This window comes from Rhipicephalus microplus, chromosome 5, assembly GCF_043290135.1.
Source record: "Rhipicephalus microplus isolate Deutch F79 chromosome 5, USDA_Rmic, whole genome shotgun sequence".
NCBI classification, from domain to species: domain Eukaryota; kingdom Metazoa; phylum Arthropoda; class Arachnida; order Ixodida; family Ixodidae; genus Rhipicephalus; species Rhipicephalus microplus.
This window is the reverse complement of record NC_134704.1, coordinates 86,420,539-86,492,627: the sequence shown is the minus strand read 5'-3', so window position 1 is coordinate 86,492,627 and position 72,089 is coordinate 86,420,539. Positions and strand designations below refer to the sequence as shown.

The 72,089-nt window shown below is 45.8% G+C and overlaps 1 protein-coding gene across 1 annotated transcript; it reads left to right on the top strand.

Annotated features, from left to right (window-relative positions):
• Positions 1–29,256: 29,256 nt before the first annotated feature.
• Positions 29,257–33,471, top strand: LOC142817511 (uncharacterized). Its single transcript, XM_075894531.1, has 4 exons — positions 29,257–29,264; positions 30,364–30,527; positions 31,975–32,060; positions 32,424–33,471. Exons 1-4 carry the CDS (start codon positions 29,257–29,259, stop codon positions 32,613–32,615), a joined length of 450 nt encoding a protein of 149 aa, XP_075750646.1. The 3' UTR covers positions 32,616–33,471.
• Positions 33,472–72,089: the final 38,618 nt, after the last annotated feature.

The following is a 72,089-nucleotide window of genomic DNA, read 5'->3' as shown; positions in this document are numbered from 1 at the left end:
GGCAGCCAAAGGCGGAGGAGAGGTTGACCCCCATAAATTGAGGTGGGTGGACGTCGCCTCCGGACGCGCGCCCAGCGCACCGCTAACGCGAACCGAGACTGCCATTGATAGAAACCCAGATGTAGACAGACGCGGCAGCTCTGCCTACAAACGCAACAGCGACCCAGAAAGTCTAGTGCAGAAACGATTGGATCAATTCGAATCATTAATCCAAGAACTAAAGCAGGAAAATGCAAGGTTAAGAAACGAAATTGCCACGTTGAAGGGGGAGGCCCTGACAGTTCCCTTTCCTCCTCCTCCTCCTCCTCCAATTAAACCCGTCGCAGCCGACGCGGCTGCTAGTACAGCCGAGAGAGTGGAGGAAGTCATGGAGGCTCAAGACGCGCACCCCGCACCCACCAAACGTAAGGCACTTGACCCGGAACAATTCGACGTCAAATCGCAGAAACGCGAGGAGAAACTCCGCGAACGAGTCGATAGACTCGACGACAAGGTAGACGCGATGATGACCCAACACGCGCAGCAAACCGCGCAACTTAACAACGGAATCGCTCAGCAAACCGCACAAACCGAACAGTTGAGCATTGCAATATCTCAGCTCACAAAAATGGTCGCGACGCTGCAAACGCACATAGACAATATCGAAATGCGACTTCCGGCCGCAGTGGGTCACCCAGTACGAACGACTGGGAAACCGTACTTTAGGCCGTTACCCGACGAAGAGGCACAGGATCAGCCGGACGGCAAACCATAACACGTACAGTCACCATGGCTCGACACGAAACCACACAAACACAACGCCCACAACAGCATAACACACGAAACACGTTCACTATCTGGCAGTGGAACTGCAGGGGGTACAGGAGGAAACGGGCGCTTCTCCAACAATTCTTACGTAGCCGGCAACGACCGGACGTAATACTATTGCAGGAAACCAATGACCCAGTCAAGCTGGCGGGGTACAAATCTATAGACGAAGCTGTGACCGCGGGAGCCCCACCGGCCGCTGCAACGCTAGTGCGACGCAACCTCACCGTGGCGCATCGCGAACTTATGAACGTTAGCATACCGCATGTATTCATAGAGCTCATTCCGACGAAAGGGCGCGGCCCCAGCCTGTTTGTGCTGAACGTGTATAGCAGACCCAAAGCCAGACACCGCTTTAGCACGTTACTGCGAGAGGCGCGCGAGGCAGCTGCCGACGGGCCCTTGCTCATCGCGGGCGACTTCAACGCGCCCCACGCGGCGTGGGGGTACGGCTATGAAACGCCAAAAGGTAAGCGCCTTTGGGACGATGCGCAGAATGAGGGCCTCGAGCTCATCACAGACCCTTCCGCGCCCACGTGCAGGGGTAACAGCGTATGTGCAGACACCTCACCCGACCTCACATTTACCAAGAACGTTGCTAGCGCGCGATGGCACAATACACAGGAGGACCTGGGTAGCGATCACTCAGTGATCGAGATCCAGGTCGACGCTGAACCTCACCACCGCGTTCATCGGGAAGGTACCAAGGGCAAGAACCACCGGCTGGTGGATTGGGACGCGTTTCGCAAAGTCCGGAAAGAGCAGAATCGTGGCAATGCGGCTATTGAGGATATAGATAGCTGGACTGCGACGCTCAAGGGGGATTTAGAAACGGCGACGCGGGAGGTTCCGCCAGAAGCCCAGCTCGAAGTGGTAGACAGCAAACTCCTACACATGTGGGAAGCCAAGCGCAGCCTGCAAGAAAGGTGGAAGCGTCAACGCCACAATCGAACGCTGCGCAGACGCATAGCATGGCTAAGCAGGGACATGGAAGAGCACGCGTTACAGGTATGCAAAACTCAATGGGAAGAGATCTGCAATGGGGTGGAGAACCAGCTGGGACGGGCCAAGACGTGGCATCTCCTCCGGCACCTCTTGGATCCAGAGGAGACGAAAACATCGCACGCACATAAGCTCAACAAGTTGCTGCACGACTACAAAGGCACCCACGCGGACTTTCTAGATGACGTGCGAAGCCGTTACTTTCAGTCACGTAGCCCCCTCGCGCACTCGGCATACGCCTGGGAGGGTGAGGGTAACGCGGAGCTAGACGAGGACTTCAGCGTTGCAGAGGTGAGGGCGGTGCTCCACAGGCTCAACACAAAGTCGGCGCCAGGCCCGCACGGGATAACCAACAAAGCGCTACGTAACTTGGACGATGAGTCGATAGAACAACTGACGGCTTACATGAACGAGTGCTGGAATGCGGGCGCTATACCGAACTCGTGGAAAACGGCGCGCATAATTATGATCCCCAAACCGGGCAAACGAGTACAGATTGACAACCTTCGACCGATATCCCTGACGTCCTGCGTTGGTAAGGTCATGGAACATGTGGTTCTCGCTCGCCTTACCAACTACCTCGAGGACCGAAACATGCTCCCACACATGATGCTGGGGTTCCGTCGGAACCTTTCCACACAGGACGTTATGCTTCAACTCAAGCACGATATCGTAGACAATCCCACACGATCCACCAAAGCGATACTCGGGCTCGACCTCAAAAAGGCGTTCGACAACGTTAGCCATGCTGCGATACTTGAAAGTATACGAGCGTTGGGACTTGGCGAGAGAACGTACCACTACGTACGGGATTTTCTTACGGGCCGCCGGGCCCGATTAGCGATCGGTGAACTAGAATCGCAGGACATATACATGGGTTGTACGGGCACGCCGCAGGGCTCCGTAATCTCGCCCATGCTCTTTAACCTCGTGCTTGTCGGATTACCACGAAAACTCGCTGAGATAGAAGGCCTCCACCATAGCTTGTACGCCGATGATATCACCCTCTGGGTTGCCGAGGGAAATGACGGCCACGTAGAGCAAACGCTGCAGGAAGCCGTCGACGTGGTGCAGGACTACCTTCGCGACACTGGCCTCGAATGTTCCGCAGCTAAATCGGAGCTCCTGCTCTATAGACCATCGCGCAGGGGCCGTAAACCCAAGAACGCCGATTCCGCATTCGAGTGCGCATATAGAGAAATTAATGTACGCACATCAGACGGCGCTGTCATCCCACAAGTTAACACCATTAGGGTACTGGGCTTGCGCCTGTCCGCCAACGGCCACAACGGCGAAACCGTTCGCAGACTAGAGGGCGTGGTCAATGAAACAATCCGGTTGCTGAAACGAATAACAAATCGGCATAGCGGAATGAAGGAAAGCAACACCATTCGCCTGGTACATGCTTTCGCTATGAACCATATAACGTACGTCGCCTCCTACCTCAAGTGGCAGGCGACTGAACGCACCAAACAAGATTGTCTCATCCGCAAGGCGTACAAACGCGCAATCGGATTACCGGCCAATACCAGCATGGATAAATTTCTAGAGCTGGGGTTGCACAATACTCTAGATGAGATAATCGAAGCACACAACATCGCCCAGTACGAACGTCTAGCGAAGACCAGAACTGGTCGACACATCCTCGAGACACCGGGTATCAACTACCATATGCAGCGCGGCGAAAAGGTCGGGATACCCAGACGTATTCGCGAGCGCATCGTCGTTATGCCGTTGCCTAAAAACATGCACCCGACACATCACATCGGTCGGCGCAACAGGCGCGCCCAAGACCTTGAAAAGAAATTCGGCAATAGCAAAGACACAGTTTACGTGGACGCGGCCCGTTACGACTGCCACCACGGCTTCGCGGTCGCGATCACGGATCATGTAGGAACTTGCGTCACGAGTGCGACGATAGGCACGGAAGACTCGGCGGCCGAAGAAGCTGCCATAGCCCTCGCGATAGCCACCACGGACGCCGAGGTGATAATAGGCGACTCGCAGGTGGCGATACGCAACTACGCCAGCGGCCGGATCTCCCGCGAAGTGGCCCGCATTCTCCAAATTCACGAACGCAACATCTGCCGCAAAAACGACAGTTTCCTCGTATGGACCCCCGCCCACACGGACCCTCCGCTTGCGGGCAACGCGACTGCCCACGCCACGGCTCGAGGACTTACACGCCGAGCTGCGACGACTGCCGACAGTCCCGATGTCTCGCACACTTCGACAGCGATGCGGGAATGGACGTGGGGGGATCGCATGACCACTTTCAGAGACATCACGCAACACTACAGACTGAACAGATGCAAATATCCACCACCCCATGCCAAACTAAACAAGAAACAGCAGGTTGTCTGAAGACAACTACAGACACACACGTACCCGAATCCGGTGATCCTTCGCCTCTGCTACCCAGGCATTTATACGTCCGACGCGTGTAAGGCGTGCGGAGCCAGAGCGACGCTGCAGCACATGCTGTGGAAGTGTACCGGTAACGCGCAGCAGTCCCCTACGAACCCGGCAGACATGGCAGTCTCGAACCGCGAGGCGCGATGGGAGGCGGCTCTGCTCAGCCACGACCTTGCTGATCAACTGTGGGCTGTCCGGCAAGCCCAGGATGCCGCCCGGGTCCAAGGACTCGAGGCCGTCACCTAGGCCGGGGTGCTTGTAGCTCCACCCCGCTCAATGACGCCGGACATGTTCAATAAAGTTTTTACTCACTCACTTGACTAGCGCTCCTATTGGTCCGCGTGGACGGATTCGGCGGCAGACGCCGCAAAAATCGGTCCGAGAGCGATCAGCGCGGAGAGCGCCCTTTCGGCGGATCTCGCCGCCGCCGAACCGGATTCGGAGCACTTTCGGTGGCCGGAATGCTCAGTGTGAACGCGGCCTAATGGCATCCTTCGCAAAAGGACTGCCAAGTTAGAACGTAAAATCGAAACTTATACAAAATTGAGTTGCAAGTCAAGCCATGGGGCCAGATTTGTGATCGCATGAATGGACAGCTTGGATGCGAAAAGACATGGCAGCTGTTAAGGCATCTTTTGAATCCGGCAGCAACAAAATCGGCGCGAAATCGGCGGGGACAAATGACTCGGTTAATAAATCACTATGAAGGCACGATTGGAGAGTTTATACAGGAACTCCGGAATCGGTACATAACTGATGGAGTAGACTGTTGCTTACCACACTACGGGGGGGGGGGGTGGAAAACTCAGAACTAGATGAAGAGTCCACAATTGCGGAGGTGGAGTTTGCCATGGGGCAGCTGCGTACTACGTCTGCCGCAGCTCCGGATGGGGTAACTAATAAAATGCTGAGAAACCTAAATTTCAAATTGGTCGGGGCAATCACTGACTTGATAAATGATTATTGGGTGGCTGGGGAGATCCCTGCACAATGGAAGCGTTCTATGATTATATTTATTCCGAAGCCAGGCAAGAAGCTCTGCTTGGAAAACCTGCGCCCCATATCGCTGACATCATTCGTGGGCTAATTGATGGAGCACGTGGTTCTCAATAGGCTTCAGAATTATGCAGAGGACAAGGCCATCTTTCCCCCAACTATGATAGGTTTCCGGGCGAATTTGTCCACACAGGCTGTCATGATATAGTTGAAACATGATGTAGTCGATCCCGGGCATGGCACGGGCACCAGAGCTGTATTGGGGCTTGACCTGAATAAAGCTTTCGACAATGTTTCGCATCAGGCAATATTGAATAACCTATCGAAAATTGGCCCAGGGGTCACGACATTTCGCTACATCAGATCATTCTTGGAGGGCCGAACCGCAGAAATTTCAATAGGAGATATCAAATCGGACTCGTTCGCTTAGGGAGGCAAACGGACGCCGCAGGGTTCAGTTTTGTCGCTGTTCCTGTTTAACAGCGCCTTAATTAAAATACCGCCGAGGCTGGAGGAGTTACCGAGACTCTACCACACATTTTATGCAGATGATATTGCTCTATGGGTAACCAGGGGTAGTGACGCGCATCTGGAAGAAGCACTACAACAGGCAGTTAATGTTATCGAAGAGTTGGCAGGGGAGGCGGGACTTTTATACTCTCAGCCCAAGTCCGAGCTCTTTGTGGTTCGGGACAAACCCAGAGGGCTACATGCTAGACACCATATTCCGCCACCGCCGTTCGAGGTAAAGGTAGAGGGTAGGCCAGTAGCTGAAGCTCAAACGATTAGAATTCTTCGCCTATATCTGCAAACTAACAGGAAGAATAGGGTGGCCCTTGAAAAACTTAAGACCGCGGTCAATGCTACTGTCAGGCTAATCAGAAGAATCGCTAACCGTATAAGCGGGGTTTAAGAAAAATAACTCTGTAAGCTGATACAGGCGTTTGTGCTCAGCAGGATTTCTTACGCGACACCTTATATGAATTTGGATGCTGCAGAAAAAGGCAAAGTCGAGGCTTTGATCGGGCAAGCTTACAAGGCAGCGCTTGGGTTGCCTAACAACGCGCCTACAGAAAGGCTGTTAAAACTTGGGGTACACAATACCCTGGATGAATTATGGGAGGCGCATCTGGTGACGCAGCACGCTAGGCTTTCGACAACCAAAGCGGGTAGGATCACATTAGAAAGGGTTGGCATTGGAGCAGAGGCTCCCACTGGGGACACTAAAATTCAGGTGCGGCGAGAGTTACATAAGGCTCTGTACATAAAACCTTTGCCCAAAAATATGCATACAATTCACCATACGCAGCGCAGGCAGGCAAGAGCCAGAGCTTTACACGTTGAGTACGGCGAGTACAAAGCGGCGGTCTATACAGATGTTGCGGAATATAAGGACAAAGACGCTTTTGTGATTGTGGTGGTGGACAGGCGGGAACACTTGGTCGCCTCTGGATCGGTCAAACCCCGCTCCTCGGAAACTGCAGAGGAAGCGGCAATAGCGCTGGCTATAACTAATTAGCAGTCGGATTTGATTCTCAGTGATTCAAAGACAGCCATCCGAAATTTGGCGAGGGGCAGAATATCGGCGACCGCCGCACGATTTTTGCATGGGGCCACGGGACGAGAAATTAGAGAAATAGAAATTGCCTGGGTACCAGCACACTGTGGGAACCCTAGGAACAAGGGGGCTCACCTGAATGCTCGAGGTTTCGTCAGCCGGATAGGTGAGCCGCCAGTTCCGGGGAGGTCCGTGAGAGATGGGCTGGTGTCCTTTCATGACACAACGAATCATTATAAACTAGAGCGGAGGTTTTATCCGCCCCCCGCACAAGCGGTTGACTAAAGCGCAGGAATGCGTCTGGAGAAAACTGCAGACGCGATCTTTTCCCAACCCTTACGTGTTGAGCAAAATGTACCCGGAGGAGATTAAGCCGCAATTCAAATGGTGTCAGGCTGTGGCAACATATGATCACATACTTTGGGAATGTAGCTTAGTGCCGCCGCCTGTGAATATTATGCATGATCCCTCTCTTGAGCACTGGGAGGCCGTGTTGACCAGCTCAGACCCAGTCGTCCAGTTAAGGGTCGTGGAGTGGGCCACAAAGGTCGCCGCCAACCTTGTGTTGATGGCCATCTAACATGGAATCATCCGCAGTTGCTTTCTGACGAAATAAAGTTTTACCATCCATGCGGCAGCGCATTCGCCAAGGTGAACGCCCACTTTCGGCGGGAGTTTCTCCAGCGGCACTTTGGCTTCTGCTGCGACGTCTGTGACTGCCTATGGTTCCAGAACAACCACTGTGATTAACGATTAAAAATAGGCTGCAAAACTATTTCAGCGGAAAATAAGCCCTACAAGTCGCTGGCTATAAACCAACCAACCATCGGTGACCGCAGTTTTGCTACGGTGCGTGTGACGTCATGTTCTGCTCGGTGGGGAACCAATGTCATCTTCCGAAGTTTCAGTTGCTATGCCGGTTTGAAGAAAGCTAACCTTGACATTCAGAAACGCTGCTCGACTTCAATTTGACTCTCCACCGACTTCGATCATAGCCTCCTCTATAACTTTGTGCCCGAGCGGTCGGTCCCTCAGCGCCGTCCCCCGAGCTATTATGGGATGCGAGCGCTCCTGGCGGAGCGCCGAGGCGCAAAACGAGAGAATGGATGGCAGCTATGGAGAAAAAACCGGCTTTGAGTAACTACCGAAAGGGCAAAAATGAAATAAGGAGGGAGGCATTTTACGATAATTCAAGGGGAAGCGCTTTACTGTTTGAAGCGAGATCGGGTTGCCTTAGAACGCGTAGTTATAAAGCAAGATTCAGTAAAGAAGAAGAACAATGCACATGCTGCGGGAAAGATAAGGAAACGGCGGAGCATGTTCTGATTGAATGTGGAGATATCCACCCAGGTGTACGTTTGGGCACGAGCCTACAGGAAGCCTTGGGAGAGCCTCGACAGGGGGAAGACGTTGCTCCCAACGCCAGATGTTGCTGCACTAGCAATGGTTGGTGGCTATATTGCAAGAACAGTCCACGAAACCATTTCCTGTGATGAATGCTTCACTTTGGTGACTAAACCAAACACCTCTGCGCCATCGGATGCATTAATTAGGCACCAGGACAGAGGTGGACTCCTGTATCCGTCAACTGAGCTCGTAATGGTTCTAAATTCTCTAAAGAATTACGCGGAAGTTTTCCTCGCAAGAGCGAGAAAGATGAATCAGCCACTGAAGGCTGCCGTTGACAACGCCGCGCAAATACTACAGAAACGTGACAAACTCAAGTGCTCGACCCCGGGACATCATAAAAAACTTTTGGAGGTTGTGCTCGTGAAGTTTCTCCGCCCACTTTTTCTGAACTTCGCGACGAGTGTGACTGACAAACACGACTTGGCAAAAGATTTTCATGTCAAACCATTGTCTCGAAAAGTGCTCAAGCTTTGAGCGCGAAATCAAATAACAAAGCTCACATTGCATTCTGCATACAGTGCTTGTGTTAAAAATTTGGTGTGTGCGCACTTCTTAACGTATACGCATAATCCAATGCAATGTAGACGGTTTCTAGACCGTCATAAACGCAAGCGTGCATAGGCCGCGTCGTCTGCTGTTATTATGGGATCGGTGCGGCATCTGGCGGCGAGCGCCAAAACTATAAGGGACGGATGGCGCGTATGTATTTAGCGCTAATGCGCGGGCACAAAAAAATATAGGAGGCTATGCTTCGATCAACACCACCTAGACTATTCACAAGGCCCGTTCATACCCCTCTCTCCAGACGGCATACGTCACGCTAGTTATCCGATGTTATGACCGGCACAGCAAGAAGGTGGCTTGCAAGGGACGCTCATCGGCGTAACGGTCAAACGCTGTCCGCGTCCTGCAGGAACGCGGGAGGCGTCTGTGTGCACCGCAGGTAATGCACATCAGCGTCGCAGGGACACACAGTCGGCGTCTAGCGCGTGCACGGACGGCTATAAAAGGAGCGTGTCGGTGGTGCGCTGTGCTCTCTCTCTGGACTTCGCTGGCCCGCTCGTCTCGAGTGCGCTCTGGGCCCTTGTGATGGAAAGGCGCGTCTGTACGCTCTCGTTGCAATGTACTTCTCTTGCAAATATGTAAATTAAACGCATCTTCTACTTGTTCATGAGACGCGTCGCAAGAGTCGTCTTCGCCGGATCCTGGGTGGCAGCCTCAACCCCTCCCCTGACATATCACCGACTGTCCAGTGGCCGAGGACGCGTCGCTCAGGTGGTGGTGTTGGTCACCTCGTGCACTTTTTTACCCCGAACGGCGGACAAGCCACGACAGGTTTGCTTTTCATCGCTACCTGCTTCGCTGGTTAGACTGCGTTAGGCTTGGTGCTGCATCGCACTGCTCTGAGTCTTCGTCCGTTCCCACGTGTCCTATTTTATTGGTGTTGTATTTGTGAGTATGTGATTACACATCGATCAGTGCAACATGGGACGTTGTTGAGTTCCCGGGTGCCGCGGCAATTATGACAGTGGTCCCAAAGTGCGTGTTTTCGCATTCCCCAAGGATGAAGCTCGGAAGAAGTCTTGAATAAAAGCCATTCCGCGAAAGGATTTCACACCAAGCATACACTCCAAGGTGAGAAACTGCTGAAGTTTGTTGTCTTACCGGCTCTATCACATTACTGGCGTTCTGGCTCTGTTACTGTTGAACGGAGCGAGTATCGTGAGTGGTGATGGTAGTTTTGTCGCGCTTCAGGTAGGGCAGTGCGGTAAAATAGAACAGAAATACTCAGGCTCGTGTCAAAGTTCCCATTAGCCCGTTTCGTATGAAAGTAATGAAGTCGCTGTTATGATTGGGGCAGGTCTGTGAACTCCACTTCCTCGAGGCTTACTTCATCACAAAGCTGTCACATTTTGACGCAGCGTCGGGACGGACATTGACAGTCGACAGCGAGAGGGTGCGCCTAGTGCCAGATGCTATACCATCGGTGTTTCCGAACTGTCCGTCCTACCTGAGAACGAATCGCAATCGTCGAGAATCTCCTGTCTTGAAACGAGCTCGAATTAAAGACGAGGCCTTGAGCAAGGCGATTAAGGACTCTATATGCGCAAAAAAGCGAAGAGGAGAGAAATGCTGTGTCCTCTTTCGAACACTTAAGAGGCAAGCTTTCTGCTGTATGCAGTAATGATTTCTGGACCATCAAGGCCAACGATCGTTGTGTGATGTTTCTCCGCATCGGAGATAATCCTTCACTGCACGTGAGGTTTTCCGTCACTGTGCTTGCTTATCTCTTATTTGCAGTATCAGCAGGTATGATCAAGCTGGTTTCATTGCCTTGCGGAGGCGCAGTTCCAGACGCAGTGCGCGACATCCGGACGTTGTCCTCACTGCTCCAGCAGCTGGAAAACCACATGACTGAGACGCCTGAAGTTGCAAGTCCGTCGAAAACAGCGTCAGTGTTGCAGCATATCGGCTCCTTATTGAATGAACTGTTCCAAGACAGTGACACGACCGAAGAACACAGTGCTTTGTTTCGTTTGCTAAATGAGCATATAGCCCTCGCACTCGCTGCCCCCCTTCGTCGCTACAGTGCTGAAACATTAGTGTTTTCTAGCATCCTGCACTCCATATCTCCACACGCCTATAACATTGCCAGATCAGCGTCGACGTTGACTTTACCCCATCCTTCAACCCGGCGCCGTGTTTGTTCCAAGTATGGAGGCGATCCACTGAAGGAGCAAAACGAAGCGAACTTCCTCTTCTACATTCGAGAAAGAATGAAGTGCATGCAGCCGCACGAAAAGACGGTGACGCTAATGGTTGATGAAATTCATATCAAGCCATACTTCGATTATAAAGGGGGCAGCATAGTTGGATCTGCAGCCAATTCTCAAGAGGCAGCCACAACCGCTCATGTTTTCATGCTTCAGTCGCTCTTGTCATCAAACAAAGATGTGCTTCACCTTCTTCCTGTTGCTAAAATGACCGCCGAAATGCTACATGAGTTCTGAAAGAAAGTAATTTTAGAAGTGGAATCTATGGGCATCAGGGTCATTGCTGTAATTACTGACAACAATTCCCTCAACCGGAAAATGATGTCGTTTTTCTCAGAGAAACAGGAAGTAAGCATTGTATATCCTCATTCAGCCGACAACCCTCTGTTTTATGTCGTAGACCCTGTGCACATACTGAAATGCATCAGGAACAACTGGATGAATAAAAAAAACGAAGGAATATGCTTTTACTTTCCTGAAGTGAGCCTGTCAGGAATATTGCCCGACGGGCCACCCAGAATGAAAGCAGCATCATTTGAAGCCGTACGGCAGCTGTATGCACTGGAGCAGACATCGCTTCTCAAGCTTGGTTACAAGCTAAATTCCAAGGCAATCAATCCAACACCTATGGAGAGACAAAATGTGAAGTTGGTGTTGAATGTCATTAATCCGTTTGTATCAAATGCACTTGAGACGCGTGGCGATGCCCTTGGAACCACATGTGCCAGTTCAACAGCTCTCTTCATAAACATCATATCAACGTGGTGGAAAATTGTCAACGTGAAGACCCCTTCGAAAGGTCGCCGACTGAACGACACCCTTCAAAATCCACTGAATTCTACGGTGGATCAACAGCTGGTTTTCCTTAGTGGCATGGTAGACAGGCTGGATGCTTGGAGCAGCGTCAACATGAGCCGTGGCTGCTTGACAAGGGAAACACATTCTGCGTTGAGACTCACTTGCTACTCCCTTGTTGAGCTGTCGCGGTGCTGTTTACAAGAACTGAAGTTCAAGTATGTCTTGCTGGGAAAATTTCAAACTGACACTCTTGAAGATCGCTTCGGTCGCTACCGTCAGCTTGCTGGTGCACAATATCATGTTTTCATGAGGCAGCTTCTGGAGTCTGAAAAAAAAATTCGTCTGCAAAAGCTGCTGATGCTTCCGCAGCCAGACATCAGCTGCGAAAGTGACACAGAAGTATCGCAACATAACTTCTCTGTTCACATCTCAAATGATGAAATTTCCAACCCAAAGCATGACATGGAGGTCGTTGCTTATATCGCTGGATATTTTGCTCATTCAACTCTGAAGAAGCTGTCATGCGCATTTTGCAGCAGCGTGCTCGTCCTGGAGAGCAGGAACATAGATGTGGAAGGTAACACAATGATTGACAACTTGTCAAGAGGAAGCTTAAAGTTTCCGCAGCCATGTACTGTGCACATGGTGCTGGTGACAACGCTTGTTGTCGAAAAGCTCACCAAGGGAAAAAAATGCAAAGGTGTTCCTCGCGTCGAACAACCAACGTGGCATTGTAAGCTCCATTACCACATCACTACTAGGAGATTTTGAGCTAGAGACTTGTGAAAATGGCCATACCTCTGAGACTATCGTGCGGCATGTAGTGCGTGTTGCAACAAATGTCGCTCTGAACAACTTTTGTAGACTTCGAAATGACACCATCCAAAGCACCAGACAAAAAAAGGCAGCTGACAGAAAAATGGCAGCTGACAGAAAAAACAAGAAATGAGGTAGGATGGTTTTAGCCTTTCGTCCTAATAAAACCACTTCTACAAATGCATTTCTGACTATTACAGTTTGATCATTAAAGTGTAAAGGCAGGCGTAAACAAATGCAGACCGCGCAGGAACAAAAAAAGAACAAAAAAAGAAACACCGGCTTTCAATAAGTGCCCACAGCAGATATAACGAGAACGAGTGGCGACGACGGCCGGGGTGCAGGTGGGCAACTAGCGTGACGTCACGCTCTCCCTGGAGGGGCCTTGTCAATAGTCTAGGTGGTGTTGCTTCAATGCATCACTAAAGCGTTTCAAACTCGCTGTCTTTAGGTGGTGCCAAGCCAGCACAAACGCACAGACGCGTCTCAAACGCGCTGCATTGAAGGCGGTTTCAAGTTAAGTTAAAGTCAAGGAGCGTTTCTGAATACCGGGGTAGAGAGCTGTATCGCCCGTGTAGTTGATCATGGTACGAAATCGTTCGCATTTAGACGCTCGCACAATAAGCGGCTTGCTACGTCATGGCCCGCGAGTATGCCAGCGTTGCCCTTTCCCCTGCAGCTCACCCGTTTACAAAACGTTCAATTGTATAGATCAAGTGCCAGACGAAATGCGCTAGAATTTTGCACGGTTGTTGTTCGTGAACGCACATGGGTTAATTCAAATAACACAGACGATGATCGAAAAATTAGTGGTGGCCTGTTTTCTTAAGAGAAGTTTAGCCGAAAGACATTTCTCAGACCCCGGCATTACGGTGGGTCTCGAAATGATATCACGGCTGTGACAAATCAAAATGCGTAAATTATTAACAACCCTAGTCACAGGGCCATAAATAAACAAGAAAACGTGAATCAGAGCTTCCGCAAGCGGTGATAAAAGCAAGTAAACGTAATTTCCTGTGTTTGCTCTTCCTTGCGGTGTTATTTCCGCCTACTACCATCGATCGAAGGTATACATGACACTGCACCAGCATTTTCTTACGATAACTTTTTATATCTTACTGTTCCTCCGAGCTTAGTACCTGAACTTAGGGTATTTTCGGGCAGACTACACGTTCGATAGCCACCAGCTACACGGAGAACTGGATCTTGTCTAAAAAAAGTTTTTTTTTTACTTACGCAGGACACTTCTCTCTCAAAGAAAGACCGATCAGTGCACCTAAATGTATTCATTGCGGGAGTTTTATAAATAACAGCACTTGATGATCTTGCTATAGCCATTTCGCTATTTAAAAATGTTAAAAAAACGGTCTCACTTGGTCCTTCTCGCGAAAAAATGAATCATTAGAAAGACAGCCGCCTACTTTTGGGGAATTGTCTGGGTACACGCTATGATGTGTGAGAAGAATCGGCCTAATTGATAGCAAATCTCACCAGGTCCACAAAACAGCAACGGCAGAAAAAAGTACATTGAGGGGCATTAGCAAGGTAATCAGCAAGGTTATTTGTAAAACAGGGCATCGTTGCCGTGAGCTGTTACTTAATTACCCAAACATAGATGCAGAACCAAGTGGCTGACTGGGCTAGCTGGTTTTGTGTACTTAAGGTTTAACAGCGTGAAAAAACACACATCAGGTAATGCTTGCCCCATCTTTTTCTTGTCTGCCGTGTGTTTTTTCGCGCTGTCAAACCTTAAGTATCGGTACAGAATCAAAAGACAAAAAGCAGCGACACGTCGAAGTTGGTGTGTTTGTCGTCCCAAGTATTTTTGGCAAGTGACCAAAAGTAGAATAATTTCTTTACCTACCAAAACCTATTTAATAAAAAAATTACTTGAAGTTTGCCTGAGGTCACAAGGATATGTCAGCTGGCTGCTTTCAGCACAAAAAAAGGATCGTTATTTCACATAATAATCGTAAGTCTTCCAACAAACAATATCATGATTTTTATAATGCTAACAATGCATAATACAAATCTGTGCAAGGTTTGAGAGAATACTTTATGGGTATATTCATTGTCTCAACTGCCTTCTTGAATCAAGCTTTAAACGTAGTTCCTTAAAGGACGCCAAGAGAAAGGTAAAATAAATTGTAAAAAAGAACAAAACAACAAAACAAACTGTATGGTTACGGTAAACAACTCAATCCGCACCCTCGAGTGTTACTGCAGCGTCATCGTGGAGGCTCGGCGATAAATTACTGCCTGTCAACCGGCAGCCGCTAATTACCTGTCAAAACGGTCACAACAAAGCGTTGAATATCCCTTGTTATACGCTACAACGTTCCCATTTTTCGCGGTTCAACATACCCTTGCATTATTTTAAAATTTTGTCCATTTTAAACAACAACATTCTCTTCCTGGCTGGATTAGTATTATACTGCCCTTATTTGGCAGACTTCAACTTAATGTGACAGTAATAAGAAGGTTTACTTAGTTTGAAGTCCTCCGGCCTCTCGCGTCACCCTTCTTCCCGGTATTCCTGTCTTTCTTCTTTTTCTCTTGTTTTGCGGGGCAGCATGCAGGTTCTTCCATTTTAAACAAATGAAGTTGCAATTTCGAACTTTCAACAACCGCGTTTCTCATTGCAACTGTAGGCGAAGTTTTTTTTTAGCCAATGTAAATATGCTTTTTTGGGGTAGACGAATTCACTAGTGCCGTAGCAAGTTTACGGCGAAGTATTCAGTGCGCTAGGAGAGCCCCCAGAAACGGAACGCACACAAACATCGCCGAATAAGAGCCGAATGCGCTTGTTATATTGAACTATTTTTTAGTGAGGCACAGCTGACTGTATTCAGAACCGAGTAAATGGCTAAGTAAATAACGGAAATGCCATTTTTGTGTTTACGATGATTTGTGCATTTGCTAGTAAGATGTCTGGTCTTCTGTTCGGTCGTTTGTCCGTCCATCTAGTCATTCATCCTTCCATTCATACATACTTCAATCAATCGATCAATCAATCAAATAAATATGTATTATTATATTTAATAATAATTATTCTCTCCATTCTTTCGTGACACCACTGTGAAGCATTACGCTACTGCATATGTCCTCTACACATTTGGCAGTTCTCTTTTCGCATAGTTAGAAAGGGACTCTAGCTCTCACGTCGGGTTTCCCGTCGTTGACCTCCAGACTAAGTTGGCCTTTCACGAAAGTTTGGGCGTCTTTGTTTAAAATAAAAATGTTCTGTTGCAGTAAGACTATTTTTAAAATGGTCCACTTACCGTTGGAAAACTACTCCAACTGTATTCAATTACTATTCTTATTCTATTCGCTGTCATCAGTATTCAATTTATATTCAATATGGTTCGAAAACTTTCTATTCGCACACCCCTCTAAATTATCCTAACCTAACACAGCTTTAAAAAACTATTATTGCAGCTAGGGCACACACACACACACACACACACACACAAACACACACACACACACGCACGCGCACGCGCACGCACACGCACACGCACACGCACACACTCTCTCTCTCTCGTTGTGTTTTCAGCCGGTCATGATACTTCGCTTGTTGTATTGATTATTTTGGGGAAAAGACCGCGTGCCAGAAAACATACTTTTCTGTGTAAAAAGCATCTATAGAAAGTCTGTGTCTGAATATTAAGCGCTATCTTTTGCTTAAAGTAGAAAAAGGTTCGCTTCTCAAACTTTCGTGAAAATCAAAAGCTTTTCTGAATCAACCTATTTAAAAAGTGAAGCTAAAGGTCGACTTGCAGTGGCAGGTCAAGAACCATTTTTTTATCGTAATTAATGTATCTGCAATTATTACGCTGTGTTTAATACTCTGTAGATACCAGGGTGTTTTCTTATATGATAAATGTAATCCCCAACATCTTCTATTTACATTTTTTATTCTGTTGCAACTTGTAATATTATATGGTTTATTGACGTAATAATTCTTCAGATATCTGTTCTGTACTACATATTATAACGAAACTTTTGTTTTTGTTTTACTATTCAACCTATAGGCTGCTAGCTTCTAACGAATATACTCTCGGACTTTGTTTTTTTGGGAGCTCCGTTCTCAATAGAAAAACTGCTCCCAGAACAGGCAACAGCGAGATTACGACCGAAATATGGGAAAACTCGAGAAGCCAAACAAAAGTACATTCTTGTGCAGAAAGAAAAAAATTCAAAATTCTGCCCTTGCATGAAAATAGTATACGGCTATTCTACAAACAGCCCAGGCAAAGTCCGAAAACCTCAAAGGAGTGCAAGAAAATCCGCCATCACCTTTATGAGTTCGAAGTATAAGTTCCTATATTTGGTGGCACGCCATCTGGTCAAACTACCTCGCATCTAGAGGCTTATATATCTTCCTGCAGAGTCCAGCGGTATATTGACTTTATCGGCCTCGGATGTCCTGTTTAGTTTTACAGCATAAAGAAAAGCGATTCTTCTGCGAAATCAGACGCCCCCCCGGGAGACGGCATCAATAATGCTTCTTATCAAGTGCTTTAATTTTAAACTCGTTCGGTTGCGTATCTGTACCGGTAGGAAGCGATAAGTCTCAACTGCATATAGATGGCTCCAGGGAAAAGAGAGATACCCCATTTCATAAAATGGACAGTGTACAACAAGAAAAAAAATCACATGATGCCATCCTATTTTACGCTAAGCATTCATGAAGAACCAGATAAGTTAAACAAATTATATAAGAGAAATACAGCAATGCGTGTTTCTCTGATGCTATGAAGAACTAAGCGTATAGAAGAAACAAAAGAACCAAAAAATAATGATCTCTTTTATGTGTTTCAGGAGCTTCTGGCACTAAAATACAGGCTGTATCTTTTTTTTTTGGTGATGGCGGGATTTCATGACATGATATAAACGTAAAATGTCTAATGCGCGTGATGGTATGGTGTAGTGAGGGTGTATTTGTCGTAAAATAGGTGAGGACTAACATGTGTTCCTCGGTGCTTTTCTGATCTTGCTAGAGTTTGATAATAAAACATTTTAAGCCTCTGGTTTTTAATTATAACACAATATTCCTCGCGAGAGGGCTGCATCTTCTTGGGCTTACACACGTAAAAGCCCCTTCACGAAGTGGGCCTAAAAGTTTTAATACACAAATATATCAGGCTAATTGGCTGAGTGCTAAACGTTATGGTGCAAGGTCCGGCTCCAGTGTCAGTCGGATGCATTGGTCGGAACTGCAAAAGAATGCATACTCACTTTCCCTAAACTTTCTCAGCCTTCGCAATAACTCAGGCTGAAACTCATTGGTTGGTTGGTAATAACTTTATTGGAAGTCCGGCAGAGCTTTGGCCGACCGAGCCTTAGGTCTCCCGCATGGAGACGTCAAGAATTGGCCTGACCGCCGCCTCGCGGGCCTGCTGGACGGCCCAGAGTTGGTCACCGATGCTGGTGCTGCACAGGGCAGTGGCCCACCGCGGCGGAAATGTTCCGGATTTAGCACCTTGTGGATTTTTGGCGCATTCCCACCGCATGTGACTAAATAAGGCAACCACAATATGGCATATCTTCCGTATATTCGTCGGATATATATTGATGTATAGTGGCTCTAACTCATGCCTACTCGCAATTCATGCACTCTCTCACGATCATCTTCACACGTCCTCACACTCATCGGCACTTACTCGCATTCAGAAGCATGCGTACTCACACATATGCTCACTCACTCCATCACGTCCGTACGTCACTCATGCGCACTCACCCTCGTTCATAATAATGTCAGCTTGAAGCCATTCGAAGACACTTATGTTCGTACTAACACGTACTTCCACTCATACACACTTACTCATCTTCGCAATCTCACCCTCTTTTATTTATTTATTTATTTATTTATTTATTTATTTATTTATTTATTTATTCTTCCTCATATGCCCGAAATTGGAAAATACATGAGGGATCGGCTGTTATCTAGCTGCAATTATTCGATAACCAACTTCACGAATTCTGGGCTTGGTTGGACAAAGTATCCCTTGGCAGTGCATTCCAGTCCCTCACTGCGCTTGTAGAGAAGGAGCATAGGTGCGCCGCGGCCTGTGCCAGTGGTAGGTAGGCGCATTTGGTTTTATTCTTGCGGTGGGGTGAATGATGAGCAAGGAAGATTATTGAAGTGCTTGAAGAGGAATGAAAAATTTACACCATCTCTCTCTAAAAGGAACCCTTCGTGGATGCGAAACAGCGGGCGTTATCATTTACACTGGCGGCTGTGTTGACGCAAGCGCTCATCGCGGCGTTTGGTAGCAGATAAACCTGCGGAGGCGCAAAGGACGCTGTGATTGTCCGAAGTTTTCTACTGGAACGTGCCAATAGCTACTAAGGGGCAATGAGAGACAGAATACTCTGAATGGACACAGAGACCCTCAGTCCATTCTTACCTAACGCGCAAGCTATAAAATTGTGTCCGGTATTCCGGTAATACAAAGGGCGGGCGTACTGCCGAATAGCGTGCCCCGTAGCTGCTACTACGTCAAGTGGTGCCATCTATCGAAGAAATGAGACAACTAACAAACTCGTATTTTACGACCTCGAAGATTCCGGGAGTGTAACAGATTAAGCATATCTATAGCATTGATTATTTGATTAAGTCTATCGTAAACAATGCCGAATCGACACGAATACTTTGCTGTCGATGGTTGAAGCTATGAATCTCAATCAAAGAAAAAAAGTCAGTTTCGCCATAAAGGCGAACCAATGAATGCGATTGCAACAACTTGGAATGTAATGCTGAGAACGGCTAGCAGATCGAAGCGCTCAGCGCGCTGATCAAGCACAAATGACGCACGAAAACAGCACACACATAATGAAGTCTAACTAATAACGTTTACAGCTCAACGCTAATTGCACAGTTTCAAGAAAAACGACGCACAAAACGTAATCACAGGTACAGATATAAGTGTGAACTAACAAGTGTAAAATCAAGACATGCGTGCCATGTAACAACATGACTAACATGCCACGCTCATGATGCGCTCACGGCCGTTTCGCTAGCTTCACTTAAACCAAATTTTGTATTACGGGAGGTGAATGAATGACAAAGGTGAAGTACTGGTGCAAACACGATAAACATGAGATGCGTGTCATGTAACAACATGATTACATGCTACGCTCTTGATGCGCTCGCGGCCATTTCAGCAGCCCAAATCTGAGCACACTGGCCTACATTTCCACCTCCATCAAAAATGCAGCCGCCACGCAGCAGCATTACAGTACACAAAGTTTCAATACCGCTTCCATGCGCACTGCAAACGTTAAACATTTTTATGAGCAGATGAGTTGGTTGGTCAGATAGTATTGTGCTTGTGAGGTTAACTACCTTATTCAGTAGTTCGATCATCATCATCATCATCATCATCATCATCATCAGCCTGACTACGTCCACTGCAGGACAAAGGCCTCTCCCATGTTCTGCCAGTTAACCCGGTCCTGTGCTTGCTGCTGCCAATTTATACCCGCAAACTTCTTAATCTCATCTGCCCACCTAACCTTCTGTCTCCCCCTAACCCGCTTCCCTTCTCTGGGAATCCAGTCAGTTACCCTTAATGACCAGTGGTTATCCTGTCTACGCGCTACATGCCCTGCCCATGTCCATTTCTTCTTCTTGATTTCAGCTATGATATCCTTAACCCCCGTTTGTTCCCTAATCCACTCTGCTCTCTTCTTGTCTCTTAAGGTTACACCTACCATTTTTCTTTCCATTGCTCGCTGCGTCGACCTCAATTTAAGCTGAACCCTCTTTGTAAGTCTCCAGGTTTCTGCTCCGTAGCTAAGTACCGGCAAGATACAGCTGTTATATACCTTCCTCTTGAGGGATAGTGGCAATCTACCTGTCATAATTTGAGAGTGCTTGCCGAATGTGCTCCACCCCATTCTTATTCTTCTAGTTACTTCAATCTCGTGCTTCGGCTCTGCGGTTATTACCTGCCCTAAGTAGACATAGTCTTTTACAACTTCAAGTGCACTATTACCTATCTCGAAGCGCTGCTCCTTGCCGAGGTTGTTGTACATTACTTTCGTTTTCTGCAGATTAATTTTAAGACCCACCTTTCTGCTCTCCTTGTCTAACTCCGTAATCATGAGTTGCAATTCGTCCCCCGAGTTACTCAGCAATGCAATGTCATCAGTAGTTCAGTACGCTCCCGCAAGTAGCCTCCCTGCCGTTCCTCTCTATTTATCTCTCTCTATTTATCTCTCTCTCTCTCTCTCTCTCTCTCTCTCTCCAGCAAGTAGGTATAAACGTTTTTAAAGGAGCGCTTGAATCTCTTCGGTCTTCATGGTACTTACAAAAAAAAAAAGACTACTACGAGTTAAGTCCCCCCTCTACAAATTTCAAACCGGTCATGTAAACTTCTAATGACTGGTAATGAAAAGTCCGCCTGTCGTAAAGTCGGCTCGACACAACCATTTTTCAGGATTTTTAATCGCAAGCTTCCGTAGTTCTGATACTATTTTTTTTAAGTAATTTAGTCACCTGTACCACGAAGTCTACTCAAGCCGTAATACCACTACGAAAAGACCCTAAAGTGCCATCCATAGAGTGGCTCCCACCGTGGCCATGTCTTTCTTTCACATTGATAAACATCACCATTCTCGTGCAGCTATACAACATTTCCTTGCACTCCAATACAAATAGCGTGGCTGTCAGCAATGTAACACAAGTGTGTCAAAGGCTAGCCAATGTATGTGCAGCCACCATCGGGCCTGAAATTGCCTCTTCACAAATACTTAACACGTGCCCTAATATGTTAACCACAGAAGCATACGCAATACTAACTACCATCAAATAGACTGTTAATCCCAACATCGATAAATGGGCGAAGTTTTTGGATTCTCCGAGCGTGGTTGGCGAAATGCACACTGACAGTTCGGCAGCGGTGCACATTGCACACGTAACTAAAAGATATCTGTCTTTCCAGACTTTGAAAGTTTCAAGCTGCGAGACGTGGACCAAGGGATAATTTTTCCAAGATACTTCCAGCCGGCGGACCCTCTATCTTCGGGCGGGTTTGATCGGCTACACCCCCGGTGATAACAAGGCGATCGGCATCGTCCGCTTGGTGGCGGTGGACACTACGGCTGGCTTCAAAAAGCGCCCCCGGACCTACCGGCGTTTGCAGTTCGGCAGCGGTGCACATTGCACACGTAACTAAAAGATATCTGTCTTTCCAGACTTTGAAAGTTTCAAGCTGCGAGACGTGGACCAAGGGATAATTTTTCCAAGATACTTCCAGCCGGCGGACCCTCTATCTTCGGGCGGGTTTGATCGGCTACACCCCCGGTGATAACAAGGCGATCGGCATCGTCCGCTTGGTGGCGGTGGACACTACGGCTGGCTTCAAAAAGCGCCCCCGGACCTACCGGCGTTTGCAGTTCGGCAGCGGTGCACATTGCACACGTAACTAAAAGATATCTGTCTTTCCAGACTTTGAAAGTTTCAAGCTGCGAGACGTGGACCAAGGGATAATTTTTCCAAGATACTTCCAGCCGGCGGACCCTCTATCTTCGGGCGGGTTTGATCGGCTACACCCCCGGTGATAACAAGGCGATCGGCATCGTCCGCTTGGTGGCGGTGGACACTACGGCTGGCTTCAAAAAGCGCCCCCGGACCTACCGGCGTTTGCAGTTCGGCAGCGGTGCACATTGCACACGTAACTAAAAGATATCTGTCTTTCCAGACTTTGAAAGTTTCAAGCTGCGAGACGTGGACCAAGGGATAATTTTTCCAAGATACTTCCAGCCGGCGGACCCTCTATCTTCGGGCGGGTTTGATCGGCTACACCCCCGGTGATAACAAGGCGATCGGCATCGTCCGCTTGGTGGCGGTGGACACTACGGCTGGCTTCAAAAAGCGCCCCCGGACCTACCGGCGTTTGCAGTTCGGCAGCGGTGCACATTGCACACGTAACTAAAAGATATCTGTCTTTCCAGGTGAGGCTTGCTGTTTTTCTGTTTGTGTTGCCAAACGTGAAACGTGTGCACTGCTGCCGAGCGAAAACTGCCCTGCCCAGACTTTGGATCTGTTTGTTTATTGTGAATAGTGTACGTTTTTAGATATTATGACTAAAAAGCAGGTTGACGATCTGCGGAGTGAATTAGCCGCTGAGTTACATGAAATTAAGGATACATTGAATGAACTTAAAGGACTGAGGCCTGATATTCAGGAACTCAAGCTTATAAGAGAGGATTTGCAAAAAATTCTGCGTGAAAACAAGGAACTGAAGTCACAAAATGCAAAGCTGACGCGCAGGCTGGAGGAGCTAGAGCAATACCAGCGATCAAACAATCTAGAAATCAAGGGCATACCTCTTGACAGTGAACCAATATCAGTGGTAACAAAAATTGGCGAACTGATAAAAGAGGACATTGAAAAGCATGACATAGACGTCTGCCACAGAGTTCCTACTGCTAGGCATGACCAGTCCAACATTATTGTTCGTTTTGTCCGCCGAGACAAAAGGAATGCAATTCTTGCTAAATCAAAGAAGACGAGACTAGACACAAAAATGCTTGGATTCGACAAGCAGAATCCAGTGTTCATCAATGAGCATTTGACGAAAGAAGCTAAGCAGCTGCTCGGAGCTGCCATCAGAAAGAAAAGAGCTGTTAACTGGAAATTTGTGTGGACAGCTGGCGGAAAGATTTTCGCACGGCGAAATGAAACCGCACCTGTGCTTCGCCTAATCTGTTTGGATGATGTTGATAAAATGGTCGAGTGAATGCCACAGTCTAGCTGAACACAATTTTGTGCACTAATTACTGACATACATGGCTAATTCCGGTCTCAACTGCTGTACTTATCACGATTATGACTCGTTTAATATTTCTGTTTCTAAGTTAAATCCAAATAAGTTCATGGCAGCCTTGCATTTAAACCTACGAAGTATTAGAGACAAAGGAGATGACCTGCGAGAATTTCTTGAAAATATGGACATTAGCTTCAATGTGTTGATGTTTACTGAGACATGGCTAACGCAAAGTGAAAAGCCGCCTCAATTAGAAGGGTACACATACCAAGGCATCACACGTACTAATGGGCGTGGTGGCGGCGTGGCTATGTATCTTAGAGAACATCTGCAATACGAAGTGATTTCAAGTTTCACCACTACTAACGAACATATAGAATGTCTTACGGTATGTTTGAAATCTTTTTATGTATGTGTCATATATCGGCCCCCAAACGGAAATAAGACGCCATTCTTTGAATTCACTGATGAACTATTAAACTATCTAACTAACACTGGTTCAAAGTTTCTGATAATGGGTGACTTGAATATCAACATGCTGGGAAATGACACTAGTGCGCGTGAACTTAAGCGAACTCTATATGCTTATGGCTGTGAAAATTTTATCAATCTAGCCACTCGTATTACAGCGGATAGCGCGACGTTGCTAGATGTCGCCATTACAAATGCACCTGGCACAAGTAGCTATGCTGGCCTCTTATCAGTGGACATAAGTGATCATTTGCCGATATTTTGTTTCTTGCCAATGACAAATGATAAAAGCATAAAAATGGGCGTGTGCACATATCGGAATATAAACCCAAATTCTTTAGCTCATTTCCGCTCTCTGATCCAAAAGACAAACTGGGAACCGATTTTCCAGCAAAGTGATGTAAATAAAGCATATAACAATTTCTATGCCAGTTTCATGTCATGCTACGAGCTAGCCTTTCCTATTAAGACAACTAAGCGTACCCGGAAGAAAAAGATTAGAAAGCCATGGATTACGCGGGCACTTTTAAATAAGATTGCCGCTAAAAATAACATGTATCATTCTTTCGTTAAGACGCGTGACCCACAAAAGTTTGCTGAGTTCAAAAAATATCGAAATAAGCTCAATGCAGAACTTAGATATGCTAAAATCTGTTATTATGAGAATTTGTTCTCCCAAGTAGCAAATGACAAAAAGAAGTTCTGGCAGGCGGTTAACAATCTTGCTCAAAGAAAGAATGACGCAGCGCCAATAGTTGTAACTACAAATCAAGGCATCCTAAATGATGACGAAGCCGCTAATATGTTAAACCACCAATTCATTCGTAGTGGAGAGTACAGTTCGACTGTGCGCTATGAACATCCAAGTGTAGATGCGTATAAAAAAAAAAAACCAGTTCTAGTAATTCTATTGTACTGGCACCAGCTACGGAGCACGAACTGTCAAACATCATGCGTAACCTAAAAAACAATGCAGCTGCAGGCTACGACGATATCAAACCAGCTGCCGTGAAATATGTAATGGATATAATTTGCAGTCCTTTAACCCACGTCATTAACTGCATGCTCGAACAGGGTGTGTTTCCAGAAGCACTCAAGCTGGCTAGAGTGTGCCCGGTGCACAAAGGTGGCACAGACTACACTTTTAATAATTACCGCCCTATATCGGTATTACCAGTCATGTCAAAGATTTTTGAGACAGTCATAAACGTTCGCGTTGATGGTTTTGTTCAAAAGTACTCTATTATGTCTGACGTGCAATATGGGTTTCGAAAAAAAAGATCCTGTGAAGAAGCATTACTTTCTATAAAACATGAAATAATAAATAACATTGAACAAAGATTATACACCATTGGTCTTTTTCTAGATTTAAGAAAAGCTTTTGATTCTGTGAGCCACGCCATTTTGTTGACTAAGATATATGATTGTGGGATAAGAGGGATAGCACATGACTTGATTCGAAGTTATCTACAAAACAGGTATCAGTATGTATCTATTAACAATTCCAAATCTACGAAATTAAAGATACTACAAGGCGTCCCGCAGGGATCTATACTTGGACCCTTGTTGTTTAACTTGTACATAAACGATCTTGCTTATATACCATATTCCGAAAGTGTAATTATGTATGCTGATGATACAAATGTATTTTTTGCTGGAAAGTCGCTGCAAATGCTACAAATTTCAATAAATAATTACTTAAAACTACTTATGTCGTGGTTGCACAGCAACCAATTGCAACTCAATGTCAATAAAACAAAATACATTATTTTTGCCCCTATTAACAAGCCGATCAATTTTAAGCTAGCAATACTGTTTCAAAATGTGCAAATAGAACAGGTAGAGGCTCATAAATTCCTGGGCATATGGTTTAGAGGCGATATGTCCTGGACGACACATGTGGAAAAATTGTCCGCTGAACTGAGTAAAATCACGGGATGCTTTAATAAAATCCGGGATCTGATACCGCTCTGGCTTAAAAAAGTATTATATTACTCCATGTTCTACTCTCGCCTTACATATTGCATGCTAGTCTGGGGTACAACATACTCAAAGAATTATCAGAAATTGATAATATTGCAAAAGAGAGTCCTTAGATGCTTTGAAAACTACACAGGTAGGCTTCGAGATTTGCGAACGCATGATTTGTTTATTAAACACAATTTGCTAAAAGCTAACCAAATGTACTATTATAGAATATTTCAGCATATAAAAAAGAACAAGCTCTACACAGCTAAATCACCCCAATCAAAATGTCGTTATTCTCTACGCAATGAAACTAGGGTAATACCGAAGTTCCGAACAGCTTATGGCCGGCAGCATATAGGCTACCAGGTTCCGCATTTAATAAATCACCTAAGCCCCCTTGATTTTAATACTATGTCGAAAAAATCTATGAAACTGTATATTATAAATCATCAATTGGAATATGTATGATGCGTATCTTTTTTCGTGTCATACTGTTATGTTTTTTGTTTTTTTTCACAAATGAATAATGCCATTCACACTCGTTGCCTATGTTATATTTTACTGAAGTCAGTATATTTTATTCTGTATAATAATAATCTTATGTATTTTGCGACTGTTTATTGTGCATATTTCTTTGGTATTCCGGGCTGCTTATCCGGATTGATTTGATTTAACCTACATGTTATCTTTTTATCATGTATTATTCATCAGATGGTCTGTATACTGCTTATATGATCTTTAATTTCATATGAATTTCTGTGATGAATTTTGTATTGCCATATGTACCGCTGATGCTGAGTGCCAACAGGAGTGGGAGCCCTTTGTCAGGCCTTTGTAGCCTTTTGCTCCTGCTCCTTGTTTCTGTAATGGAAGCAAAATAAACTTCAAACTTCAAACTTCAAACTTCAAACAAACCAAACAAAAATCCAGTCCTCATTATAGGTGGACGAAATCACTCTCGAGTCGACTCACTCGGATTCACTCGGACCCAGATCAAGCCACGAGTTTGAGCGAGTCGCATCAATTTAACGCTACAATAAATTTTGCATGAGCCCTTAGCCAATAAAAGAAATTGTGCAGGCGGAATCAACTTGGTTGAAGAGCTCAGGTTGCTTTTGTAGCTCTAGATCTGAAATGTGCATGTCCGAGAGATATTGACGCCGAAAGGTTAAGCTAAGCAGGACAGCGGTGCTTGAACTGCCTAAGGGGGTTGCGAAACACTGCAGAAGACCCCAAAGCGCGGAAGGTCAAGATGGGCCAGCAGTGTTAGTCTTTGAAATCAGAAACTACTTGAATCTCGAAGGAAGGGCTGCAGCCATCGATTTCTAAAGAGCGTCTCTGCTGAGCCGGACAAGCATATCCCCGTAGCACTAGCTGCAGCGAAGGAGCCGCCGAAGCTAGATATATTCGGTCAGTACACAGGACACTCTTCTGCATTGCATCCCGGCACGAAAATGACTTTCATGACTGGGTTGATTAGTCGATAGCATCCTTACATCAAAGGTTTGTCCCCACCGCTGCCCGTTGCAGCTCCCATCTCTGAGCTGCTCGAGCGCACTTGTATAAGTCAACTGGGACAAAAGTACCCGCCCAATTGTTGCGTCAAGGTTCTCCACTCCTGTCAACATTTGTATTAGAAGAAAGTGGATGTGATTGGTTCTAACACAACATTGCTATTACTACTCTTAATATTTGTAGGGGTAGTATACGGTACTAATATAGCGATCAGATGTTCATTAGTGTAACTCGTATACTGCTAAGTTATGGATATCATCAATATGCTACGCGAGAAAGCCTAACTGCACCGTCTCAAAGTGCATCATAGTTGTAATAATTTTGAAGGTCTTGGGAAATCGTATCACCGATGTTTTTATTTTTCATAATTCGGTACAAATACACGTTGCCCTCTGGCACATTCTCCTGTGATTGTGACGTTGACAAAAACAGCCAATAGCGTGTTCATGACATAACACCTTACTGCGGAAACCTGTGATTTGTGCAACTCAAACACAAACTACAACAATACACTGATAATGTTTAAGAGAGAGTTGGTCGTCGATAATCTACTCTAAGTGATATGCGACGGCAGTTATACATGCGGCATCGCATCTTTCGAACCTTGCACAAGTATTCGCGTACTAAGAAGCCAGCCTAAGTTCCCCTTGATCTAGGTTAGGCCTTTTTCACAATTCTTTATATGTGAAGCATCTTAAGGTCCAATTCATTCCAGAGTGCGGTGCGACCACCCTCACATCGCATGCGCGCACTTGCCTTTTCTTCTCGCCCACGCTCCCCCTTTCTCGCCCCGCAATGCCGACGCAGCTAGCGTCTGCTAGCCGACTCACGCTCCCCATTCTCCCTCCTATATGAATTCCTCTGAGCGGTGTTTACATCACCATTGCACATGCGCATCTGCTCTCTCTCACTCTCGTCTCCTGGGCTCTCCCTCTTCCAACTCGCTGAAGTGAGCCTCGCCACGCCGACACAAGCAGCGTCTGCTGATGAGTTCCTTCGATGAAACCGGCTGCTCGCGCTATACAACCATTCACTGGCTATCCCGTTTATTTGTAGGCACTGGATCTTGACTTCAGAAGTAGTGCCGGTGGGACATTTTTACAGCGCGTTGTTGAACAATAGAGGTTTTTAGTCTCTCTGGTACACCACTATACACAGTAAAAAAATTTACACCCAAAAGGGTGTAAAAAGGGTGCTTTTACGAGAAAGCACCCTTTGCAACACCCTTCAACACCCATAAATGGTCGATTGAAAAAAAAGCACCCATTTGTTTGGGTGCTTGCCTCGATAGCACCCTAAAATAGGCTCTAAGGGTGCTTTTGTGCCTGAGAAGGGGGTAGGTGACTATTCATCAGATGGAATATGCAGTATAAGAAGAACACATAATTATAATATTTGGTATTTTACGTCTCAAAAACCTCGATATGATTATGAGGGTCGTCGTAGTGGAAAGCTCTAGAGATTTTGACCATTTGGTGTTCTTTAATGGGCGCTGATATTGCGCAGTGTCTACCTTTTCGCCTCCATCAGAATTCGACTGCCACGGCCGGCATCGAACCCGCGACCTTCGGATTGGCGGCCGAGCAGCGTAGCTACTGCACGAGTATGTGGACCTTGCGTTAAATGACGGCCTAATTGACTTAGAATGTGTGAAGGTGCTCTCCGAATACAGCAGAATGCCAGCAGAAGCAAATCGCGTTTCATCTATAATGGCAATTAACTGCAATCCACGTTACGAAAGCTCACCTTAGCGTTGGTTATAAGCTACATGTTTGCTGTGGATTATATACAGGAACATAATGTTCGCCCGAGTATGGGTGTGTGTGCGTGAGCCTGCGCATGTGTTCGCGTGTAAGCGCGATTGTGTGTACACCCGTGCATGTGTGCGTGCGCGTGTATGTGCGAGTCCGTGCTTGTGTTAAGCGTGCCTGTGCACATATGTACGCCCATGCATGCGTGAGTTTACTGTCGCGTGTGTGCGTGTTGCCGTATGTGTGTATACGTGTATGTGTGTGCGCCTGTGAATAAGTATGCGTGTGCATCAGCCCGTGCGCCCTCAAATTTCGTGTGTGTGTGTGGGGGGGGGCACTGCTTCTTAGTGTTTAAGGTCCCACACCTGTTCAGACTGGGAGTCTATATGGGAAGTGGCTTAAAAAATGGCGGTGGTCAAGGCACTTTACACTAACTATTCAGTACATGGAAAACAGCTGCACATTTTCGTACCTCATCATTGCTTACGAACTTGCTGTGGTAACTGATTAGCTCCGTTGAGGCGCTTCTACGCTCGAAAACGTGGGTTATGACCAATTCCCACGGAAAGCTGTCACTGCACTTATGCACAACCATCGTTTATATTAACAACGTTTAACAAGAACGTGCACTGCCTTTGCTACAGGTGTTTAGCAAGCTCATTGGTCAACCATATGGAATTATGTGCTGATCATGTGGTCAGCAAAAAGTTTGTTATAACAACCTCGGCACGTTTCGTGGTGCATGACAAGCCTTCTAAACATCCGCTACTGTGGATTAATTTGTTCCAGCTTCGACTACGCATTCAGTGTTTGCGGCACCACACGCGGAATCGCCTGACACAGACAATGCAAAAAGAAATTTCTCTGAAAAAAGGTGTAGCGATGCTCTCCCGCTAATGCCACCGAGTACGAAATAATTATTGTTTCTGGCCATTCCATGGTGCACTTTGTTTTGCGCAAGTTTTGCTTCACTATTTTTCGCCCACTGCAATCGCATTCCGTCAAAATACTCAAAGAACCCGAGGCTGGTAAATAACCTGCGTCGCTGTGCGACTGGCTGGAAGGAGAGTGGCCGTTTACAAGGAGTCATTCCGCGTTGAACGGCCGTCCGCCGTATGCGCCATAGCGTTTGCCTTTCGACGCCGTCTTGGCGGGTTTGCCGCTCAACCCGGCCAGCGTTGCTCCCACAACAGCGGCGTAGATAAGCGAAGAGTTGCGTCACCGAACACCAGCTGCGGCGCCGCCACGCCGCCGCCAGTGCCTCCTCCTTCTCTCTCTCAGTGTTGCCCTCTCTGTCTCATCAGTCTTTCAAATGCGTTGCGTTGGTCGGGGGTCTTGGTCGCTGTGTGTGTTCTAGCGAACAGGCGCATATTCAATGGTGGTCACGCATGGCACCGTGTTCGAAGTGACGCTCGGATTAAGGAATATTCATGGAGTGGCGGACACGGACAACGTGGGCCTGTTAACGGTAAGTGTACTGTTTTCCTAGGTCGTAATCATACAGCGCTAGCTGGGCGCATGCAACAGCTCTGCCGAAGTAGGCTGCCAGCCATTTACAACAGCATGCGTTCGCTGGCCTGTTGCAGATGCCCGATTAAACGTGTGACTTAACGAGTTCACACTACTATGCGCGATGTTGTGTAAGTGCCTGCATCACTCATACAGTGAGGGATGTGATCACTTAACAAGGGCGGGATTAGTTGCTGATCGCACATTGTCTCTACACTGCACAAAGTGATTGATATTGTTTTAAGATGTGCTTTGGGCTACATCGTAATAACATTTCTAATAATACTCAAATGTGCAACGTGCTTCTGTAGGTGTAAGCGCAAAAAAGAAAGAAAAAGCAAAAATTATGTACAGAGGCGCACTGTACGAAATGGCTTTTTTTTTTGCTTAAAGACGGTATAGTTGGAGGTGCTGATATGCCGCGATGCTCCCAGCACGTGCGCCTCGGTCTTTTAAGCTATTTAGGACAAGTGCCACCAGCAACAGGGAAAGATCTAGCAGACTTCCAAAGGCGCGTTGTTGTGGCCATCGCCGTGCGTTGTTTTCCCTCGTTTCTGTTTGCTCTTTTCGTGCTTCGCTTTGGGTGCACGTTAAAGAACCCCAGGTGGTCAAAATTTCCGGAGCCCTCCACTACGGCGTCTCTCATAATCAAATAGTGGTTTTGGGACGTTAAACCCCACAAATCAATCAATCAATCAATCGTGCTTCGCTTTCATCTGCGATAATGTTCGGCGTTATAACAGAATCGAGAGAGTATACGTGACTGTTGGAGCTATGTGCGGTTTCTCTAGCATAAGTCATGGCTGCTGCAACGTAGTCGGCGTCCGCTCGCGTTGGTGTCGTTCGAGCGCTCGTACTTGCTTGGTTGTGTTTAACTGAGTATTTAGGCACGGGTTACGTTTGTAAATTTCGTAGTCAATAATCGCTAATAGCGTGCCCCTGATTGCCATCAGAGGATGGGCTTGGTTGTCGAAATATGCCAGACGCTTTTTCTGAAAGCAAGCTTTGAATTTTTTTTAAAAGAAGTACTTTCATACATGCAAGGCAGTGCCTATTGCAGGCCCGCAACTCTTTAAAAACTGGACGAGCTATCACATCTTTTATCAAATTACAATGAATTAAGATGATTGAATTATAGATGACGAATTTCTGTGCTAGATTAGGTGAACAAAACACATGTTCGCAGCCCTACGTCTAGAAAGCAGGCAAATAGGAAGCACAGCGTCAAATTTGGATTAGATTCCATTGACGGAGCGTCTTGTGAGAGTAGAAAGAACGAGAAAATTGTTCATTTTTGATGCCCTTATAGAGGCAGTCAGAATTGCACTGATTGGTGACTTGTAACAGTTCCCCAGATTGTTAGAGGCGTGATTTAAGTAAGTAAATCTTTTACTTTTTTTTTGCAGACCTCTTCGCTAGTGCCACGCCCAAGATCATTTGTTCTCATGTAAAAGAGAAAGCAGAGATGTCTTCACTGTTTGTACATGAAGAGGTAAGTTTCTTGTGCGTTTTGATTAATGCTACATGTTCTAAACGTTGTACTTTAAGAATTGTTTTTCACACTGAATCACTACCCTAGAAGGAATTTGATTCTTAAGTGAGTTCAGGCTTTCGTAAGTGCCATTTTTTGAGCTGTACTCTTACACTTCACCTCATTTCGGGAATTCGCTGTATGCTGGAAAACTCTTATCTTTATCATACGAAATTATTGGAATGTATGGGTTGTATGCTTCGAGTTCAGTGTAATGTCAATTACACGCCATTTCGAAGGATACACACTACACATTCTTTATATATGGTGCTGCCAGAACAGCACAAAAATTTTTATGAGAAGTCATATTTGCTCTTATTACAGGATGAGAGGGTGCCGCTGACGTCCTGCGTAGTCTACCCTGGACCCAGCCTAGAGCAAGCCTACTTCCTGAACCTCCACATGGATAACCGAAAAATCTTCCGTGTCAGTAATGACGAAGAAGGAAGGAGTGACAGCACTGATGAGTTGATTTTTTTTTATTTTCAACATTGTCTACGGCCGCAAGGCCTTTAACAACCACCGTGATTGAGCGGCTTTTTCTCGGCGTGAGTTTGGAGTTTATCAAAGAAGTTGTTCAGGCAGTACGACGCTGAAAATTTTAGTGTCACAATGCCTGAACAACTTTTTCTAGTGTGTTCATGGTAGATGAACAAATATTGTTATTTGTGCAAGTTATTTTGCTTAAATATAGCTGGACCATTCCATGCCAAACGTCCCAGCCACTTTGGCGACCATCTGAATTGTATTTGAAAAAAAAATGTGCTGACTTACTGCGTTGAAAACAGTGAACTGCTAGAATACTTCAGCGAGAAAAAAAGTTTTGTTCATGTGGCTGGCTTATAACTTCCTGGCATAATGCCGTCTGTGTGCTGTTTGTGGAAAATTTTGTTTTAAAACTACCGCTTATTTTTTCTAAAGCAGATTCGGTCTACCTGTTAAGTAAATGTGCTTCTGTAAGGTATTTGAATCTCAATAATAATAGTGCAATTTTTTTGCCACATTCGCTTCCAAGAAAAAAGCCAAAATGTGTTATGTTTGCATTTTTTATTGCAATATTGCACTTTGTATGAATATCTGAGCAGTGAATACTTACTCCAAAGAAGGTATATTCTAAGGAAAAAATATCTTTATACCTCTCAAGCTGCTGAAATATAGGAGAAAATATCACGAATTTCACAAAATCGTGATTTTTGTCCGTATTGAGATGCAATTTGCTCGATGTTGTGATACAATGAAAACTCATCATTATACCTAAACTGTAAGAAAATGAAATTCTTTTCTGTAATAGAAATCTTATCGCAAAAAGGACAGGAAAGAGCGCTGTCAACTGAATTTTATTGAAGGTGCTACGAGCGTTTTTATACTGAGCACAAGACCAGGGCTCATCTGCAACAACACATGTGTGACCATGACAAAATAATTTTAACCGAGAAAAGAATACTCTTTTTCGGAAAAGATAAGTGAAGATGTACTGATGCACTGATCCTTGGCCTTCCTGATAAAGAGTTCTAAAATCTCTCATTTTTCTGCTTGCTTTTTTTTTCAAAAACCGTATTTTATGAAACCTAGGACTACACTTACATTCTTTACGGTCATGAGATTACTATAGCCCTTCTTAACATTTGAAGCATGCTGTCTTGCTTGATAATTGAAGCATTGCCCAGTTTGTCCTATGTTTACTTTTCCACGTGTTAGCGGTATCTCATACACATTAGATTGGCATTCAGTAAACCTATTCTAGTGACGAATGGTGCAAGATTGACTATTCCTGTTGCTGTAAGTACATGCAATTTTGAAAGCATGCAAGGGGTGGAAAACAACAATGTCATATCTGCTGGCTCTTTTCCTAAAATTGTGAGACACCTTATGTACGTAGTACCATCTGACATGCAAAGGTGATTGGTCATTCTCTTTTTCTTTTGGTCCTGTTTCCTTTAACTTTACTTTCTGCAGGAGGGTTTCGCAAACAAGTGTGATGATGCTGTTGGGGTATTGGCTGGTGCTATCAGCCCAGGAGTGCTAAGAATGTTCTGCCTTCTGATAGTAGGCATTCAAAATTAATAGAAAGAGGAATTGATACCACATGTATTCAGGCCACCCTTCAGAAGTCATGCTAGCACAAGGGTGAGGTCAGGCTTAAAAACCAGATTAAAAGACAAAAAGATGCTGGGTATCCCAACAGAATCTTCACACCCGTTTGCAAAACGCTCCTGCGGAAAGTAAAGTTAAAGAAGACAGCACCAACAAAAAACAATGACCAAAACCTTTGCATGTTATACCACATCACGTGTCTCACAACTAGAAAATTAGCCAGCAGATATGATATTAGCGTGTTGTTTTCCACCCCTTGCAAGCTTTCAAAAGTGTGTGTACTAAACAGCAACAGGAATAGTCAATCTTGCCCCATTTGTCACGAGAATAGGTTTACTTAATGCCAATTTAACGTTTGTATAAACATTTTTTATCAGGTAAACCAATGATCAGTGCATCACTACACGTTCACTTATCCTTTCCGAGAGGGAGTATTCTTTTCACAGTTAAAATTATTTTGTAGTGCTCACACGTGTCGTCGCGCATGAACACGGTTCTTGTACTCCGTATAAAAAGCACTCGTAGCACATTCATTAAATTCAGTTGACAGTCTGTACTCTTTCCTGTCCTTTCTGTCTCTTCCTAAAGTCGTCGTGCTGTGACTAGCACACAACCACGATGAACCAACTCTCCCAATTTAAGCTCTTGTTACGTAACACGTAGACGGAGTTTCGTATGGAAAGAAGGAGCGGTGCTTTTAAAATAAAATTTTTCACATACAACACCTAGACGGCATTCCAGAAAGTTCAGAAGGCAGCCACGTGACCAAATATTTTTCCTCTCCTAAATATTCCAGAAGTTCACTATTTTCAATGCAGCACGAGTTTTTTGAATACATTTGAGATGGTTGCCAAAATGGCTGGGACATTTGGCATAAAGTGACCCAGCTGTGTCATTAGCCATAATTATGCATTACCTCTTTTGTTTTTTGTGTGTCCTGACTCAGTTTTGTGTTCGTTTTTAACATATTGTGTTTCTAATCATTGTATTGGTTTCTTAAGTATTCGCTAAAGTTATATGTGCGAAAACCCGTATATGATTGCATGTACATCATTTCTCATAACCAATTGTTATACATCCAGGAATACAAAGCTTAAACCACTGTGATTGTATACATTTGAAAACGCTATCCATATATATTTTTGTGTGCATCACTTCTTGGGAACGATTGTGTACATGAAGGCGTATATAGTGAAATCATGGTGATTGTATATATTTGAAAGAATCATAAGTATATATTTGCCTGTATTTCATTCCTATTAACCGATTGTGTACACGAAAGAGTATTAAACTGGAAACCACTGGGATTGTAGATACTTGAAAGAATTATAGGGATATATTAGCGTTTATTTCATTTGTAGTCTCTATGTACTTGAAGCAGTATACTAAACTGAAACCAGTGTAATTGTATGTTGCAAAGAATTGTCAATAAAGTGAAACTGAAATGATATAATAAACATTTGAGGTGTTGCATGTGTAGTGTATGTATACATGAACGTATATCTGGTGAAAAAGTTGTGTGGCAGAAGAAAAGTTTATGTTTTATTTGCCTATTAAATAAACGCAATATGCAAGGGCAGCAAGGCTTCATTTTCTGTAACGCACATTATGCATATACACTGAAGTATATATAGATCCAGCACAAGTTCATACACGATTGTACGCGTTTATATTTTTGCCCACACGCAATGAATGGAGCTCGACAGGTGGTGCGCCATCGATAATCAGGACCACTTTCTTCAAGTAGTGTTTAATCAGTGCATGCTGATATCTGTTGGTGGCAGTATTCGCCACCCCTGCCATGGGCACTCAACACCCTTGTGCACCCTTCTCGCACCCTCCTCAGAGGGTGCTAAAAAAGTGATGGACATCGAAGGCACCCTTTCTTAAGGGTGTTTTTTTAACACCCTACAGTTTTTTTACATGTACACCCTATTCTAAGGGTGCATGGTAAAGCACCCTTTTTGGAAGGTGCTGAATTAACACCCTTAGGGTGTCGTCCACGGGACAAGCTCATTTACACCCTTCTGGGTGTAAACATTTTTACTGTGTACGCAAAATACTTAGCGTGTACCGGAATACCGGACGTGAAATGCGCATGCCATCAAAACATGGCCGCGGCGCTGAAAGCGATTGCCATCCACCGGAAATTTATCGAGTAGCCGTCGCGCGCTCTGTACAGCTCGCTAGCTTCTATATATATAATAGATGCTTTTATTGTAATAGCAAATATATGGACACTCTCGGCTGGATTTCGCCGCCGGTGTTGGCATTGATGTCATGTACCATATATAAATAAATAAAAAAATAAAATATATATATATATATATATATATATATATATCTGTGTGTGTGTGTGTGTGTGTGTTTATATAAGAAAACACAAGAAAGAAGAAAAGTTCCAGAAAAAAGTTAGCAGATCCCACGTACAGTGGGAATCGATGAAGTGCGAAGCACAAATAAGAAATGTTGATATGTCACTTTAATATCACCACAACGTTATGAGGTGGAAGTAAATGATACCGTAAATGACTTCCGCGTCATCATTATCACGTTCGCATGTGTCGTTTACCTTCGTCATATATTCACATCACGTGATACCAAATTTATTATATGTGGAGCTAGCGAAACGGCCTCGAGTGCATCATGAAGGGCCCAAGCTACTCCAACGTAACGTTGACGCGTGTGCTCGCTGGGCACAGCGAAGCTACGTTAGCAAAACGCGAGCACTCTATTGTCTAACGCTAAGCGCGATCGGCGTGACCAGCGTCCGTCATCGCGGCCCGACGGCAACCGGCGCAAAATGCGACATGCTGTATTTGGCACCAATGCGTTACCCAGACAGCACTGCGTCTGCCTCTTTTCAAGTCGGAGGGACGCCGGACGCGCTGAAACGCGCATGCGTCAAAGCAACGCAGCGCTGCGCGTGCCTGCGAGTATATGGCACGACCGGCGCATGGCGTGGCAACGCCGGCGTGACGCACGAAATCAGCGCCGGCTAGCACACGCACCGCGTCACGTCGAAATGTATTGGCGCATTGACTGCGTCATGCAGTCATGTTCTCACATGACAGCCATCTCATAATTATTATGTTTGCACCAGTGACATACCTTCGTCATTCATTAGCGTCACGTAATACCAAATTTGGCACATGTCAAGCTAGCGAAACGGCCGCCAGCGCATCATCAGAGTGGCATGTAGTAATTTTCTTACATAACACGCGTGTCGTGATTATCATGCTTGGATGTGTCATTTGCCTATGTCGTGCATTCGCGTAGCGTAATACCGAGTTTAGTACATGTGAAGCTATGTACGTTAAAGAACTTCAGGTGGTCGAAATTTCCGGATCCCTCCACTACGGCGTCTGTCATAATCATATCGTGGTTTCAGGACGTTAAACCCCACAAATCTATCATCAATGCTGGTACTGTTTCGAAGGAGTGAGCGGCGACGTGGTATACAGAAAGTTAATCTCAATCTGCGATAATAAATGTGAATGCTCTGGTGGATAACTGTGCTTTGTACGTGAGACTATGTTTTTTTTTTCTGGTATACCGTATTTATTTCGTGCTCAAGCTTTCGTAAAAAAAATTGCCCGCAGCTTCCCTCGGGGGAACACTGAGGAGGATGCGGAGCATATAATTGGTCAACGGGGTGTTAAAGTGCGACTTACTTGGGTCGATGGCTAAATTGGTTAACGTGGTTGTGAAATGGGGTGTTAAATTGCGACTTACTTGGGTCGCTGGCTAAATTGGTTAACGTGGTTGTAGGAGGGTTATTAAATGAGGAACACGTACGACACGTATGCGAAAGGGCGGTGTTTATCTATTGCGACGAACTTTGAGCACGATGGCTTTTTGGTCGGTAAAGTGAAGAGTGAGTGGATCGGGTTGCAGCGGTCGTATGTCGAAATTTGCAAAGACGTGGTCGATGCAGGTTCCGCGAATGGTGGTCGGCTGGTGGTGTTTGCAGTCGTCGTGCGTTGCGCGTTTCAGCGAGTGTCGCGACGCCATGTATTCGACTATCGCGGGCAGCATCGGGATCGACCTCTCGTCGCCGACGCTTGCACTCGGCTTCCCGTTTTCGAAAGTCCGGGTCCTCTTGTCGACGCTTACGTTTCAAAGCGGCCGAATCCGGTGCTACTGCTCGACGCTGACGTCTCTCAGCGGCTTCACGTTCCTTAAGTTGAGCATCTTCCGCTCGACGCCGACATTTACGTTCGGCGTCGCGAGCTCTTCTCCGCGCTGCCTTGTCTTCGGACGACGACTTGGTTGCGGTTCCGCCAACACTTTGGCCGGCGCTGGTCGAAGGGACGTCGATCATTGCGACCTCGGACGTCGACGCGCCGTACAAACCAACCGACGAGCGGCAACTGAGCGAGCGAGCACCGACCTTGAGTATATATACAGCGCGACGGCGCATGCACTGTCAGCTGTCGAATGTTCGAGAAGGGGGAGAAGCGCAACGGCGCATGCGCGCGCGTCAGCTGCCGATGTTCTCGAAGCGCGACGGCGCATGCGCGCGCGTCAGCTGCCGATGTTCTCGAAGCGCGACGGCGCATGCGCGCGCGTCAGCTGCCGATGTTCTCGAAGCGTGACGGCGCATGCGCGCTACATTATACAGCTAGCGAATGTTCGTGAAGAGGAGAAGCGCACGCGGTGTGTAGACGAGGAAGGGTGCACAGATGGTGGAGGAGTGAAGCGCGCGCGGTGTGTAGAGGAGGAAGGGATGCACAGATGGTGGAAGAAAGAGGAGGAAGCTTGCGGACGGCGCCGCACTACAAGCCTCGTGTATTAGATGCTCCGCATCTAAAACAGACAAAGATGATGAAACGAGGCAGAATTTCCTAACTTCACAGTAAACATTTTTACACCCAGAAGGGTGTAAATGAGCTTGTCCCATGGACGACACCCTAAGTGTGCTAATTCAGCCCCTTCCAAAAAGGCTGCCTTTCCATGCACCCTTAGAATAGGGTGTACATGTAAAAAAACTTTAGGGTGTTAAAAAACACCCTTAAGTGAGGGTGCCTTCGATGTCCATCACTCTTTTAGCACCCTCTGAGGAGGGTGCGAGAAGGGTGCACAAGGGTGTTGAGTGCCCATGGCAGGGGTGGCGAATACTGCCACCAATAGATATCAGCATGCACTGATTAAACACTACTTGAAGAAAGTGGTCCTGATTATCGATGGTGCACCACCTGTCGAGCTCCATTCATTGCGTGTGGGCAAAAATATAAACGTGTACAATCGTGTATGAACTTGTGCTGGATCTATATATACTTCAGTGTATATGCATAATGCGCGTTACAGAAAATGAAGCCTTGCTGCCCTTGCATATTGCGTTTATTTAATAGGCAAAAAACATAAACTTTTCTTCTGCCACACAACTTTTTCACCAGATATACGTTGATGTATACGTACACTACACATGCAACACCTCAAATGTTTATTATATTTTTTCAGTTTCACTTTATTGACAATTCTTTGCAACATACAATTACACTGGTTTCAGTTTAGTATACTGCTTCAAGTACATAGAGACTACAAATGAAATACACGCTAATATATCCCTATAATTCTTTCAAGTATCTACAATCCCAGTGGTTTCCAGTTTAATACTCCTTCGTGTACACAATCGCTTAATAGGAATGAATTACAGGCAAATAGATACTTATGATTCTTTCAAATATATACAATCACCATGATTTCACTATATACGCCTTCATGTACACAATCGTTCCCCAGAAGTGATGCACACAAAAATGTATATGGATAGTGTTTTCAAATGTGTACAATCACAGTGGTTTAAGCTTTGTATTCCTGGATGTATAACAATTGGTTATGAGAAATGATGTACATGCAAACATATATGGGTTTTTACACATATAACTTTAGCGAATACCTAAAAAATTAATACAATGATCAGAAACAAAATAAGCTAAAACCGAACACAAAACTGAGTCAGGACACACAAAAAACAAAAGAGGTAATGCATAACTACGGCTAATGACACAGTTGGGTCATTTTATGCCAAATGTCCCAGCCATTTCGGCAATCATCTCAAATGTATTCGAAAACTCGTGCTGCATTGAAAATAGTGAACTTCTGGAATATTTAGGAGAGGAAACATATTTGGTCACGTGGCTGCCTTCTGAACTTCCTGGAATGCCGTGTAGGTGTTGTATGTGAAACATTTTATTTTAAAAGCACCGCTCCTTCTTTCTATACGAAACTCGGTCTACGTGTTACGTAACAAGAGCTTAATTTGGGCGAGTTGGTTCATCGCGATTGTGTGCTAGTCACAGCGCGACAACTTAAGGAAGAGACAGAAAGGACAGGAAAGAGCACCGACTGCCAACTGAATTTAATGAATGTGCTACAAGCGCTTTTATACGGAGTATAAGAATCGTGCTCATGCGGGACGACACGTGTGACCACTACAAAATAATCTTAACTGAGAAAAGAATACTCCCTCTCGGAAAGGATAAGTGAACGTGTAGTGATGCAGTGATCATTGGTTTACCTGATAAAAAATACTTCTACAAATGTTAAATTGGCGTTAAGTAAACCTATTCTCGTGACGAATGGTGCAAGATTGACTATTCCTGTTGCTGTTTAGTACACACACTTTTCAAAGCTTGCAAGGGGTGGAAAACAACATGTTAATATGATATCTGCTGTCTATTTTTTTAATTGTAAGACATGTGATGTGGTATACATGCAAAGGTTTTGGTCATTGTTTTTTTGTTGGTCGTGTCTTCTTTAACTCTACTTTCTGCAGGAGGGTTTCGGAAACGGGTGTGATGATTCTGTTGGTATATCGAGCATCTTTTAGTCTTTTAATCTGGTTTTTAAGCCTGACTTCACCCTTGTGTTAACATGACTTCTGAAGGGTGGCCTGAATACGTGTGGTATCAATTCCTCTTTTTACTAATTTTAGATGCCCACTATTTGAAGGAAGAACATTCTTAGCCATCCTGGGCTGATAACACCAGCCAATACCCCAACAGCATCATCACACTCATTTGCAAAACCCTCCTGCAAAAAGTAAAGTTAAAGGAAACAGGACCAAAAGAAAAACAGAATGACCAATGACCTTTGCATGTCACACGGTACTACGTACATAAGGTGTCTCACAATTTTAGGAAAAGAGCCAGCAGATATGACATTGTTGTTTTCCACCCCTTGCAAGCTTTCAAAAGTGCATCTACTTACAGCAACAGGAATAGTCAATCTTGCACCATTCGTCACTAGAGTAGGTTTACTGAATGCCAATCTAATGTGTATGAGATACCGCTAACACGTGGAAAAGTAAACATAGGACAAACTGAGCAATGCTTCAATGATCAAGCAAGACAGCATGCTTTAAGTGTTAAGAAGGGCTATAGTTTCTCATGGCCGGACACCATAAAGAATGTAAGTGTAGTCCTAGGTTTCATAAAACACGGTTTTTGAAAAAAAAAGCAAGCAGAAAAAATGAGAGATTTTAGAACTCTTTATCAGGAAGGCCAAGGATCAATGCATCAGTACACCTTCACTTATCTTTTCCGAAAAAGAGTATTCTTTTCTCAATTAAAATTATTTTGTCATGGTCGCACATGTGTTGTTGCAGATGAGCCCTGGTCTTGTGCTCAGTATAAAAACGCTCGTAGCACCCTCAATAAAATTCAGTTGACAGCGCTCTTTCCTGTCCTTTTTGCGATAAGATTTTCATTACAGAATTTCATTTCCTTACAATTTAGGTATAATGATGAGTTTTCATTGTATCACAACATGGAGCAAATTGCATCTCAATACGGACAAAAATCACGATTTTGTGAAATTCGTGATATTTTCACGTATATTTCAGCAGCTTGAGAGGTCTAAAGATATTTTTTCCTCAAAAGATACCTTCTCTAGAGTAAGTATTCACTGCTCAGATATTCATACAAAGTGCAATAATGCAATAAAAATGCAACCATTACACATTTTGGCTTTATTCTTGGAAGCGAATGTGGCAAAAAAATTGCACTATTATTATTGAGCTTCAAATACCTTACGGAAGCACATTTACTTAACAGGTAGACCGAATTTGCTTTAGAAAAAATAAGCGGTAGTTTTAAAACGAAATTTTCCACAAACAGCACACAGACGGCATTATGCCAGGAAGTTATAAGCCAGCCACATGAACAAAACTTTTTTTCTCGCTAAAATATTTTAGCAGTTCACTGTTTTCAACGCAGTAAGTCAGCACTTTTTTTTTCAAATACAATTCAGATGGTCGCCAAAGTGGCTGAGACGGTTGGCATGGAATGGTCCAGCTATATTTAAGCAAAATAGCTTACACAAATAACAATGTTTGTTCATCTAACATGACCACACTGGAAAAAGTTGTTCAGGCATTGTGACACTAAAATTTTCAGCGTCGTACTGCCTGAACAACTTCTTTGATAAACTCCAAACTCACGCCGAGAAAAAACCGCTCAATCACGGTGGATGGTAAAGGCCTTGCGGCCGTAAACAATGTTGAAAATAAAAAAAATGAACTCATCAGTGCTGTCACTCCTTCTTCGTCATTACTGACACGGAAAATTTTTCGGTTATCCATGTGGAGGTTCAGGAAGTAGGCTTGCTCTAGGCTGGGGCCGGGGGGTAGACTACGCAGGACGTCAGCGGCACCCTCTCATCCTGTAATAAGAGCAAATATGACTTCTCATAAAAGGATGTTCGTGCTGTTCTGGCAGAACCATATATAAAGAATGTGTAGTGTGTATCCTTCGAAATGGCGTGTAATTGACTTTACACTGAACTCGAAGCATACAACCCATACATTCCAATAATTTCGTATGATAGAGATAAGAGTTTTCCAGCATACAGCAAATTCCCGAAATGAGGTGAAGTGTAAGACTACAGCTCAAATATGGCACTTACGAAAGCCTGAACTCTCCTAAGAATCAAATTCCTTCTAGGGCAGTGAGCCAGTGTGAAAAACAATTCCTAAAGTACAACGTTCAGAACATGTAACATTAATCAAAATGCACAAGAAACTTACCTCTCCATGTACAAACAGTGAAGACATCTCTGCTTCCTATTTTACATGAGAACAAAGATCTTGGGCGTGGCACTAGCGAAGAGGTCTGCAAAAAAAAAAGTAAAAGATTTACTGACTTTAATCACGCCTCTAACAATCTGAAGAAATGTTACAAGTCACCAATCAGTGCGATTCTGACTGCCTCTATAAGGGCATCAAAAATGAACAATTTTCTCGTTCTTTCTACTCTCACAAGACGCTCCGTCAATGGACTCTAATCCAAATCTGACGCTGTGCTTCCTATTTGCCTGCTTTCTAGACGTAGGGCTGCGAACATGTGTTTTGTGCACCTAATCTCGCACAGAAATTCGTCATCTATAATTCAATCATCTTACTTCATTGTAATTTGATAAAAGATGTAATAGCTCGTCCAGTTTTTAAAGAGTTGCGGGCCAGCAATAGGCACTGCCTAGCACGTATGAAAGTAACTCTTTAAAAAACTTTTTTCAAAGCTTGCTTTCAGAAAAAGCGTCTGGCATATTTCGACAACCAAGCCCATCCTCTGATGGCAATCAGGGGCACGCTATTAGCGATTATTGACAACGGGATTTACAAACGTAACCCGTGCCTAAATACTCAGGTAAACACAATCACGCAAGTAAGAGCGCTCGAACGACACCAACGCGCGCGGACGCCGACTACGTTGCAGCAGCCATGGCTTATGCTAGAGCTACCGCACATAGCTCCAACAGTCACGTATACTCTCTCGATTCTGTTATAACGCCGAACATTATCGCAGATGAAAGCGAAGCACGAAAACAGCAAACAGAAACGAGGAAAAACAACGCACGGCGATGGCCACAACAACGCGCCTTTGGAAGTCTGCTAGATCTTTCCCTGTTGCTGGTGGCACTTGTCCTAAATAGCTTAAAAGACCGAGGCGCACGTGCTGGGAGCATCGTGGCATATCAGCACCTCCAGCTATACCGTCTTTAAGCAAAAAAAAAAACAGCCATTTCGTACAGTGCGCCTCTGTACATAATTTTTGCTTTTTCTTTCTTTTTTTACGCTTACACCTACAGAAGCACGTTGCACATTTGAGTATTAATAGAAATGTTATTACGATGTAGCCCAAAGCACATCTTAAAGCAATATCAATCACTTTGTGCAGTGTAGAGACAATGTGCGATCAGCAACTAATCCCGCCCTTGTTAAGTGATCACATCACTCACTGTATGAGTGATGCAGGCACTTACAAAACATCGCGCATAGCAGTGTGAACTCGTTAAGTCACACGTTTAATCGGGCATCTGCAACAGGCCCGCGAACGCATGCTGTTGTAAATGGCTGGCAGCCTACTTCGGCAGAGCTGCTGCAGGCGCCCAGCTAGCGCTGTATGATTACTACCTACGAAAACAGTACACTCACCGTTAACAGGCCCACGTTGTCCGTGTCCGCCACTCCATGCATATTCCTTAATCCGAGCATCACTTCGAACACGGTGTCATGCGTGACTACCATTGAATATGCGCCTGTTCGCTAGAACACACACAGCGACCAAGACCACAGACCAACGCAACGCATTTGAAAGACGATGAGACAGAGAGAGCGACGTCGCCGCAGCTGTCGACGCAGGTGTTCGGTGACGCAACTATTCGCTTATCTACGCCGCCGTTGAGGGAGCAACGCTGGCCGGGGTGAGCGGGGGGAGAGGAGCGGGAAACCCGCCAGGACGGCGCCGAAAGGCAAACGCTATGGCGCATACGGCGGACGGCCGTTCGTCGCGGAATGACTCCTTGTAAATGGCAACTCTCCTTCCAACCAGTCGCACAGCGACGCAGGTTATTTACCAGCCTCGGGTTCTTTGAGTATTTTGACGGAATGCGATTGCAGTGGACGGAAAATAGTGAAGCAAAACTTGCGGAAAACAAAGTGCACCATGGAATGGCCAGAAACAATAATTATTTCGTCCTCGGTGGCATTAGCGGGAGAGCATCGCTACACCTTTTTCCAGAGGAATTTCTTTTTGCATTGTCTGTGTCTGGCACTTCCGCGTATGGTGCCGCAAACACTGAATGCGTAGTCGAAGCTGGAACAAATTAATCCACAGTCGCGGATGTTTAGAAGGCTTGTCACGCACCACGAAACGTGCCGAGGTTGTTATAACAAACTTTTTGCTGACCACATAATGAGCACATAATTCCATATGGTTACCTAATGAGCTCGCTAAGCACCTGTAGCAAAGGCAGGGCACGTTCTTGTTAAACGTTGTTAATATAAACGATGGTTTTGCATAAGTGCAGTGACAGCTTTCCGTGGGAATTGGTCATAACCCACGTTTTCGAGCGTAGAAGCACCTCAGTGGACTTAATCAGCTACCACAGCAAGTTCGTAAGCAACGATCAGGTACGAAAATGTGCAGCTGTTTTCCGTGTACTGAATAGTCCGTGTACAGTGCGTTGACCACCGCCATTCCTTAAGCCACCTCCCATACAGACTCCCAGTCTGAACAGGTGTGGGATCTTAAACAATAAGAAGCAGTGCCTCCCCCCCCCCCCCCCCGCACACACACACACACGAAATTCGAGGGCGCGCGGGCTGATACACACGCATACTTATTCACAGGCGCACACACATACCGTATACACACATACGGCCACACACACACGCGACCGTAAACGCACGCATGCATGGGCGTACACATGTGCACAGGCACGCTTAACACAAGCACGGACTCGCACATACACGCGCACGCACACATGCACGGGTGTACACACAATCGCGCTTACACGCACACACACTCATACTCGGGCGAACATTATTTGTGTGTATATTGTCACGACGCAGACACAGCAGGAGTTCGATATAAAGAGCTCACTTTAATTACAAATGAAAGGCGCTCGGAAAGAGGACCGGGCAAGAGCTTCGTCTTCCTCTCTGGCTGTGCGAGCTCTCCTCTGCAGGTTGAATGCGGCATTTGCCTCCCTCTAGGAAGAGCATCGACCCGATGCTTGGCTACAGAATACGCGGTGTATCTATAGTTGACGTATTACGCAACTGGCTCACTGAAATATGGCTTCATTCGCACAACGTGTACGATTTCAGATTTTTGAGCTCGCGAGAAACTGTCAGGGATGACCTCATAATTCACGTCACTTAGGCGCCGTATAACATTGTAGGGACCAAAGTACTTCTTCAGTAACTTTTCACAAAGGCCGCGTCGGCGAATAGGGCTCCAGACCCACACTTTCTCGCCAGGTTGATAAGTGACGTATCGGTGTCGCAGGTTATAACGTTGTGCGTCGTAACTCTGCTGTCGGGCGATTCGCACGCGTGCTAGCTGCCGTGCCTCTTCAGCTCGTTGGGTAAAGGCTTGAACATCCGTGTCTGTATCCTCGCAGTCGTGCAGCAGCATGGCATCAAGCATTGTCGTCACTTCACGGCCATAAAGAAGACTAAATGGCGTGCTCCGTGTAGTTTCCTGCTGCGCCGTATTATAGGCAAACGTCACGTATGGTAGAACGTCGTCCCAATTTTTATGATCCACGTCGATGTACATACTAAGCATATCAGGAATTGTCTTGTTGAGGCGTTCTGTTAAGCCGTTGGTTTGTGGGTGGTAGGAGGTAGTTTTTCGATGCGCTGTTCCACTCAACTCAAGCACTGACTTGAGGAGCATAGCCGTGAAAGCGGTACCTCTGTCTGTTATTATAATTCTATGAGCGCCATGCCTCAGAACGATATTTTCAATGAAAAATCGTGCCGCTTCTACTGCGGTTCCACTTGATAAAGCCTTTGTTTCTGCGTAGCGAGTAAGATAGTCCGTAGCGACAATTACTCACTTATTTCCAGTATGCGAAGTCGGGAATGGTCCAAGGAGATCCATTCCGATTTGTGCAAAAGTCATGGTGGGCACTTGAACTGGTTGCAACAATCCGGCTGGTTTTAAAGGTGGCGATTTTCGTCGTTGACAATCGAGGCACGTGCGCACGTAATGCTTTACAGTGCCTGGAAGCTTCGGCCAGTAGTACTTTTGTTGGATTCTGGCCAATGTGCGCGTGTATCCGAGGTGGCCGGAGGTTGGCTCATCGTGGCAAGCGCTCAGGATCTCATCGCGAATGGATGTCGGGACGACAAGTAAGTGGGCATTTCCGCTGGGGGCAAACTTCTTCTTGTATAGGACACCACTGCGCAAGCAGAATGATGGCAAGCTCCTTGCAAATGTCTTGGGAACGCTTGTAGACTGGAAATTAATAAGAGGGAGCAACTCACTGTCTTCTTTCTGCTTAGACGAAATGGTGACCGTGTCGACCACTCCTAAAAATGCCATGTCATGATCTTCTGAGACATCATCTTGCTTTATAGGCGACCTGGATAAGCAATCAGCATCAGAGTGCTGTCGTCCGGACTTATAGACGACCGTCATATCGAATTCTTGTAGGCGTAAGCTCCAGCGCGCTAGCCGACCGGATGGGTCCTTCAAGTTGGTCAGCCAGCAAAGAGAGTGGTGGTCGCTGACTACGTGGAAGGGACGGCCGTAGAGATACGGGCGAAACTTCAGAACTGCCCATACTACAGCAAGACATTCCTTTTCCGTTGTGGAATAATGGGACTCGGCACGGGAAAGCGTCCTACTTGCATATGCAATCACTCTCTCGGCTGAGTCTTGCCACTGGACGAGTACAGCGCCTAAACCTACGTTGCTGGCATCAGTGTGGATCATGGTTGGAGCGTCCTCGTCAAAGTGAGCAAGCACAGGGGGTGTCTGCAGGCGCTAACGTAGACCGTCAAATGCTGCTTGTTCCTCCTCGCCCCATAAAAATGGAACATCGTCTCTCGTTATGCGTGTTAAGGGCGACGCTATGTGCGAGAAATTGGCGATAAATCTGCGGTAGTAGGCGCAAAGGCCAAGAAAACGTCTTACGGCCTTCTTTTCTGTTGGCACCGGAAATTTTCGGACGGCGTCGATCTTGTCGGGGTCCGGACGAACACCTTCATGGCTCACCACATGTCCTAAGAATCGGAGTTCCTTGAAACCGAAATGACATTTCTCAGGTTTCAGTGATAAGCCAGCGGACCGTATTGCTCGAAATACTAATAGCAGCCGTCTTAGATGTTCCTCGAATGTTGGTGAGAAAACAATGACGTCGTCGAGGTATACCAGACACGTCTGCCATTTAAGGCCTGATAGGACGGTATCCATCAGTCTCTGAAATGTTGCTGGGGCTGAGCACAATCCGAAGGGCAAGACTTTGAACTCGTAAAGCCCGTCAGGCGTAACAAAAGCAGTCTTTTCTCTGTCCCGCTCATCGACCTCGATTTGCCAATAACCGCTTTTCAGGTCCATCGACGAGAAGAAGCGTGCATGCCTCAGCCTGTCAAGTGAATCGTCAATACACGATAGTGGATATACGTCTTTCTTTGTCACGCGGTTCAGCTTGCGGTAGTCTACACAGAAGCGTTAGCTGCCGTCTTTCTTCTTAACTAGCACTACCGGTGATGCCCAAGGGCTTTTTGACGGCTGAATGATGTCATCATTGAGCATTTTCTGGACTTGTTCTTGGATTGCTTCGCGTTCTTTCGGTGCCACGCGGTATGGGTTTTGTCGAATTGGTCTTGCCGTCTCTTCCGTTATAATTCGGTGCTTTGTCAGTGGCGTTTGATTTACCCTCGAGGTCGACGAAAAACAATCTTCAAACTGGCCGAGAATATCTAGAAGACTCTGCCTCTGCGCTGGCGATAAATCTGTGCTCACGTCGACAGGCAGTGGTGTTGAAGCGGCCGGTGTCTCTGCCTGTTGTACTGTGAAGCACTCGCGGAATTCTACAATTTCTTCGAGGTATGCAACGGTCGTGCCCTCTGCAATGTGTCGACGCTCGTTGCTGAAGTTTGTCAACAGGACCTCTGCTTGCCCAGACACTACACTGACGAGACTTCTGGCAATAGCGATTCCTCGAGAGAGTAAAAGCGTCGATATTTGTTCCGCGACACCTTCTCCACTATGCTGCGTGTTACACGTGACAGAGACGAGGCGGCATGACAACGGTGGCATGGTCACGTCGTCAATCACGCGCATGGGCTTGCGCTGCAGCACTGCGCTATGGTCCGCTGAGAAGGTCAATACACCGTCCGGTATATTTATAATGGCACCGCACTCCCGCAGGAAATCCATACCCAAGATGGCCTGTTTACAACACTCAGCAAGAACAACGAAGGTTGCCACGAATGATGAATCCCCGATCTTGATTCGTGCGGTGCACTTTCCGGTAGGTGTCAGCAGCTGGCCTCCGGCTCCTCTAATTTTTGGCCCCGTCCATTCCATTTTTACCTTCTTGAGTTGGTCGGCCAGACTCGCACTCATTATTGAAAAGTCCGCACCAGTGTCGACCAGTGCGGTCACGTCGTGACCGTCAATTGAAAGTGTAATGTCGGCGGTGACAATCTCGTCTTTCGTCGGTTCATTCGAAATGTGCGGCACTTCATGCGGCGGTAATGGGGGATTTTCAAATCTTCGGCAATTCGCAACCTTCCCCCCTAAGGTCGCTGCTTTTAGTTTCCCCGGCGTGGACTGGGAGACCTTCCTCTCGCCATGTCCGTGGTGCTACCCCTATTAGATCGGGGAAAATGACCTGGGGAGGGCGAGCGTGACCGGAACCCAGGAGAAACGTCTCGCGGGATCGTCGCGCTCGTTTCAACGTTGCGTCTTCCGTCGAAATAGCGCCGAGGGGTAGTGGACGGAAATCCTTGATACCCGGCAACGCGATGAGGACAATACCGCACGATGTGGCCTGCTTCCCCACAATGGAAGCACAGGGGCCTGTAGTCAGGGGTACGCCATATGTCGGTTTTGCGGAGTGGGGGTCGCATCGGCGTCGACGTTTCCTTGTAGTACCAAGGCACTGTCGGCGGCTGTTGCTGGTGGTACTGTTGAGGTGGCGGCATGTTAGATCTAGGCTGTCGACGGAGAACATCTGCATATGTTGGCCTTACTATTTCAGTGTTCGGCTCGGGAAGTGAAAGCGCTTGCCTTATTTCTTGGCGAACAACTTCTGTGACCGACGCAATCGCGCAGTCATTCGGTGTGGCAGCGAGCTTCTTCACCTCTTCTTGTACAATTTCGCGTATCAGGTCACGCAAAGAACGCTCGTCAGGTGTCACGGTGGTCACGGCGGTTGCGCTGATTTGTCCGCTGTTGTTTGGACGGTCGTACTGGCGGTACCGTAGCTGTAGTGCGCGTTCTATGGCGGTCGCCTCCTTCGAAAATTCGTCGACGCTAGAAGGTGGGTTCCGTACGAGACCAGCAAACAGCTGCTCTTTAACACCACGCATGAGGTGGCTGATCTTTCTGTTCTCGGACATATCGGGATCGGCTCGATGAAAGAGACGAGCCATGTCCTCAACAAACATTGCAACAGACTCGTTGGGCTTTTGTATCCGTGATTCAAGGAGTCGTTGTGCCTGCTCCCGCCTTTCGGTGTTTGCGAAGGTGTCCAGGAACTTCCGCCGGAACTCGTCCCACGTTGACCACACGCGATTCGTGAACCACGTGCGAGCCCCGTCTTGAAGAGGGAAATACACGTACCCCAACTTCTGTGCGGCGTTCCACCCGTTAACGTTGGCTGTGCGCTCGAACTCCTCAAGCCAGTCATCTGCGTCCTCATATGTGTTGCCATGAAAGTCCACAGGAGTTTTAGGGGTGAAAAACAGTCACCTGTGTCGTGCTTGGGCTCGTCATGGTGGGGCAACTGCTTCCCGGCGCGGTCATGTTTTCCGTCCAAGGACCGAACTCTGGGCTCAGGCCTAACAGGCGGCGGCTGGCGCGGTGAACGGGGGTTTCGTCGAGCGGAAGTCTTTGTAGACTAGATCCCGGGCTGTTGGAAGGTGTCCTGGACATGCACCCAGCACCTCCACCAGTGTCACGACGCCGACACAGCAGGAGTTCGATATAGAAGAGCTCACTTTAATTAAAAATGAAAGGCGCTCGGAAAGAGGACCGGGCAAGAGCTACGTCTTCCTCTCTGGCTGTGCGAGCTCTCCTCTGCAGGTTGAATGCGGCAATATAATCCATAGCAAACATGCAGCTTATAACCAACGCTAAGGAAAGCTTTCGTGACATGGATTGCAGTTAATTGCCATTATACATGAAACGCGATTTGCTTCTGCTGACATTCTGCTGTATTCGGAGAGCACCTTCACACATTCTAAGTCAATTAGGCCGTCATTTAACGCAAGGTCCACATATTCGTGCAGTAGCTGCGCTGCTCGGCCGCCAATCCGAAGGTCGCGGGTTCGATGCCGGCCGTGGCAGTCGAAATAAGGCGGAGGCGAAAAGGTTGAAGCCTTTGCACTGTGCGATATGAGCGCTCATTAAAGAACACCAAATGGTGAAAATCTCTGCAGCTTTCCACAACGACGACCCTCATAATCATATCGAGGTTTTTTAGACGTAAAATCCCAAATATTATAATTATGTGTTCTTCTTATGCTGCGTATTCCATCTGATGATTCGGCACCTACACCCTTCTCAGGCACAAAAGCACCCTTAGAGCCTATTTTAAGGTGCTATTGAGGCAAGCACCCAAACAAAGGGGTGCTTTTTTTTCAATCGGCCATTTATGGGTGTTATAGGGTGTTGCAAAGGGTGCTTTCTCGTAAAAACACCCTTTTTACACCCTTTCGGGTGCAAAAATTTTTCCTGTGTTAAGATGACTGTCATCTATCATATTGTGTGGTTTAGCAAATCTCCAAGAAGCAGAACTCTTTTGTTTGACAGTGGGGAGTTCAGCTGGTTTGTGTAATGCAAGTTCTCTCTTTTCGAGCCTTATTAGCAAATATTGGCCAACCTTGTCGTGCTTTCTTTCAAAGGAAGCCAGCCAAAAGGTTTCAGAGCCCTTCCCGCCTGTGTGTTTCTTTATGGCGCTCTTTATTTCCTTGCCATAAATGGCATTGCTATGTCCACCTATTTCTTTGTGTTTCAATTCTGGCCTCTCTGCCTAGGCAGTACCCTAACTGGTCGCATTGGGAATCAGACAACTCTGTTCTTTATTCTTTATTTATATTTGCCTCAAAAACGTCTTGCAGAGCGATGGGCATTTGTGTGCTGTGGTTTGTTTACACATGACGGCAAGTTTGTTCGAGCAACGTGTGGTCTCAGTCTTCGGGGTCCGTCCAAGTTAGATGTTTATTAGAACATACCGATATGAAAGCTTTGTCATGGAAACTTATGCTTAAGTTTACGTAGTCTGCTGGCCGGTTGCGAAAAGGTGGTGTTGGCTTGTTAACTTGTGACCTAGCTGCTTTAACATTGCGTACTTTTACGAACGAGATGGGTTGATGCAGCTGAGCATATGGAGTGGGCGTGTAAGTGTACATTGGCGTGCTTGCTTGAAGATACACAAAAGCAGAACGATGAGAAGGTTTAGCAGTCGCACTATAAAAATTAACCATGGATTCGCAATAGGACATTTCTAATTTCGAAGACTGGTGGATGCATTGGAACATACGCACACTTTTCTCATTGTTATGAAGGGTGTAGGTAATGATACCGAGAGAGTGAAATTGGAGCGCGGATTGTTAGGCAAAGAGCTTGTGACCGAATAGGTGAGCTACATACACACATATAATGTGTTATGAGCAGTATACTTCTACTTTTGGAGCTTTTGAACGCCATGAAGTGCCCTTTTCTCACATAGCTAATAGGTGTATCGTGACGTGCGCCTAAGGTTGCAATTTACTGCTCATTTCCCGTAATACGTATTGCCTAAAGAAAGCTTTTGAATTTATGTAAACCCAACGGGATAATGTATCACCAGACTAATGGAACGTTCAATTAAAGCAATTAACACTTTCTTCGCATATTGTCACACTTGGTACCAAACCCATGACACAAGTTCAGCCTCTGGAAATCTTATAGCCCTAACATTTACTGAAGTTGCCTATATACTTTGGCACAGCGCTAAGTTTAGGACAAGCAGGAGGCGTCTGAATGGCAGTATTTGATGTGTATGCTTGATGGACCTTTCCATCGTATATGACAAGGCACATAAAGTGTTTGGAACCTAATAATATTCTCACACATAGCAGTTGAGGCTTCCTAAGTTTTCTGTAGGGTCACATAAAGTACATGTGCATCCGGGACCTTGACAGTCATGCGTGATGTAGCAGTTGAGGCTTCTTAAACATTTGAGTTGTGCTACGCAGGGTAAAGGTGCTTTCTAAACTTGGCAGTACTGTATAAGAGTTCGCTGTAGAGGATCCCGGAAGTTTTCTTTGTTGCCACTTTTCTATAAGTTTTCCAGATCTTTCCCGAAGTGTCAGACACGGCTGATGAGGTTTATTTTATTCGTCACTAATAATGTACATGGCGGCTGAGGCTCGCATAACTTAAAACTAATATAATTCATGACACTTTGACAATCTTTGAATTTATTTGTTGATTCGTAGATGAAAACTGAGGGATTCTGGACTTTTGTGCTCTTCGCAGTATATGCCGGGCGGCTATGCGTTGTCGAGCGCGCATTTGCCTCCATGCTTGCACTACAGGTTCTCATATGTTTATCGATGCCTCTTCTACTGCTGTTTACTCAACGTGAGCAAATAAATTATATTCTTGCTTTCTGGCCCTTCACCAGCAATATCCTTTTTGTCACGATTAACTCGCTCGCTATCTGATAACGGCGAAGCTCTATGTAGATTTAACACAAATGCAAACGTCATTCTCGGTGGAATTTTATTTCTGTGTGTTGCAAATTGGAACGTTGACGCTCTCAACAATGACTGATGAACACGAATCATAAGTTTTGCAAAAACAAAAAAAAACAAAAACTTCCATTTTACTTTTCGGGTCCGAGACATTCTTCGCAACTTTTGCTTTTTTTTGTTTTCTCGGTAAGACGGCGTGCGAACAGAGTCTATGAATATTTGGGCGCCATTCAGTCATGTCTTTTTGTTTTTCAGCGAGACGGGACAATCTCATTTGCTAGCGTGTGAGACCACGAGCTTGGTCTGATTCCTCAGTGCAAATGATGCGAAGCAGGAGAAATCCGCTTCTGTGCTTTGTTGACCAATGCTGCCTGTTCTCAGGAGAAATAACAACTTCTCCTGCAAATACTATCGCACGTTAAAGAACCCCAGGTGGTCTAAACTTCCGGAGCCCTCCACTACGACGTCTTTCATAATCATAAAGTGGTTTTGGGACGTTAAACCCCACATATCTATCTATCTGCAAATGCTATTGGCATATAGTACGAACGCCTCCAAGTTCCGCGTTTCTCTGCAGAGGGCCCGAATTTCTTGAAATTTAAATGCATGGATTTGTGTCCGCCGGGAAGGCTTCGTGATTCAGTGGGATATAGCAAGCGCTCTTTGCAATGTTTGCTTGGTGGTGTGTCTTCTTCACTTGGGAAGGAAAAAGAAAAAGATACGCCGACGACAAAAAGAGAAGCAATTCGCAAACTTTTATTTCAAATAGTTCCCCAAGTGCAGAGAAAAAATATTGGCATGAAAGTTTTATGTTCACATGGCAAAAATAGTTGTTTACAAATGGCGACAATATTTAAAAAGAAAGTAAAAACATTTCTACTGAATAAAGGTTCTGTCTTCAAATGCCTGAAGTATCTTTCAATCTAGTACAATAGATATATAACTTTTGTTGAGATTAGTTCGCATTAAAACGAACTATTAGGAACGAAACTTTGAAATCTACAGTGGCCTCTCGCAGCACGAGCTGCGCATTGCCTGTTTCTGTTACGTGTGCAGCAGCCATTATAGATTTGGCTTCTGTTGCCTAATGTAGGAGAGAACGTAAAGAGCGCTTTGAGTGGCGGAAGTACGATTTTTCATTGACAGTGAGCAGTTTGATGTTGCGTAGTAGACTTAAGAAGCCATGTCCACAAAAGGGAATGCAGGTAGCCATGACGCCACACCTTTCTGCAGAGCTTAGGGAAGAAACAAAATGACTGAACGCCAATCAGAATGAAAAAGTTGAAAACACTAAAAAATGACGTTTTGACTTTGTTCATGTAAAAGTGACCCAGCAAAGTGAGCTTTGTTCGCTTTCTTACGTGGCCACGACACCTGGCACACTCTGTTGGCAAATTTACATCTGCGACGGTAAACATTCGGCAGGTCCCACTTACCGTGGGAATCGACGTGATGCGAAGCAATCCATTTTTAGATGGAAGCGTCTCATCGTCGAGATCAATCTAGTATTAGGCACGACCACACCTACAGCGCATGTGGATACCTCCTCCTCTGTTGTTTCATTCCCTGAGCACTATCCCGTGCATGTGATAGATGAAGCATTCTGTTCTTTACACACCACATAACCTGCGACAACCATCGCAATGCACTTTCTTCGCACCCCCTGCTTATCTCGAAAATCACATTGATGCCAGCGGTATTACAAAAACAATCTACTCGCTAAAGGGGTCATCACACACAATTTTCGACCATGATCTGTGTTGTGTGGGCTGGTCCTTGTGCATTCACAAACAAGCTGGCGAAGTTTCGGCGCGTTCAGTTGTGCCAATAATTTAAAATCGAATATTTTTATAAACGAGTGAGAGGTCTAGCAGTCTGGCAACACCGGCGCGCTCGCTAGCTACGAAGTAACCAACCATTTGCTCCACCAGCTTCTGTATGGTGTGCTGCAACGGGGGCGATAGGGTTTCATGTGTAGCTGCATTTGCAATCAATTTGTTTCAGCGTTATTCTACGCGCCACTGGAACTGAATGACTTGCAACGGTTTAAGCAATGCCACCGCATCGCCCATGTTGCGCTTAGGGGTGCCAGAGCGTACTGCATCATTCTTCAAGTTAGACAAAGAGCCCGCCAAATGCAACGCTTGGTAGATAAACGTGTGCAGGAAGGCCTGGTGCGCAAATGACGCACCTGTTTAGTGCTCAGCGCACTTCACGGCAGATTGCTAAATTGATGACCAGCGTCTTCGCGGCTAATTTGGTATACCAGTGAAGAAGCCGAGGCTGCAGCCGGACGCTGTGCCAACCGTGTTTTCGCACCGTTCTGTCCTCCAAGCTGAACGTTGTGTTGCTTTTAAAAGGCGTCAATGGAAAGAGGTAAGTTTGTCGCTATAGCAATAGCGTTGGCATAGGCGTTCGCCCCGTATTCGATGCTTTCTTCGTCGCTTGAGCTGTTCGCGATGCGGTTGAAATCAAAATGCGCAGCGTACAGGACGTCGTCGTTGCTCCTGCTGCTCGGCTTTTCTAACTCTCCCTTTCTCTTTCAACCCACTATTCCCCAACCCCAGTGTAGGGTAGAATACCAGATACTAGCATCTGGTTAACCTCCCTGCCTTCCTTTTTTCTCGTCTCTCTCTCTCTCTCTCTCTCTCTCTCTCTCTCTCTCCTGCTGCTCGATGAATCGTTGCCCTAATCGTGAGCTGATGACGGTGCCGATGACATGACGATGGTACCAGTACTACTTCGCAACATGTGCGGACCACGCGGTAAGCAACACTCGCAACACAGTGAACATACTGGCCACGTGCCGAAGGTGCCGTTTGGTAGCAGATGGCGGCACTGCTCCCATCGGTTTGTGACGTCACACACGACAAGGCAAAATGGCGGTTGCCAGCGGTAGGTGGAGTTTACAGCCGAAGACTTCTGCGGCTTTTTTTTTTTGAGCTGAAATAGTCTCTCACAGTCCAGTTTTAACACGTGTACAAGCATAGTCGACTCTATACCTTCGTTTTTTACCAAACACTGCAAATTGTTGGGTGACTATGTCATGAGCCCTTTAAAACTGACTTCATGAGTGGGTAAATATAGGTTTAGTGCTAAAGTAGTAAAAACATGAACAATATAAGAAGTGTGAATTTATCGCATATTTTCCACGAATCATTATCATCAGGAGTGATGGCACAACACTCGAGCCAGTGTGTGAGCCACCTCATTTCCAGGAAGAGAGGCCTGCGCGGGGGTCGAGCATATTTCTATTTGCCCATAATGTTTTTGAGATTGGTTAAAATTTTAGACGCTTGCGGCCAGATTCACTCCCTTAGAAAATTTCGCACTGCTCTCTCTGAGTTCATAATTAGGTGTTTGGCCGACGTTGAAGCCATGGCCAATGCGATCGATAATTCCTCTGCAGTGTCTGCACTATGCTTCCATCTTACTTTTTCCATTTACGACTGCTACAGCTATTTTTTGTGAATGTAGGTATGTCGCGGCGTAAACATAAGCCACGTCCTTGACGTCTGCGTACCTAGTTCTGAAAGTTTTTTACCCTCTTGGCACGCATTTCCGCGTCATGATCTGGGTGCAGAGGAATCAGTAGAACGTCTATGCTTTCGTTTGCGTATTTTTCGCGGTATGTCGGCCTTGAATTCTCGCTGCTTTGCTTATAACCTATATAAAGGCAGTCAAAGACTCTCCTGCCGGTAGAATTCTCTCATATTGGGCCGTTTTCTGAGCTCCTAATAATTCGTTTAAGGTATCGCGTACACCTGGTGCAAATAGCCCAGGTGTACGCTTAAGCTGCCAGGTCTATCGACTGGCAGCTTAAGCGCTTGTTTGCATGCTATTCCTATTAAGGCTTCAATTTTTTATTTTTTTTGTTCAATACGCAGGTTGACAAGGGATTTGTGCTCATCAACTAAATGCGAACGCGCAAAGCAATGCGACTGCTTTAAGGGGCGCTGCTTTGGAGCGCAGCAAAAACAGACCGTTCATGGCGGCCGATTGAAAAAAAGATTGCGTCATGCATAAGAAAGAAACCTGATGGTGCTTTTGGCTTCTACTCAGATGGGAAGTGTATGTTCGTCTGCATCATTCGTAATGAACCCTCAATGGAATAGGCAATCAACGAGAACGTGAACATGAAGAGCAGGCATTATAGCTACGGGCCAACTTCGGTTAGCCTCTTTAGGCGCACGTGTAACGCAGCACTAGAATAATCAGACAGTAAACAAATGACTTGCAACTGCATTAGTTCAATGGAAAGCAAATAACGACTGTTGAACAGGAGGGATCATGGGCTGGTAGTTAGGTGCTGTAGTCGTTGGCGGAGCCCAATAACGTTGTCTAAATAAACAAAAATGAAGGCATTAACAGACAATTTTACAGACTTTTCATTCTTTTTCTTTATTATAAGATAAGAAGAGGTGGTGGAGTAGGGAGATATGCAGAACAAACTTGCGCTTCATCGCTGTTCTCTGCATCAACGTTGCTTCTCAGATAAAGGCAGATGATTAACACATTAACCACCAACATCTACTTGACACGCAAATATGAAGATGTACTGAACATAAAAGCTGCATTTGTATGAAAAATAGACGCTAAATTATTGCAAACAACATGCTCCTTTTTTTCTCCATAAAGTACACGCGCCATGTGTCCATCGCCATTGATAAAAAAAAAACTCGTTTTTGCGTGCCCATTAAGTAGTGTAGCAGTAGCAATTTTCTGTTTGATGAACACAAAACATCAGTTTCATCATAGAAAGAGAGGCGATTTCAACTTGAAAGAAATGATCTCATGTTGTACATTTGAAAAGAAATCAATATTGTCGCGTGAAAGTTACCTTACTGCAAAAATGGTATGTTTAAGACAATCTTACCTTAGGTCATATAGTTGTTAAAAGAAGCCTGCTCCACGTTTTTCCGCATGCCCGGAAAATTCTGACAATCAATATATCGAGGCTCCTGAGCACACGAGAGCCAAGCATGCTGCCCGAAATTTACAGTATATTCTGAAAATCAGTGACAAAACATGTCATCTTCTCTCGCCAAATCATGCCTTATACTCGCAATGACCGTGCCATAAACCCACAGTATACGGGCATTGGCTGATTAGACCATTGTGAGTTGCATAGGGACCGTGGCGGCCGCGAGATGCCGCAACGTGCGTGCAACACACTCGCGATCACACAGAAAGTAAGCCGTAAAATAAAGGAAAATTACATCTATTCACGGAGTGACTGATGTTCATTGGGGCAAAACGTTCTTCCGCCCATTTATCTGTCTGTCTGTCAGTCTGTCTGTCTGTCCGTCCGTTCGTGCGTCTGTTTGTTCGTCCGTTTGTTTGTCCGTCTCTTCGTCCATCTGTCACACAGACAGACCGACAGATGACCGGACGGATGGATGTCCACTTTGTTCCACTCATCACCTTTCACTCCGTCGATAGGCTGTGCATTTCTTATTACACCAGTGCCATGTATCCTCCTTATTTGCCAACTATACGAAAACCACCAACGCCAACCCCGCCGCGGTGGTCTAGTGGCTAAGGTACTCGGCTGCTGACCCGCAGGTCGCGGGTTCGATTCCCGGCTGCGGTGGCTGCATTTCCGATGGAGGCGGAAATGTTGTAGGCCCGTGTTGGTGCACGTTAAAGAACCCCAGGTGGTCAAAATTTCCGGAGCCCTCCACTACGGCGTCTCTCATAATCAAATGGTGGTTTTGGGACGTTAAACCCCACAAATCAATCAATCACGTTAAAGAACCCCAGGTGGTCGAAATTTCCGGAGCCCTCCACTACGGCGTCTCTCATAATAATATGGTGATTTTGGGACGTTAAACCTTACATATCTATCAACCACTAACGCCATAAACTGATAATAAATACTAGGACATACACGCACAACGTGATCTAGTGAGCAATTGTGAAAACTAACTAAAATTGGCTACTACTGCAACATACTTTCACGAGGAAACGAGCCACCTCTTAAGGAGCTTCTCCCCTAAAGAAAAACTAGATAGTGCTCTATGTAATGACGCATCCTGATAAAGAGACGTGTCTTCTTGCCTGTTCTCCTTCGACACGCTGCATAGGTTTCAGCACTCCAACCAGCACGAATAGAGAGTCAAAAAAGAACTTGATGTGTGCCACACATTCCTGTAACTCAACTCGTATACTTGCCGGATTCTACAAATTTTTGCAGAGGTAGATGCGTGAGTCAATAAGCTCTTTTAATGAGCTCATTCTAAGATCCACTGAAGAAGTGTTACAGTTCCCTCTTCAACTTAGTGTAACCACGTGAAGATTATATCCTTCGCCATGAAAAGATGTTCGGCTACCGAGAAACAAACTTATGCTAGTGTTCTTCCTTGCCGACTGCCCTTTCGTAGATAAAAGCAGCAAATCCCGACTCTAAGGCATAGACCATGTGCAGCGTATGCGTCCAAGCGTGACCACTAAGATCGCGATCACGCCAACAATAAGCAACGGACTCGTGCAGCGGCAGTTATCTTTGTCCGCACCTCGCTACAGTCGAGCGAGTGTGTCTACCTGACATAACGGGCCCTGCTCATCCGCCGAATTCGGCAAAATAGTGGCGGTGGAGGCGTCGAACCACCGCGCTAATGAAAGAGCCCACCCGTTAAGCCCTTCTACGAGATAGAAGCTGCTCCCTAATAAGACGATTGAAGGAAAAAGAGAGCAAATGGTATAAATAATAAAAGCCTATTCAGCACCCAGAATACATAAATAAAAAGGAAGGGGTACAGAGGTGGTGTAGAGGACAAGCTTTGCTTTTTAGGATACGACGGAAGAATAAAGAAAGTGGTGAGCGGTAAAACAAATGGTTTCTTCTTCCTTCGGCTGGTCTATCCCCAATCTATCAGCTTGTCCCACCTTGATAATCGTTGTGTGTGTGTGTGTGTGAGAGAGAGAGAGAGAGAGAGAAAGAGAGAGTATACCCGGAACTTGTTCCCTTCCCGTTATGCAGGAGCCGTATAACATGTTGTTCTTTAGGCCCTATTCTCGATCAGACTTGGGTGTCTTCGCTGCCAAAGGATTCTATTATCTGTGCCCGGTACATGCATGCAGAGCCTTTGTCCTACAGTGCGCTATTCATCCTGGACGCTGGCGCCACTGAGAAGATTACATGCACGCACCCAATCATGGCAGGACCATCCGAGAGCGAAAGAAAGCGGTTGCTTTACTCTGCTTCTATTACTCTGACACAATCTAGCTCTCCACAGAAAAGCCCGACCCAGATTATGGCATGGCTAGTGACATACTGTTACTGCGAAAGGGCCTGGCGCTCTCTGTCCTCGTCTATTCTTCTGTACATAGGCAGGTACTCTCTCTTTTCACCTGGTCCTGAGTTCTTAGTTTTGTTGCTGTCAATCCGGCATTTCTACTGCGTAGCTGTCACAAGGTTAGTAGCTGGTCAATTTTGCACTTCGGTGGTCGTTTTTTGCTTTTTTTAGGGGCGAAGCTCCTTATAGCGGCACCTGTTCATCCCTCGTAACCTTAGTAGTAGTGTGTAACAAGTATTACATTTTGACCTCCAAGGTGGTGCCGGCGAGAGATTTCTTCTGTGCGTTGTTTAGCAATAAAAGATAGTGCTCAATGTACATGCCAATGGCTGCTAAGCGGGAATGAGAGACAGGAGAATTCGGCTTTCAGTTAACGCGCACGCTACGAATTTTTTATTGGTCAACAACGCACAGAAGACAAGACAGAGATGCTACGTTATACTCGCTGGGCGTAACGTCCTAGGTTTTAGAAAGCTTTGGCGAGCGTTGGGCCGCAGTGCCATGAATACAGTGACCTAGTATATACCATGAACTCGAGGTGGTTAAAGGTGGGAAGTAGACACGAAGCGCAAGCCGCAAAAAAGTGCGCGTGTGCCTCCTCTCGTTTAGTCGTTGGAATGTCTGCGGGATGGCGGTGCTTCTATATGAGGAATATATGACGAAAAGATGCGAGATGGTGGTACTTGGAGTGTTGGATAGGTGGACGAACGGTCACACAGACAGATGCATGGACGGACGCATGGATGGCTGCACGGACGAATGGACGCATGGACGGACGCAGGAGCGGATGCATGGACGAAAGCAGGTACGGACGCACAGAAGAAACGTGCGGACGCACGAACAGACGCACGCACGGACGGGCGGATGGACGCACGGGTGGCCACACAGACGCACGCATGGATAGACGGAAGCAAGAACGGATGGATGGACGGATGCTTCGCCCGCTATTATTCAGTCCGTGGATATGCTGCCATTTTTAGTATAACATAGGTGTTAGCCTGCACATCGCTTCGCCAGTGCCCCCTTTCTTAAAGCGACATTGTTAGGGGACGCAGTCCAAAAGAATGACCTTCAAAATTAGTGATTCCGTATGAAAAGATTTACCGTGAGTTATATTTTAATTACTGAAACGTACTCATATGCCTTCATAAAACGAGCTTCAACTTTTCAACTGCTTTGAAACGTGCTTTATCACGAAAATATCGAGAGTTATCAAGAAAATAGCGAGTAATCCGTAATGATTTTCAATATATGCCACTTATATACATCAGATCTCTTCTAATAAAACATTATGACATAGCGTGAACTGGAGTTGCTGAAGACCTTTTCGAAATAACTGTACTAAAGCATCCTGTATGTCCTTCCATCAGTTCCATATGCTACGAAGTCCTTATAAAGCCTATAGGTTTTTCATCCATGTGCCGTATAGGCAACATTTTCCAACACATATGTACGCTTACATCTTGGGCAGCTAAGTTCATGTTCTCCTCTGGCTGTTTTGTACGACGTGAATTAATGAGGTCATGGAACATCGTATGCACCAACCTGAAATTTTCGTGTGCTTTGACTACTGTATCACTGTTAGTTTAGTTGTATATAATGCAAAACCTGAAGTTAACAGCCAAATTCGGTGGCAAGAACCCTAATCTGTAAGGTATGGTCTATAGTACTGTAATAAACGCACTGAATACACAGAAACATTGGAGAGAAATAAGAGCATCACAGTAAAGGATGCCTGTACGAAGTTCTTCACCAAAATTTAGGTTCCTGAAACAGGATTTGTGTACATGAAACCTTCAAAAATAATTGGGCGTTTGTTCAGCCTGAATTTTCGGTCGCCACCTCACCTTCGACATCCTTCTGTACGAACAGCCCCAGTTCAGCCTACCGTCGTGCTTATAATTCAAGAGTCAGTGAACGCTATACAAGATGGTTGCAAACATTCTGGAGAAAATTTCTTTGGTTGGTGGAAAATGGTTTGGAGCAATGTCTTTGGTTTGTTCCAACTGTATAATTGGCCTTAACGATCTTCAATTCTTCATTTTATTTTACCTAAGCTTTTTTTTTCATGCTAAGTATAAGGTTAGAGTAGCGAAGTATATGAAGTACTACTTTCATCATTGGCTTTGTCGAAACAGTGTAGAGAGTACTTGCTCATAATTTACTTCTGCTTTGCATCTAGGACCAAGAAATAAATTTGATAACTCCCTCATAAAGTGGCACGAAATAAAGTAGGATGAAGAAACAAATTTATGGAGCCTCCCCGTGAGGACTGCTAGCAAATCAAATTTGGAGTTGACGAAACTGTGGCGATGCCACGGTTCACTGCAAAAACCCATTTGAAGTCTTGAATCGAGTTGCACCAAACTTTTTTTTTTGCTTTAAAAGAACATGGCTCTTTTTGAAGTGCTTCAATGCAGAAACTTGTTTCCGTCTGTGTTTCTGGTGGTCAGTGTTTCGCACTATTCCACCACTCGGTGACAGCTTAAGCACTTCCTCAAGCCTCCGCCATCTTGTTATGCTTGCTGCTATCATACTTGTGAAGATTGTCAATCAAAAGACAATCATTACGCCTATTTAAGGTAAATACCAATACGTAAGTATTAGGAAGTGTCCTACTCTATTTATAAAATTTATAAATACGTAGTTCTAAAGACTGCAGTGCACACTACAGTGCGCTCACATTGCGATGCAATGAACTAAAAAGCGAGTGTTTCCTGCCATTATATAAAACGACACTGTGCTGCCACCTACTTCGGCCTCTGCGTACTCCAAAAACTTTTGTTTCTTGAAATTACTGCTAAATGGCGTCCATGCCTGACGCAGCGCCCACTTGCGGATTTTCTCGCACAGAACATCAAATAATGGTTTCATTCTCTCTACAGGCAAGAGGCTACCGTCTTTAGACGACCGTTGTCAGTAAAAGCACGCAGAGAGGTGACAATTTTTTTTTGTTTAACATCCAGCGCTTACGTAAACGCCAAGCACACCTGCTGACCTGATTTAACCCCTTCACGACCAAGTTCTCCGGCCCGAAACACAGAACTTGATTTTTTTTTTTTGAAAGCGCTCAGTGTATTGGCTTCTCCGGTCAGTTTTAAGCGCAGAAAACTTCTCTCCAGAAAATATTTCTCCTAAAAAATTGGCACCGTATCTGCATGTAATCTGCAAATGTCGTCGAAAGACGATAGTTTTGCGTGTGGGGAGACTGAACAAGACATTTATTTGATGTTCTGCGCGAGAAAATCAGTTAATGGTATTCCGGAGGCACTGCGTTAGAGTGCCTCGAGCGTGCAGCGGGGGTAAACAAGCGCATCAAATCACGTCACACGCGAGACATGAGCGCCATTTGGCAGTTTTACTAAAAAACAAAACGCGTGGCTCTGAGAACCTGTCTCAGAGGTGATAAGGTGTAGAACGCAAGGTGACGGGTAAGTGTCACCACCATGTCGTCTTAGCAAAGCGTTTGAAACACTCCCTGTTCCGTGCAAGCTTTGCATGGTCAGTGCACCGTTATAAATGCTACGGGCCTTACATTACTTATTTAATCCTTTTTTAGTAAAAGACGCGCATGCAGAATATATACGTATTGTTATGGTGCACCAGACATGCGCAATAAATGCTTTTTAATTGACAATAGCACAAGAATGAATGCTCAACCTTGAGCAACATAGGTGGGCGCTGCGGATGGGGTCGCCCATTTCAAGTACCCAGTGTCATTAAGAGTTGAAAACAGACAAATGTAAAAACAGACGGACGGACAGACAGACAGACGGACGGACGGACGGACGGACGAACAGACAGACAGACAGACAGACAGACAGACAGACAGACAGACAGACAGACAGACAGACAGACAGACAGACGAACAGACGGACGGACAGACCAAAATTTTTGCGTCAAATGTCCCCAAGAAAGACCATCATCTTTCAAAAGAAACATTTTACGTCTTCGATGCAGAGAATGACTGAAACTTGGAAAATACCACGCAGGGACAGGCATGTCGGAAAGAAATCATTACATATCCAAGAAGAATATGATGAGCGAAGAAACAGTGGGGCGTTTCTGTACCTTACCTTTGGTGTCATAAGAATCACCACTGGTATTGACTACTTAAGCGAGTAAATGAATGAAATAGCGGTGTACTCTTCTACATAATGTTCACTCGTCACAAACGCCATGCTGTGTTTAGTTGTGAATTACGCTTTGCCTTCATTATTACTGCTTTGTGGTATCAGGTATAGCCTGAAGTTGGCAAAAACGCGGTCTCTGCATGTTCCCCTGGTAGTTGGTGATTGCACGAAATGCATTGCAGTTAATATCGAGATGCACAGCGATAATCTGGATAGTCTGCGATAATCACCATCATCTTCATTGTCATCAGCGTCATCGCCATTGTCATTACGTGTAGTGGGTACCTTGTATGTGCTCTGCCGTGATGGCAGTAATAAAATGTGTGGTCGGCAACGCGGTTGTTTTTCAATGTCATGAGTGTCATGGTTATTACCATGGCGCGTCACGGCAGTTGGCGGACATACCTTGGCCCTACGGAGCTTCGCTCCTAAAGAAACTTGTGAATCGATACACATCTCTATTGTTGTTTAGTGACTAGAACAACCTTTAGACGTTAACTCACCCGTGTTGATACCTGGTGACACTCCTCCTTCATGGAAAGCAATGACTCGCGAGTCGCGCCAGGGTTACGCTCTCCTGAGGCACTGCGTTGCAGGAGCCGAAGCATCGCGGGAATCGCACAGTGCACAAATTATATATATACGTAATGTGTTGACGTGGCACAAAGTGATACGTTTCTCCCAGAGTCTTGACTTGGTGCCATTTTTGAAAATATACGTGTGTGTGTGTGACATCAAATTATTTCACTCTTGATTATTTAACTGGCACGCGGAAACACTACACACCACGCAGCACTCTGTACTGTCTCATCTGTCTTGCTGTGCACGTGCTGAGTGCAACGAACCAATGGCTAACCCATACCAACACGCTCTTCTAACTGCCCTTTTTGACGGAAATAATTTAGTAGCGACGCCGAACGAAAACACGTTGCCGTAGTACGAGTCTTGGCGAAAGCCGAAAGACAGCTCACTTTGCCCGCCGAAGAACGAGCTTGAAGTGCTGGAACGACTAAATTCTGGACTCATCCACCAGTTCGCCTATTTTCCGCGAAACTCAAGAAGCAAGGGTGGGTGGCTAATACGTCTCGGTGCTCTTTTATCTCGCGATCGGCCATTATGGGGCATTTGAGGGGGACGCAAGCCTATCGATGAGCATTTACTGCCGTGCATTACAAGAGCGTTCTCGTTTCTAACTGCCTCTTCCGCACTCGGCATGCATACTATAATCGAATCCGCATTCCAGGGATTCATTCAGTAAGTTAAGCAGAGTGTCTCAAGCAAGAAGGCGTGTATCAACATTTATTTTCTTTTCAAAAATCTTATTTCCGGGCTTTCTTCATGACGTTCGCTTTGTTTCTCGCTCTTCATCCACCTTCTATTTCTTTTTTTCGGCGCTGTGACTCTAACCCCCCACCACTCTCTATGTTCTGCACCCGCCGAATGTAAACGGCGCTTTAAGCGTAGCAGTGCGACACCACACGTCCTATGCTGCCATGGTGGTTTGCTTGATTGACATCCCATGCATAGATGCCGCGAACAGCGCGTACACGCATTGCCGCCCCCCCCCCCCCCCCCCAAATAAAATGCCGCAGCTACTACTACCTCTGTTTTTATTTGTTTTGTTTCACCACAGATGTGGGCTGCGTGCTATCGTCGCAGCACAGACTTATCGATGGTGGCATGGCAGCGAGTACTAGATTAGCACGAAGCCCAGCACGCAACCAGAAAATGAGGACGAAAAAGTCGCCATGATGGTACAACATTGCTCTTTCGATGCATATGCATAGATGAAGTCTGCTTTGCAGGGATTTTCTCCATTTTTAGTGCTTTTTTATGTGAGAGTAGCCTTCAGACAAAGTTGTATTTGTCAGTCGCAGTGCAGTATTACGCGCGCAATCGCTTTTCGAGCTATTCGTTCCACAAAGGCGCACAGAAGCAGCGCATGCGCGTGCTCTCTCCACGTTACACTGCGGCTGGTTTGTGGGGGCACAGGGTATGGTCTGGGCGCGAGCGGCTGAAATGTGTCGCTACACTCAACCAGGCGCTCTTTTTCGCCGCGCCACCCATCTAGCATGCTCTCCCGTACAGCGAAAGACAGGTAAGAAAACACATATAACGAAGGATGGGGAGAAAAAGTATGGTGGATCCTAGACATAGGGAGGATAGGTTGCAAGCGAGGCAGTCAGCGAGTAGTTATTTACGCGTCTTATTTTTTTGTTGTTATTGCGTGAGTAAAGCGTTATGAGCTAGATCGAAGTGTTTTTGCGAACGGGTGCACTTGTGTGCACTTTATACGCTTACGAGTCACGCCGACCTAACTGACGTTTAAACAGAAACGTTAGACTTGTTCAACTGAAGCCCGTGCTATGGTGAGATTTGTACTGATGCTGTAAATATACCACGTAGCATTCCTTGGTGATTAGCTCACTGGTCGAGCAATGCTTGAACAACTTCTTGAATTGTGAGTGTACGTATGCATTGTTTATTCTACTGTTTCAAACGCAGAAACACCACTGTAAGAAAAAATTACGCTAAGCCAACGAGATGTGTTTATCATGAAGTATATAAGTAATACTTATTGCCTTGTTATAAGAGTAGCCAGAACTGCAACGACACTGGGAAGTTGCATCGGTTTAATGTTGCGTAGGGTCTTTTGTCAAAGCAGGTTCAGGACTTTGCGTACCTGAGGTGTAGGAAGCGTGACCGCAACGCAAAATGTCGAGTTTTCCGTTGCGATACAGAAAGCAAGTTTCCCATTAAAACTGATCGTCTATTCCTTTAAAGAGAATCTCTTAACAACAATAATATTCTGAATTGAACGTTCCAAACGCACGATGTGATTATGACAGACTCTGCAGTTGAGGGCTCAGGAACTTTTGGCCATATATGTTTTTTGAACTTGCAATGACATCGCACAGTACACCAAGTGCTAGCAATTCACCTCCATTGAAGTGCAACCACCTCGATCGGGATCTAAGCCATCACCTTTGTGTCATCAGCCGAGAGGTGCAACCATTACACCTCGCGGTCGACAACAAATCCCTGCTAATTGGAGTCCACCTCAATTTCACGGAAGACGGTCGGCAGAGACTGCTTAGCCTGATCGAATGAAAAATCACATCTCCTTGAAAAAAGGTTATCATTGAGAATCATGCACCTTAACCCAAGTAAACAGCGTTACTTTATGTTGCACCAGCAGGTGTGTTACACACTCTGACCGGCTGACACAGTCTGACTGACACTCTGACTGACTGATTTCAGGCTAAGCTCCAGACCTAGACGACTTATTATTTCCCGGAGCATAATGAATTTTCCGCGAAATAGCAAGCTTTCTTTCCGGGAAATTCACATCCATTCTCTTTCTAAGTTTGCCCTGCAAAAGAGTGGATGACTTTTTCTCTTTTTTCCTTTCTTTTTCTTTCTTAATTTTTTCTTAGTTTTTTTTTTTCTTTCCATAGATTTACTGACATGGACGGCTCGAGTGATTCCAATCTTAATTGTAAGTGGCTGTTTCGTCTGCTTTGCGTCACGAAATCAGTCTCGGCTGAAGCAAACAAACTGTTTCCTCCTGATCAGGCAAGATTCGTGTTCGCCGGTTGCTTGCTGGAAGTCGTACATGCATATTTGTACATTTATTTACTTTTATTCCACTGTTGCCGTGCCCACCTAAGTTTCAATATTTGCATTTTAGTGCCATGCCCAGGCCTGATTGCGTGAAGCGTCAGTCAGTTACGACACAACGGGACGGTATGGTTAATTTGCCTGTGACGTCGTAGTTAACCGTTACGTAGAAAAAGTAGTAAATGATTTAGTGTAGTTGGTACTCTGCCATGGAAACGCATAAAGCTAACCTGTGGGCCTGTTTGGAAAGTGTGGTTAACGATTTAGAGTACTTGGTACTCTACAATGGGAGAGCATTAAGCCGCCCCGTGGCCTTTAAGAGATAAACGGGGGGGGGGGGGAGGGGAGTTAAATAGCGGTCACCAATTTAGAGCACTTGGTACTCTACTATGAGAGACCATTAAGCCGTCCCGTGGCCTAGAACAAACCACTCCACAAAGAGAAGTTTATTGAACTTCAAACTGAAACAGCAGGTACATTGACAAGCGTTTTACAAAATAAACAAACGGGAGAACATTGAATATATACAAGTGTACGCTTACACGAGCAAATACAAAGCAGCTTGTTAAAAAGATGGAGTTAAACTAATCAGGAAACACACACACACACAGTTGTGAACGGGATGCTATATACATATGTGGGATAACCAGCGACGCCTTGGTGTCGACGGGCGGGGCCCGCGGCAACAACACCGTGTCAAGAAGTGTCTGTATGTAAACCGGTGCTACAGAGGTGAATCTGGGGAGCGGGGTGAGGGGGGGGGGTCACCTTCGATTGGGACTAAACATGCGATTGCTCCTGAGTTGGGCCTCTTTGGGAACCGAAAGGGGTTAATAGTGCAAAATTGGGGCAGCCAACTTGCCCTCACTCATGAAGAAAAATTTCGTGTGCCAGCGGCGGAGGAACATCTCCTCACCGCTGGCCTCGAGTTCCCGGGAGAGGATCTCCCACACCAGCCTTCTGATACGCGTAACCGCCGGTGGTGCTGCCCGAACTGGCCGTCGTCGCGCTTCCGCGAGGGAGCGGCGCTGCCACACAACAAAAAGGGTACAGGCGGTCACAAGCCGCGCAAACGCGCCCTTGTTGCGTCTGTGACCTGGTGGGGGGCGGATCCCAAAGGTGTGCGCTACCATGCGCCAGACTGGCCTCGCAGCTGAACACTCCAGCAAGGCGTGCTTCTGCGTTTCTGGTTCCCTGCAATTCGGGCAGCGGTCGTCGGGCACAATGCCTAGTTTCTTCAGGCGGCACCTGGTAGGCGGCACCTGTTAGCTTAGAAGTGTGGCGGTTCGGGTTAGCTGGTATGACAGGATGATAGTTATAGCGCGAGAACAGAATGGCGACTTGTCGTTTTTGTCTCATTGTTGCCGTTCTGTTCTCGCGCTATAACTATCGTGATTGTTAGTGTTTACTAACCCTCGACAATCAAATGGCATCTTTTGTTAGACCTGATAAGCCTGCGCTTATTGCGCACTGAATGAGAGGCAAAATTTAGGAAATTAAGATGAAAGTGTGCTTTTGGTTGACGATTCTGCTATAGTTCAAAAACAAAGGGTGACCGCATTCAAAACAAAAACGACGTGTCTTCGTGACTTTTATGAAATTATTTAAAGAACTGCATAATCGCCTCATTTGAGGGGTTATTGATGGTATTAATACGTGGCTTCCTAGCAATCGTAACGAAACCTAGGTGTCTATTCACGATTCTCAACAGCGTTCAGCAGTTCATGGTTAAATTTTTATTAAGTCAAAAACATTAAATTCCTAATAATCAGGAGCATTATGGGCGCCCATTCGAAACAGGAAAAGGCCTGGCGTTGCTGCACTGCTGGGATGAAGGCCGGTGGACCACTGCTATCAATGACCCCAGCTACGACGTCCGCCTTGTGATGGTCCAGAAAGCCCGTTAGATGATGTAAAGGCTCGGCCTCACCGTTTCAACATGGGTCTAGTCGGGCGCTGGGTGTATACGCATCTTATACTCCTTCTCCCGGGCCAAATAAATATCTTCTCTGTCTCTCTCTCCTATTTCTTGTAGCCCCGCCATGGTGGTCTAGTGGCTAAGGTACTCGGCTGCTGACCCGCAGGGCACGGGTTCGAATCCCGGCTGCGGCGGCTGCATTTCCGATGGAGGCGGAAATGTTGTAGGCCCGTGTGCTTAGATTTGGGTGCACGTTAAAGAACCCCAGGTGGTCTAAAGTTCCAGAGCCCTCCACTACGGCGTCTCTCATAATCTTATGGTAGTTTTGGGACGTTAAACCCCACATATCATTATTATCCTATTTTTTGTATGCACCACTTTAGAAAATGAAGGCAGAAAAGAATGCCATGGTTCTTTCTTAAATCACATAAAAAAATACTAGAGCTCAACACAAGAATTCTTGCCAAGAAGACGCGAATTTGTAAAGACTTTCAGATGTCCTTTCTACTGCGCGTTATTTCATTTTGGTTGTGTTGAAAAGTAAAAAAAAATATGACAAAAGACGTAAAGAAGGGGAAAAAACAGGAATAGGGTACGAAAGTTAACCAGGAAAACTTACGGTTGAGAGAGATTGGAAAAAAAAGAGACTTTGTTACCCACGGCTTCCGCTCTTCAGAATGGCCAGTTTCGCCCCGCAACAGACACCAGCGCAAAACTAGGATTCAATTCAAAAGTAACAAGAAGCCCTGTGACCCCCGTGAAATTAAAAAAAAAATAAAACCTGCACTCACGCACAACCAAATCTTATACTAACCAAGAAGGACGATGTGGATGATGTGTTTTTTATTGGTGCAAGGGCCTCGACTATGAGAACCTCAAGATGTATCATCTTCTCCAAACACTCCATCTTTTCGATGCAAGTTGACAAGTTTGGCGCGCAGCCGCAGGATTTTGGACAACGCAACGGAAGTGGAATGACAGAGATTGAATGTGGCCCCAAAGATTTCGCGGAAAAGTGTTACTGAAAAAAAAAAAGTAGCCTTTCTTGTTGAAGGACGAATATGCCAATTGTTTTTCTGCGAACGCTTCGGAGAAGCACGCACTAAAGCGTATACAGTCGCATAACACTTGAAAAAAAAAAGGAAGTCAGCAAGGTAAAAATTCACAGAACACATTGGTTTTGTCGTTGAAGAATGCGGCCCTTGTCGCATCAAA

Excerpts from the sequence above, each read along its gene's own strand:
- LOC142817511 (XM_075894531.1), top strand. Across the intron at positions 30,528-31,974 it reads ACAACGTGGGCCTGTTAACG|ACCTCTTCGCTAGTGCCACG; the intron begins GTAAGTGTACTG and ends TTTTTTTTGCAG. Across the intron at positions 32,061-32,423 it reads CACTGTTTGTACATGAAGAG|GATGAGAGGGTGCCGCTGAC; the intron begins GTAAGTTTCTTG and ends CTCTTATTACAG.